At 43.9% G+C, this 61633-nt stretch overlaps 3 protein-coding genes across 4 annotated transcripts; 2 read left to right on the top strand and 1 right to left on the bottom strand.

Annotated features, from left to right (window-relative positions):
- Positions 1-3480: 3480 nt before the first annotated feature.
- On the bottom strand, positions 3481-18002 carry LHPP (phospholysine phosphohistidine inorganic pyrophosphate phosphatase). The gene is made up of 7 exons (XM_075612162.1): positions 17810-18002; positions 7474-7661; positions 6068-6221; positions 5727-5790; positions 5537-5629; positions 4189-4280; positions 3481-4078 (listed from the first exon to the last, which is right to left on the bottom strand). The coding sequence occupies exons 1-7, from the start codon at positions 17926-17928 to the stop codon at positions 3976-3978; spliced, it is 813 nt and encodes a 270-aa protein (XP_075468277.1). The 5' UTR covers positions 17929-18002; the 3' UTR covers positions 3481-3975.
- Positions 18003-21299: 3297 nt separating this feature from the next.
- NKX1-2 (NK1 homeobox 2) lies at positions 21300-27262 on the top strand. Its single transcript, XM_075610216.1, has 2 exons — positions 21300-21725; positions 26322-27262. The coding sequence occupies exons 1-2, from the start codon at positions 21529-21531 to the stop codon at positions 26887-26889; spliced, it is 765 nt and encodes a 254-aa protein (XP_075466331.1). The 5' UTR covers positions 21300-21528; the 3' UTR covers positions 26890-27262.
- A 6256-nt stretch (positions 27263-33518) lies between these two features.
- OAT (ornithine aminotransferase) lies at positions 33519-54104 on the top strand. 2 transcript variants are annotated; one of them, XM_075612159.1, is made up of 10 exons: positions 33519-33619; positions 45610-45836; positions 47011-47235; positions 47806-47901; positions 48751-48878; positions 51670-51792; positions 51891-52019; positions 52343-52456; positions 52798-52942; positions 53389-54104. In XM_075612159.1, exons 2-10 carry the CDS (start codon positions 45638-45640, stop codon positions 53547-53549), a joined length of 1320 nt encoding a protein of 439 aa, XP_075468274.1. In that variant the 5' UTR covers positions 33519-33619; positions 45610-45637; the 3' UTR covers positions 53550-54104. The 2 variants fall into 2 exon arrangements, with proteins under 2 accessions (XP_075468274.1, XP_075468275.1); XM_075612160.1 differs by lacking the exon at positions 33519-33619 and adding an exon at positions 41028-41069.
- Positions 54105-61633: the final 7529 nt, after the last annotated feature.

Genomic DNA, 61633 nt, shown 5'->3' with positions numbered 1-61633 from the left:
AAACGTGGCGCTGTGCATCTCCACTTTGGTCTCGTCTGTCCAAAGGACATTGTTCCAGAAGTCTTGTGGCTTGTTCAGATGCAACTTTGCAAACCTAAGCCGTGCTGCCATGTTCTTTTTAGAGAGAAGAGGCTTTCTCCTGGCAACCCTTCCAAACAAACCATACTTGTTCAGTCTTTTTGTAATTGTACTGTCATGAACTTTAACATTTAACATGCTAACTGAGGCCTGTAGAGTCTCAGATGTAACTCTTGTTTTTTTTACAATTTCTCTGAGCATTGCACGGTCTGGCCCTGGGGTAAATTTGCTGGGACGTCCACTCCTGGGACGATTGGCAACTGTCTTGAATGTTTTCCACTTTTGAATAATCTTTCTCACTGTAGAATGATGGACTTTAAATTGTTTCGAAGTGGCCTTATAACACTTCCCAGATTGATGGGCAGCAACAATTGCTTCTCTAAGATCATTGCTGATGTCTTTCCTCCTTGGCATTGTGTTAACACACACCTCAATACTCCAGACCAGCAAACTGCTAAAACTTCGGCTTTTAGAGAGGTGGTCACACTTGCTGATGATCAATTAATCAAGGGAATTTGATTAGCAGCACCTGTCTGCTACTTAGCATCTTAATTCCTATGGAAGCAGTAAGGGTGTACAGCCCATCCCCCTTATAACGCTGTGCTTGGGTTTCAAAGAATCACATCGCGTTATAAGCGGATCGCGTTAGAAATAATGTACAATAAAGTATTTAAGATACTAATAATCGTGTTGTAAAGTATTCATAAATACGAAAATTGGGAGCCACGCGTGCATCGCGTTATAAGCAGATTCGCTTTGTAACGGATCGCGTTATAACGGGATTGAGCTGTACTTAGTTTTTTCACACATGGCTTCATTTTTGTTAAATAAATCATGACACAGTGTAATATGTCATGTGTTGTTGTTCACCTGAGGTTGTATTTACCTAATTTTAAGACCTGCTAAGGAACAAATGATTGTTATTATGTCCTGATATGTAAAACCATAGCATTCAAAGAGGGTGTACTTTCTTTTTCCCACAACTGTAATATATCTCATACATACATATGCTCTGCTTCTATCCTGCATCACAAATTCAGAGCCGGGGCCTCTTCTACCCACAGTATACTGTATTGTATGGCCACCCTCTTCTGATTAATTTTCTTGCTATGTTTCAACTCGACTTGACCACTTTATCAGACATTTTCGTATAGGTATTTGACGTACAGTATTAATAAACAGACTATCGACTGTTTGACTGAATAGGCCAGCGTGATCAAAAGCACTTTATTAATGATTTAGTGATATGTTTTATTACCCCCATGAGAACTTTGTAAAAACATTGAAGTATTTTCACTGGGAAATCTGTAGACTAAAAGGTAAAAACAAGATTGATATATTGGTAATAATTTCTATTGAAAACGGTGGATCTCAGGCAGAATAGCGGGCTCCTGAGAGAGTGTGGGGACTGTGCACTTAGTAAGGCCCCAAACTGCACCGTAGTACTTTAGCTTGGGGTGGTATTTCTGTCAATTACATCAGGAGCTTCAAAAGTCGCTTGCCTCAGTGCTTTGCATCCACAGCAGCAAGGCATTGTGGGGCGTGACTTTGGAAGCTACCACAGTGAGTGACAGCTATACCACCCATGCTGTCGGCACACACTGAGAATAGTTGCAAAATGGGGGGCTTTTTTTTTTTAATGAAGGCTTTTTATTCTCCCCTTTTATCTGAACAGCAACATCCAGTTTGCATATGGTTGTATAATCTCATTTAGACCTATCTGTGTGGGTTAGATTCATTATACTTACCTTTACCATCCGATTACTATTGTAATCTATCCACCTCAGGAACCCTTACATTCTCAGACTCTTTAACCACACAACGTTTTGATATTATTTTATTGTTACTGATTTACTTCTCTTCCATCCGCTCAATAGTCCATGCCTTTCCGTTGTCATTTACTACCTGTTAAGAAATCAAGTGGTTAAACTCTTTTGCCTTGGCTCTATTGGTCCCACGGTGGCTGACTGCATATAAAAACCTCCCTAGTACCCTACGTCACCACCTTCGACAAAGCGCCTCCGCGAAGCGTACGTCAGGTGGGAGGCGGGACCAGGCTGATGTCATGACGCATACATGCCAGGATGAGGGTGAGAGGCACTGCTGAGTGCCGGTTCAGCCGCAAGTTGCTATTTGGCAGTTTCGATTTTCACACACCCTGATAATGGCCATTACGGGCTCAATATTACCTTAAGTAAAGGTTTATTAATTATGTTTGTTTACTACGCCATGACGATGGCGCGAGTAACACAGTACCCTCCAGATTTTGATACTGCTGGTGCAAATATCAGAGTGTCTCGTGTGTCGCTACATTTAATCTACACAGTAGTTGGCTGCTGATATGTGTGTGTGTTACACTTGCGGTTCCACCCTATCCCTAGATTCACAACTTGACTGTTCCTCATCTATTACCTATTGTTGCTTGAGTGCATTTTTTAGTTTTAACTTAGGAGGCGATAACTTGATACGGACGAGATCCGTGCCTCAGGGCCATTTCAACACACTTTGTGGGCTCTTATGCACTTTATGTATCAGGATCCATCATGATTATGTTTATTTAACAATTAAGTAATTATCAGTGATTTACTGTTACCCTGGACTAAGCATTCTAGGTGCCTTCATAGTAGCTGTGCACCTAGTCAATATTGATTGTGTTATCTGACGTATTACTTTGGGAGTATTCTATGCTATTTGTGGCTTCAGTAGGAACATTCATATGTCATTCATTTACAATTATTATAATGGTCAGTCTCTTGCTACCTGTTTAGAATGTACAGGTTTTTAATCATTTTCTAGTGCTGGACCTAAGGGTTCTCTTCTATATCAATTGCGAGCCATTTTATTACTATTAAGTAACTGCTTGTTATGGATTTCCTCTTCGTTTCAGTTTTTGTATAGAGCATGTTGGTTTATTTTATATGTTAGGTCACCCGTGTTAGTTGTTTATAATTAGTTCATCTTAATATCCATTTATTTTAAGCCATTATTAATAAAGTATTACTTATTAATGTATTCATCACATCATATACTACAATGAGTGCTTTCAAAAGGGTGTTCTTGTCTCTTACTTTATAGGCACACACTGAGAGGCAGTTTGGGGCCTCACTAAGCGTGTTCTCCCCATGAGCTCAGTGCACTATACTGCCTGGGATCGGTCACACAGGTTTGTTAGTGATAGTCTCATGAGTCGGCAATATGATTTATTCATTAGGGGATTGTGGAACAAATATTTTCTAGCAGTGGGATGAAGAGTGTGATAAAAGGTTGGAAACCGCTGTTTTAGACTGCATTGGGTTCTGTGGGGAGCTCCATTTTAACCTCTTGGACACTTAATATTTCAAACGCTTACCTCCTCCATGAAGCATGAGATTAAAGAAAAAAAAAAAATGAAAAACAGCAGTGGAAAGGGTATGAAGAGATTTATTAGCGCAAAAATGCAACAAAAAATGTCAGCGCGGTCTGCTGCGCTAATAACAAGCCTCCGGGGGCAGCATTTCATGATAGAGCAGCTCAGCCCTTCTGTGTATTAACACACTGCATTATAACACAGTACTGAGTATGATACAGGTTTCAAATTGTGTGCAGCTACAGCTGATTTTTTCCCACTTCCACTTTAATGTCCTAGGCCCCCTCCAAACAGCGATATACAGCTTTGGGAGGGAAGATTATCTTGCAGGAACACACTGTCAGACTGGCATGTGTATGTGGGTTGGAAATATTTGAGTCTACTTTATATTCTCCTCAACTTCAAAAAAGATTTTATTGGGTGATCTGATAACATCCCTGCTGATAGCAATAATTCGGCCCCTCACTCCTATCCCTCTTCACGTTTTGCTCATCCCCTGCGGCGCGCAGACGTCTGGTAAAGTTTTCAGTTCTGCGGGGAACGGTGCCAAGTCACTGACCAGATCCCCGAGAGGCCAGGAGAATGTCCACGGCCTGAGCTAAATTATCCACGTAACCATCAGCGGTCACCTCGACATGATGCTCATCAGCAGGTCTAGGAGAGAGGAAAGGTAGCACAAGGAGGGTGTAAGTGCTTTGATAGCCCTGTAAGAGGTTTCACAGAGGCACAGGGTGGCCTCTCAGCCTTATACAGTGAGCTCTCACCTGTATTTTCCTGTCCTGACAAGTACAGCCTGTATGCCACAGCTCTGCGCGCCTCCAATATCATTTACTATATCATCCCCGATCATAAGAGCCTGAGAGAGACACACAACAGCAGAGAGAATGCCGAGGCATACAAGAGGGATGTCACTGACACACCACCAACAAGCCTATATCTGGACATAATAGTCATGTGAACATAAGACTTTGGCGGAAGATGAGCGAGCTCTTCATATTCTGACCATATGAGGGGACGGAATTCTCTCAGTGAAACAATATACATAATACAATTTCAGCTCATTTTTTAGAGAGAGAGTCGGTGAAAAAAATAAAATATACTGGAAATATCAATGCAAAAAGACAGCTTTTTATTTTTGGCTTCATATTCTGCTTGCGACTTTATATAAAATATAAAAATTCTGCTAAGCAAACTCAATATGGAGTTTTGAGAAGGGGCGGCTCAGTGAGTAAAGACACTGACTCTGGCACTGAGTTTGAAGCAGGGGAACCCGGTTCAATTCCTCGTGTTGGCTCCTTGTGACCTTGAGCAAGTCACTTTATCTCCCTGTGCCTCAGGCACCAAAAACATAGATCAGCAAAGTAGGGGGCGCGGCAGTTATAGAGGTCCCGCGCTCTCCCCCCAGGCATTTTAATTAAATGCCGGGGGACCGCGCAAGGCCTCTATAATAGACTTACCTTCCCTTCCAGCGACGCGTCATCCTGGTAACTCTGCGTCAAATGACGCCCAGGGTCACGTGACGTCACCATGGCGACGTGATGTCACATGACCCTGCGCGTCATTTGACGCCAGGGTCGAACAGGGGGGGGGACAGGGGGGGGGGCACGAGGTGCCAAGGAGATCAGGCAGGGGTGCGCACAGGGGAAAAGTTTGCGCACGCCTGACACAGATTGTAAGCTCTACGGGGCAGGGACTGTGTCTGCAAAACGCCTCTGTAAAGCGCTACGTAAAACTAGCAACGCTATCCAAGAACAAACAATTATATTATAATATGGTTAATGCAGGTCATTAGCTAAGGAGATTTGTGCCAACTTAGACCTGGTGATTTTTTTGATGGAAAGGGAAAATAAAATAAGGCCCGATGTGCAAGATTTCAACCCCTTATTATAGTATGTGTATCGCTAAATTCCCCCAACTCTTCATATGAACCCTGGCAAGCGGAGACACATGGGGAAAATGTATCAGCAAAGTACATTGATACTAAAAGAATTGCTATAAAAATGCTTCTCTTAACAGAAGCTTAATTTCATGATTGACTTCATACGTGCATCCATAAGTCTCTCACCGCCAAATGCCCAAACTTTTACTGAAATGACGAGAGCAGGCATTTACCTCCTGTGGCCTCACTCCCATCTCTGTGAGCGCCGAGCAGAAAAACTTTGGTGACGGCTTTCCCACAACCTCAGCGGACACATCGCAGGCGTACTGTGCATGCGAGAGAGAGAGAGAAGAGTAAGCGAGAGGGAGTGGGTGCATAGTGGCAAGAGAACATGGAAGAGAAACTAGAGAAGGACATGCTTACCTCCAGAGCTTTCATATATGCCCCCACATCCAACTTCAGACCATCAGTTTCTTTATAATAACGTCTAGGAAAAAAAAATGTATTTGGGTGACCTCCACCATGTCACTTATTTTCGTCGCCCTTTTTAAGCTATGGATCCCACCAACTATAAGTCTGAGGATCACTAAACCACCACCCACTCTGTGTCATTGTTAATCCATCCAACACCCATCTGGCAATTATTCTGCCTTACCCAAACACTGCATGGGGATCACTCACTTATGTCATCACTGACAGTCATATACGTCATTTACTACCTAGTGTCTGAGAGGGTCCCCCATTCCCGGCTTAGGGTCACTCACCCTCTCCCCAGTGATATCAGGATTGGTTTCTCCAGGCCAAGTAACACCTGGAAGGCTTGGTTCAGGTTCTGGTAAGAGAAGTTCTCAGCAGCATCCCCGATCAGGACACAGTTGGGCTCAGATTTATCAACGGAATCAAACTCAGGCACTAGAGCTGTTATGGGAGAGAAGTCACCTCTCAGAGCCTGGCACATGGACCTGTGCACTAGCAACTGTACTCACAAAGTATTGTAGTTGTTTCCAAACTGTTTGTTCTGCATTCGGGACACCCCCCCCCCCATTCAGTATTTGATAGAAAGAAAAAGATGGACATGAATTTGGGTGGTACTCAAAAACTAGTTTGTAAAAGAAGAAAGATTGTGCAGCATGCAATATAATCTTTCTGTATTTCCCAGTGTTTATGTCCCACTCGTAAATCTCGTGAGCTCCCTTAGTTTGCGAATCAGTTTGGGAATCACTGCCTTCTTGTTCCTACCAGTCAAGGACGTTTACTTTTACCTTCTCACCGTAAACACATCATTCATTGTAACAATCCTCGGTAATTTCCTGTTTTGAAGATGCCCTGATGGAAGACCTTTTTCATCTTAAAAATGTCTATCATTAAAGCTGCAGTTCAGTCAATATCCTGCATGTGTGTTTTTTTTAATAAATCAGTTCTGTAGTAAGAAAAATTACTTTTAGCATTTTCTGTTTTAAAAAAAAACAACTTTGAAAGACCAATTTTCTTGTATTCTATTTTAACAGCCATTTGCTAAGGCACTGCCCCTTCATGTCCTGTCACAAGCCCTGGCACACCCCTTTGTCAGCCCTGCCCTCCCTCTAGCACATGTCAGTGCAGGAGTGCTCATGAATATTGAATATTCATGAGCTTCCACTGAGAGACAAGCAGAAGAAAAACAGATCCCTTCACTAATTATGTCACCAAATTCCGCCTATCAATACATGGAGAACGAATTGACCGGCAGCTATACAGTTCTTTAGTTAATTAAGAGATTGCACACATGAAACTATTGAAGTAAAAAAATTAAAAAAAAATAAAAAAAAGACTGAACTGCAGCTTTAAACACTCTCTTTAATAACCAGAGCCCCAGTTCCTCTCAACGTTTGAATTTATTTCCTGAGTTAGGGAAGCCCAAAGCATCCCAGCTGATGTTCCCATCACTCTGACTCATGGTAGTGTACTGCAGGGGTGATCAACTGCAGTCCTCAAGACCCCTCAACAGGCCAGGTTTTAAGGATCTCTGCTTCATCACAGGTGGCTCGATGAGCAATGAAGCAGGGACCGATTTAGCCACCTGTGCTGACGCAGGGATATCCTGAAAACCTGACCTGTTAGGGGGTCTTGAGGACTGGAGTTGAGCACCACTGGTGTACGGTAAGGGGAGCTGTAACTTTTTCAGACTGACCATCATGTACCAGAAGGTGAGGCCGCAGCCCGCGCTCTTTCAGCATCCGCCGCGCTGCGGGGGCCGGAGCAGTCACTTCTTCTTCGGATATGTTGAAGCCGAGAGCCTGCAACTTCTGGACAAACTGACCACGCGTGGCTTGTGTCTCGTTGGTGCAGAAACGCAGTTTCAACCCGGAGTGCCTGAGTCTGAGAAGAGAGATCAATCAAATCAGGGCAATCAAGTAGAATATCCCCCTCCCTGGTCCCTGTCACCTTCGGGACACGGAAATCCCAATGATGTGAACCAGAATAAAGCACCAACTCACCTATGTGCATTCACAGTAGTATGTCAAAGCATTGCACGTTGTTCTGTACAGTGATGCAGAGTAAGGCTATGCACTTCAAACACTACAAAAGTTTGTTGTAGCTGAAGGAGCGGCTCAGTGAGTAGAGGTGCTGAATTTGTAAACAAGGGCACTGGGTTTGAATCAGGGGAACCTGGTTAAAATCCCGGTGTCAGCTTCTTGTGACCTTGGGTCACTTTATCTCCCTGTGTCTCAGGCACCAAAAACATAGATTGTAAGCTCCTCTGGGCAGGCACTGTGTCTGTAACAATCCTATGTGTGTGCTGTGTACTGCGCTTTGAGTCCCATTGGGATAAAAGTCATTATTATTAAAAGAACATAACATAATGTTGTTTGGAGTTACTCTCACCTCTATACCTCCTTAAAAGTCTGGCTATGGTGAGACTTCGTATACGGAGGATGTAAGGTAGATTTGTCATGTATACTGTTCCCGGCACAGATATTCACATTCATCAGTAATGTAATGACGGCATAAACGAAGTAAAGCAGCAAGGGGAGCGATGAGAGGAAAAGCAAAGAACAACACAGCATGAAAAGCTGAACAGGAATAGCACCAAATATAAGGCTCCCGGTTACAAAGATGCGTTGTGTTTGCAAATCTAGTTTTTCTTCCTTATAAAGTTGCTTTTTGTTTGTTTTTTTTATAATTATTATTTTAAGCCAATGCTGTAAGAATAATATTGATCTAAAGTCGATTTTGACAAGCTCAGCTTCTTCCCCTTCCATTCTCTGCTCCACCGCTCAGAACTGGACCAGAGCCATGCACCCTACCGTCTGGACCCTATACATTTAGGTTGACTGGGAATGGATCTCTTTGACCAACTACAAAATTAGGCATTAATATGACTACAATATGTCTTGTTGCATCTCACTGACATTCACCCCATTACTGGCAGAAGGGACTGAGGTGCATTGCTGTTCAAGGCTTGCATGACAGTATCGCACAACTCCACGTGGAGTATCATGGCTTGGTACCCCAGCCCTTGCAGGGCTTCTGCCATTAACAGTCTAAGGTCAAATACAGCTCTGCAGCTTGTATCTGACCATCAGAATTATACATAACACTTAGTGTGTAATTGCCCTTCATAATATGAGCTTTTCTCTTTTCAATGAAGCCATTTGGATAAAGAGATAACGAGAGAATAACGTACGCTACTAATATGCCAGTGGTGCGTGGCACACACAGAAGGTAATGATGCAGGTGAGCAAAGGAGCCCAGGGATCAATTATCCCTAATAAATTACTATGCGACCTTCTCAGAACAGTGAGCAGTGGGTGTGACTGGAGGAAAGGAGCGAGACGCAGCATCTGTTCTTTCATGTAACGGAAATTTCTCCGAACAAGTGTCCTATAACACTGCCAAGCACTATATACAAGAACCGGCACTCTATATCCTGCTCATACAAGGTGGCGACGTAACCTTTACCAATTCATCTACATAGTACTCCAGCACACTGTATACATGTCAAATGACACGGAACTCCACTAGCAGATATATACAGAGCTCATACATGTGAATGCAGTGACATGTAGATCTTTAACCCATGCAGTATGACCCTTGAGATCATATATAGAAATACTATGATCTGTACCCTGGTTATAATTAGGAAATAATTAAGTGTTAATAACTTGCAGGATTTCAGTGCAGTGGGCCAAGATGTGTGTTGATCTGCTTGTTGATGTTTTTATGGTCATATCCTAGATGCACCCCCGTAAATATAAAATATTTGTTATATATAAAATGTATTATATTTGTAATAATTTTGCTGTGACTTGCTCGTTATACTTTAAATCTCTATATGGAGATTACAAGGTCCTGAAGTGTTTTCGAAAGTGCTTCAAAATCAAAGCTCTTGCCATAAGAATGGCAAAGAAGGGTGGGGCAGTGTTGGTCCTTTCTTCCACGTAGTAACAAAAGAGGGACTGGGTGGTGTGATATCTTTCATTGCACCAACAAGTAGTTGATAAGGTACCAACTTTCGAACCTCTCAGAGTCCTTCTTCAGGTCCTAGACCTACCCCGAGAATGGATCTTCTCTGAATTGACCTCCACATGTGCAGCTGACATCCAAACCAGATCTTCATAGCTCTACGACCCATCCAATGCCCCGTATTACAAAACAGACTACTCTGCACAGATCAGTGTACTTCTTTTATTTTTATAATAAAGTCTCCCTGCTACAAACCAGTGCAAATATACTCCACCATCTTCAAAGAAGAAAGTTCCATTGGTTTCAATGAAAATGTTTTTTCATTGATGAATCTAGTGCAGTATGTTTGTATCCAGGGAACTTTGATGAATAGCCCCTATGATCTGTTTCAGAACTGATCCTGCATTCCAACACGTAATGCACTACCTCTCAGAGGTGCACAAATCTCTATCAGTGAACCCGACAACAGAAATACAAATGTACAGACCCAAGCTGAATTGAAAACCCATCTACTATTTATTTTGTAAAGTTGTGTGTCTGTTCGCTATGCATTTGGTCACCTCTTAAGATATTATAACCACATTTAGCTTTAAGGTTCCTGAGACCAAGGAGCATGTATTATCTATGTTTGGATACAATTGCACGCCATTTTGAATCATGGACTGAACCTTTCAAAACGGCACTGATTTTAATCATATTCAGCAGGATTGTATGTATGTATGTATATATATATATATATATCAAATGGAAATATTACTGTATGCTCATTTGCATGTCTTAGACAGGTCTGCAAACCATTATCACCCAGCACACATCCATTTGTAGGGATGAGGAGCTTGTTCAGATAGACGGGTAGCTTGCCCAGAAAGTATTTGAAGGCAAGACAGGAAAAGGCAACTTTACACCTGGACTCAAGGAATCGCCAATCTAGTTCTTGGAACATTTCACAGTGATGTGTGTTGTAGTTACATTGTAGGACAAAGTTGCATATTGAGTTGTAGAGTGTGTCTAGTTTGCCAGGGTGAGTTTGGGATGCTGTACCATATACTATGCCCCCATAGTCTATAGTTGGCATTAGCATCTGCTGTGTGATGCGCTTTCTGCCAGCTGGTTTTGGGAGGCTTTGTTCCCATAAAGTACACCTAGTGTGGCATTGGATTTTGATGGCAGGGTGTCAATGTGCAACCCAAATGTTAAAATGGGAGTCAAACCATATGCCCAGATATTTAAAACTAGTCACAGGGGCTAGGACGGTATTGGTTGGTCCTGATCTGTAGCTCTGTCATTTGTAGCTTTAGAAATGTAGCCTTGGTCCCAAATACCATTGTTACAGTCTTGTCAGTGTTTAAAAACTGTTTTTGTTTTGGGAAATCCAGTTTTCAAGTCTCGAAAAATCAGATTGAAGTAGGTGTCCAAGGTCAGAGAGGCTAGGGCTGTGTGCATATAGGATTGTGTCATCTGCATACATGTGTATTGAAGCTCCCTTACAAACTGTAGGCAGATCATTGATAAAGACAGAAAATATTAGGGGCCCCAGAGCAGAGCCTTGCAGAAACACTGCAGGTGATATCCAATGGGTTGGAGTTAGAGCCCGAGATAGACACAAATTGGGATCTACCCGATAGGTATGAGTGAAACCAGTTTAAAGCATGCTCCTCTATTCCAGAGCACTGGAGTTTGTTAAGCAAGATAACATGATCAACAGTATCAAAAGCCTTTGCAAAATCTTAGAATATTGCACTAGTAAATTGTCCAAGTTTCATTCCACACTGGATTTCATTGCAAACTTTAGCAGGGTAGTTACTATGGAGTGTTTGGGGCGAAAGCCAGAATGGAATTGGCTAGGGAAATTTGTCTTGGTATAGTAATCGCTTGATTGGGACTGGACACATTTTTCCATGAATTTGGATAGTATTGGGAGAAGAGAGATTGGTCTGTAGTTGGAAACAGTGTTTTGTCCCCACTTTTGAAGATTGGAACAACTCTGGCAGTTTTCCAGGTCTCAGGGATATGGCCTGCAGACAAAATAGTGTTGATTAGGGAAACAAACGGTATGGTAATGGCTGGAGCACCAAGACGTAGGAACTTTGATTGCAGCAGATCAGGTCCACATTGGCTGCTTCGTTTTAATTTGAGAAGTGCTTGTGTAATCTCTTCAGATACTGGGACAAATTGAAAATTGTGGGCAGTGTTGGGAGAGGGTGGGGGTATAGGTGTTTTTCTAGATATTGAGCTTCATGTTTTTAGTTCGGATTGTGTTTTGCTAATACGGAAGTAGCACACCCCACAAAGTATTCATTGAATGTATTTACAATGTCAGTGGGATTTGTCAGAGTAATGTCATCCTTTTTGATATTAGATAGTTTGTGATGACTAGAAGACTGGAATATATTGTTGATGCCCTTCCAGAATTGATGTATTCTGGTGAAGATTGTCAGAGTAATATTGGGCTTTTGCGTGTCTTGTTTGCCTTGTGCACATACTCCGCATGCATCTGTAGTTATTGAGATCCTTGGTAGTGCCAGTAACTTTGTTGCTTGTCCACAAGGCATCCCTGAGCTGGTAAAGTGCAATAAGGTCGGTTGTAACCCATGGTAGGTGGGCGCCCCATACTCTTATCCTGTGTAGTGAAGCATGGGTATCACAGAGTTTTAAGAACTCTGTTTGGAAATAACCAAGCACAGAATCGGGGTCAGGTATCAAGTCAATTCTATACCAAGGGCTGTTGGTAACATCAGCTAGAAACTGTTGTGGGTTAAAGTTTCTAAACGTTCTAGTGAGTAGAACCTTAGGGCTTGATTTCAGTAGTCTGATTTTCCTTACACAGTACACTATTGCATGGTCACTGAAAAAGTCAGGTCGGATACCAGAGGATTGGATTCTGTTGGGACTAGAGGAGAGAATCCAGTCTAGCAAGGAATGGTTGTGAGATTCTAGGTTTATGAGTGTGGGTTGGGAAATTAGCTGTGTTAGATTTAGTGACTTGAGTTGTGTCTGGATTTTGTTGTTTTTAGGATCAAGCCAATTGTAGTTGAAATCCCCAAGAACTAACAGCTCACACTTCCCATTCAGAGAGGAACTTGATCCAAGAAACGGAGTGATATCGGTCAGGGATTGTAGTGCGGCTTTAGGCTCGGTCCCGGCTGGTGACGGAGGCACGTGCACCTCACACCAATCCCTTACCTCCTCGCTTCTTGGCCCTCTTTGTGTTGTGGCGCGTCAGTCAGCAGGGGATACAACTAGATTGTGTTCCCGTGCGACGGCGCGGTCACATGGTGCGCCAGGAGCCAATCAGAGGCTAGATCGCATAGACCAAATTGGATAGCAGCTACTGTTCACCAGTGGGAGCGCAGCTATATGAAAGGAAAGGGGGAAAAGGTGTGTTTGTATTATTGCAGTTCTTGTGCTTGAACCCTGCAGCGTGTTGGTTGCTTGCTTTATTTTCTTTTATTTATTATTATATTTGGATTAATTCTTAATATTATACTTGTAATAACGTTGTGCCTTACGTCATGGTACTCCCCCCCCCCACGTCATGGCCGCGCCCACCTCTCCCGATTTGGCCACGCCCCGCGTCTCCGATCGCTGCCTACAGACCGCAGATCGCGGTTTTGAGCCGATGCACCCCCTGCGGTACCTGCCCATTGCGACCTAGATAAGTGTGCGCAAGGCAGGGGGCCATTCACCTCCTAACCTCACTAGACTCATCTCTTTGCTCAGATCTTTTACTACTTCCACAGAACATCTGTGTTTGTAAAACAATTACCGGCATAAATGCCCACGTGCTAATTAATCATTAATTGACCTCCGACAAAAATCAGAATTGTGATTGAGGCATCTGTTCCCTCATTAAGAGGGATGTAGTTCAAAGCTCTAGTAGCCTTATTTGTCCTGGAGAAGAGCAGTTTGGTTGTACTGTAGGTAGCGAGACCTTTTATTGGACAAACATTACAGTTCTTCATGGATTCAATTATAGTGCACATTGTTTATGAAACTTCAAAAGTTTCTAGGTTAACAATACAGTTGAAGAGGAGACCTATGAGGTTTCGGATGTTGTGAACACTATAATTTAATCTAGGAAGAACAGTCTATGTGATTGTACTTGCTGTCCCTTTAATGAGCAGATTAGTTGCAGGTAGTGATACCTTTTGGTCGAATAAAAAAGGTATCACGACCTGCAACTAATCTGCTCATTAAAGGGACAGCAAGTACAATCACATAGACTGTCACATTTATTGGAGTTAAAGGAAGAGTTCCTCTGTTTTTGAAAAGTGGAGGTTTTCAGAAAAACATAAGGTCTGTGTATGAATGCAGAGACAAGTGTGTTTAAACACACTGCTCCATTTCTGAAGCAGAGTTGTGTCATATGTAAGAACAGCTTCCTGCATCCGATGCAGAATTTCAGACTTCCACCACTCCAAATATGAAGGAATTTCTATGCAGAAAGTGATCTCATTATAATATCTTTCAGCTCATACACATATATATGTCAGTTGGCACTCACGTGGAGTTGGAGTAGATGTTGGTGCTTATCCCTAAGGCTGCGCTTATAGTGCCTGGCGACGGCGCTCCAAAACAAATTAATTGACTCTGTCACAAGCGCTTATTGTAAGCGCGACGGAGCGTCTAAAAATTTGGAAGCCGGGTAAATTTGATTTTTTAGAGACAGTCGCCACATGTGTGTCTCTAAACCAATCAAATTGCGCGGCCCGCCCCTTTTAGTGACGTCACTGGCCTTGTCGCCAGTGACGCCGCTAAAAGTAAAATTACAACTTTCGCCAGTGGCGACGTCATCGGTCGCGTCGCCAGCACTATAAGCGCGGCTTAGAGGTAAGATAGATAAGGTGTTTTCACTGGACAGCCATGCAGCAAAAACGAGACAACACACAAAGGTAGTAGTTCAAAAAAACTGTATTAAAGTACGTGGCGCCTGGTGTGTATGCGCCACGTACTTCAATACAGTTTTTTTTTTAACTACTACCTTTGTGTGCTGTCTCGTTTTTGCTGCACGGCTGTCCAGTGAAAACACACACACACACACAAAAATATTTTATAATGAAAAAATATTTATAATGGCTCTACAAAAAGTACCACAATTGCAAATACCATTGTAGATCTTAGAATACATTATAGGTTTGGTAATATGCGATGCCTTGCTTTGGGAGGTGTGTGGTGTTAATTAAAATATACAATAATACAATAGCTTGTAAGTTCTCAATTTATCATGCCCCTATATTAGCCCCCTCCCGTGGGGTGGAATTACTTTATGAGCTTGCTGCCATCACAATCACTGCCTTGTTCAGCTCGGCAGGAGAAAGAACTGAACATCAGCCAGCAGCTGCTCAATGGCTCACACTGCTCCAGTTTCCTGCTATCAGGGTCTGTGTCCACAACAGCCCAGCCAGCTCAGCCTTTGATATGCAAGCAGGACACTAGCTTAGTTGTTATGGGCGTTTCATTACCTTCTGTCTCATGAGAGACCAGACTCACTTACATATGGAAACACAGATATACTGCACTTGTAAGTACATACACCAAGTACAGATACAAAACATGTATATTGTAACTATACTCCCTACACATGTACACTACCTATAATTACATTTCACATCCTAACTGAAAAATTAAATGGGATAGACTAGACTAGAGCATGGGTGGCCAACTCCAGTCCTCAAGGGCCACCAACAGGTCAGGTGTTCATGATATCCCTGCTTCAGCACAGGTGGCTCAGGGATATCCTTGATATGCCCTTGACGACTGGAGTTGGGCACTCCTGCTCTAGAGCAGGGGTGCGCAAACTGGGTGACACAAGATTTTCTGGGGGGGCGCGGTGCTTACAGGGGCCCCACGCTCTTCCCCGGCATTTCATTTAAATGCTTTGGGGATCGCGCTCAAGGCCTCTATAAGTTCCCTTACCCTGTCTCCGACGGCTTCTGGAGACGCGTCGCCATGGCAATGTGCCACAAAATTACGCAGCGGGGTCACATGACGTTGCGTTGCCATGGCAACATGGCGTTGTGACGTCAGAATGGCGGAGACAAGCTAAAGAATAGGGGGCGCGAGACCAGGCAGGGGAGCGCAGGGAAAAAAGTTTGCGCACCCCTGCAGTCTAGAAGATTAGGTAGTGACCCTATTTAAGCACCTTGCTGCTTTGGAGCCTGGCATATGGCACTGATTTGCCTCTGCTCTTTATAGTTGATATGACAGGTGTTTGTAAACGTGTGAGCACCTGCATTTACAAAATACTTTGTCTGGAACACAGTTTTGCAAGAGGATTATGAAATATATTGCCACGAACAAATACATAAGTGCATCTGGAAGTATATATACATTTGCAATGTGTTCTCTTTTTACAATGCACCTGCTCAGTGAAACACTGCTCCACCTCCCTTGTATCAGAACAGCTAAGAAGAACTGTGTCCATTCAAACATCAGCACACTGTAAATGTCCAACCAGCCCAGGCATTGATATGCAAGTTTAAACTGTATATTACAGGTCTCTTGCTGAGCTATTATTCTATAGATGCTTCAGGGCCTTCTGTCTCATTAGAGGCAATGATCTACCTCTGCCTAAATATAAGCATATAAAACATGCACACAAACTAAATATAGCTGAAACTTCATACACTTAAATTTTCACTATAGACATGGACGCAAAATGCATAGATACATTGTGACGCCCCTTAAACACATTGAATGCATTTGTTCAACCAGATGCAATAATCCTACATATAAACATACCGAAGACACGTTCTCAGATTTATCAAAGAAAGAAATGCAGCTGAAAGCAATGAGCGAGACTGATGCTTCCTCAGCAATACACCGTATCCAAACATGAGCGCAAAAGATTAAAGTGCCTTAATAAGCAGTTATCCTGTGCCCGATTAAAAGAAAACAGTTAACATGAATTTATCAGTATTAGGTGACACCTTTTTAAAAAAAAAGGTGTCACCTAATACTGAAGTACTCATTTACTCTGCACTACAACAACTGGACTAACATGGCAATTTCTACTTAATACATGAATTTAGCAATACAAATGTCACTTTATTTGATATGCATGATCAAAGCAGTAGAGTTCCCAGGGCAATCTCTTCAGAATGTATGTATATTTTTATTGAGCCAACTAGGTATGCAGCACTTTGCCATTTTTTTTTAACAATACAAAGAGCTTACACTCTAATCGGGTTTGGAAGTTAAAGAGGTACTTGGCAGACATTCATGGGGATAATTGTGTAGTAAATGCCAAGATAAATATGGAGCCGGAGAGTTTTCACAAGAGGATGTAGCCAGGTCTTCCCCCGTGTCCCCTTACCTCCTGGCGGGTAGCGCTGCTGGGGGAAGTATATGTGGCTGCAGCGGGAGCCAATCCGGTGCGGCAGGCGATCAGCGGTGGCTGAGTGAGGATAGAGAGGGAGCTCCGTTGGCTCTGCGGTGCACCCGGCTAGCGGGGGGCCGCCATGACAGGCGCAACAGCGTTCCAACATGATATACCTGTCTGTGTGTATCATTATTATTGTTCCTGCAAGGGACTATCCCACCACGTTGGGAACCCTTACAGGTTGAGGCGCTGCATCAAGACGAACCAGAATCACCAAGGCTCCCAGTGGCGGAGGCTCAGGCCTCCTGGTTGCCACCAGATAATAGCAGCATTGGTAGTTCCTTCCCGGGTACAGGGGAACAAGGGCTACAAGTATATATAATATTTTTAATCAAGCACTTTTTTTTTTTTTAAAGAACTTCACCCATTTATTTTATTATATAATAGAATAAATGGATGAAATTCTTTGGGGGGGGGAAGGATATATAAATGCATATGTCTATATCTTATCACATTGCTCAACCTTACTTAACACACCAGCTATGACGTCATTTGCCACTCACGCCCCGCCCATCCACTATGACGTCATTTGACACTCACGTCCCGCCCATCTCCCCCACGGTAAGCCACGCCCCTCTCCAAACGGGCTGTTATATAATGCTGTCTCCGCCCACAACCTGAGCCCCGCCCACTATGCGCTCCAGGCCTCGCCCCCTCACGCGCTCAACCCCTCATTCACCTGTTTACTGCCTCTATCGAGCCCGGGATCGGAATCCCACCCGCGACCCCGCCGCTGTCATACAGAACCCCGCTAATGTCCAGCAGCACCGCCCGGACCGCGCTCGCCCAGGCCGCCATGGCAGCTACGCGCAACTTCACTGGGAAGTGGAGAGCAGAAACCACCTGCTCTCCTCGTGACGTCAGGAAACCACCACTGCATCATGGGATATGTAGTCCTGGAGCCAGACTGCCCACGTGTTCACAGCGGCGGAGTTTAGCGCTGTCTGGGTCTGCAGCAGCAAAGTGAGCTGATGGGACAAGGGACTGAGAACAAATTATTATTTTATTTATTGTTAACTCTTTACAGAGCTGAACATTGATTTGTCTTCCAAAGCTATGTCTTTATTTCCACATTTCGGTGTACAGCTGAAGGACACTTGATTACGCAGCCAAATTTAAGTAGACCACCCCCCCCCCCCTTTTTTTTTCTTGCTTGGCAAAAGGTACCTCTTTTGCAAGTTACTATCTATCTTTCCTACCTGTCCACTGTTGCCCTGTGCAACCTGTGTAATAAGACCTGCCCAGACCTTTAAAAAGTGGTAATTGTGGCAAATATTTAATTAGGAACAACTTCTCTAAAATAACGTCTAAAGGTACTTTTACCAAATATTTAATGGGGCTGCCTTAACAGGGGCAATGAAATGTTAAGAGGAGCGCTAGGGCGCTGATGCTGCAGTCCTCAAGCCGTTAACAGGTCAGGTTTTCAGGATATCCCAGCTTCAGCACCGGTGACTCAGTCAAAGACTGAGCCACGGTGCTGAAGTATGGATATCCTGACAACCTGACCTGTGCGGGGGCAGGGGCTTGAGGACTGGAGTTGAGCACCCATGAGCTAGGGAGTAATTTAATAATAAGATGTATTTGTGTAACTGCAAGTCTGGAGCGAATGGAAATCTTCTCTAAGAAACTTGTCAAATGTATGTTTGCTGATTCACAAGTATCATACGTGTTAAGATTGATGCTGTAGGGCAGAGTAAGTTTTCAATGAAGGGCAGATACAAAGCCCTATAATTTATAGGCGATAAGCCTTGAGGTGCGAAGCCCTAGTTCACAATCCATTGATCTAAAACTCTTAGGCAGCCTACTTATCACAGTAATGAATGACTGTATAGATTGGTGTGACTGCATACAGATCTTAACGGATTCGCAAGTGAAAATCATGATGGAAGGCGAACTGAATAAACAACTACTATAAAAGTGAAAATGGAGGGGAGATTTGTCTTTAACAACAGTGCAGGGGTTAATCCAAACTTTTTAGCAAATACTTATACATACTCTGTGGCTGATACTATACACCTCGTACATTGACCTTGGCCCCTTGCAGACACTTGCCAAAACACCTTCCTGCTGTCTCTGTACTTTCTACTTACCAATTAGATTGTCAGCTCTTTGGGGCAGGGACTCCTTTTACTAAATGTCACTTTTATGTCTGAAGCTCTTCTTCCCATTATGTTTTTTTCGTGTTTGTTATTTATATTATGCCACGTCTATTACGGCTGTGAAGCGCTATGTTCATTAATGGCGCTATATAAATAGTTACATACATACATACACATGCCATCAACTAAAACCCAAGTCAGCTTTTCTTAAACCCTAAATATTCCAAAGAAATAATAATCACTGTATGGATGGGATATGTGTGTGAAGCCAGCACACCATAAACATCTGAGGTGTGAAATGTGACTGCAGTACAAGAGAAAGTGATTTCAAACTCCATTCCTACTAGTGCAGCCAGCGATCCTTCTTGTGCAGTGCACTCTTATCAGCCCCAGCCACACGCTGAGTGTATTGATTTCTGCTGGCTCTAGTCATCAGGACAGGTCGGAGGGTGAAACACACCCAGGATCAAAGCAATTTAATGCACAGCACTGGGCCAGAATATTAATGCTGACAAAATGTAAAGGAGTTAAGGCACAGTCAGAGAAACAGCCAACTAAAAAGGAGGAAACAAGTTATATATGATTCAGGTTTCCTTCAAACATTTTAATAACAATGTAACAACTTGTATTCAGAGAAGGGACTTCAGTGCGGAAAGTTCCCTTTCAATGAGACATCCATGCAGACACCTCAGGGGTAGAGCCCTGGGTACCAGCTTTAGCATTCTGCTCTGGGTATTTGTCTCAGAGGGAGAAAGAAACAGAGTCCTCACATAATGTGTTATTAAGGGCATCAGGTCATTCATTTTGGGGGGAAATGATTTGTGTATCAGTTTAGACTTCTGCACACAGTATTCTTCTCTTATTATAGATTAACTTGCTTGGAATTAGGTCAGAAGGCTTACATTGATACACCGAAGATATACAGAATGTCCCATTCGTTCAACAAGTAGCAAACACAGCACAAACCATTGTGTAACTGCTCATCTATCAGCCTAAAGCAGGGGTTCTCAACTCCAGTCCTCAAGACCCCCCCCCCCCCCCCCCAACAGGCCAGGTTTTAAGGATATCCCAGCTTCAGCACAGATGGCTCAAGCCATCTTTGAATAAGCCACTAATTGAGACACCTGTGCTGAAGCTGGTATATCCTGAAGACCTGGCCTGTTGTGGGGGTGGAGTTGAGAACCCCTAGTCTAAGGATAGATTGTTTGTGTGATTCGGAAATTAAAAAGTCAAAATAATAAATGTTGGTGTTTTCTAGACCTGACAAGCTTTGTGTTCTAGTTTAACAGGTTTTAGTCCTATGAATGTTATCTCTAAATGTTTTACCATACTCAGTATCTTATACCCCTAATAAGAGTGCCATTCTCTATATTTTGTTGTTCGGCTGGAGTTAGCACTCTTAAAACTGCTGTCTTATGGTATTTTCTACAAAGCTCATTGCAAAAAGCTCAATGTCGTGTGTGTATATAAAATCAAACACACATGAGTGTTTGTGTTTTTCTTTAGTAGCGACGAAACATTAATATAAGTCAAGTGTAATTAAATAAAGAAAATAATGGACTAGGGTTATTTCTTTGCTGTAATTCGCCCGGTTATTCGATAGATGGCTGGATTTAGAGTGTAGTATTGTTGGGGTTAATAGAAACAATGCTAATTTAATTGGTTAAGGGTTGGAGGAATGTAAAAATGAGGTCGATGACAAATTAAATCATGGCATGACAGAGGAAACAAATAATGTTTGGAAAAAAGGGAGCAGATGGGGGCTGAAAGGTTGACATTGGTGGACAGGAATTTAAATGTGAATAATAGATGCAGCCATGAAAGAATGCACACAATACTGAGGCACTGAGGGCAAATAAATGGACTTGGTACCAAAGATAAATAGACTTTTCTCCTCCTCCCCTTGTCTGTCTTTTTAGCTTTTCTCCTTCCAGTTTAGTGCCTTCTCCTCCCCTTTTTACTCCTCGCTGCTCCTGTGTCTCCTCCTCCATGGGATGTCCAGTAACCCAGAGGCAAACACAGCTCACAGTCAGGTGTGATCACAGCCAGAGAGGGCACTGGGCAGGGCAGACCCTTTGTGAGGATAGGGATCTGAATTGCCTTCCTATATGGACAGGACATCAAGCAGATCCCTTTGTGTACAGGTCACATCTTTAGTATTATGAGAGAGGGTCTTCCTTAGATCCAAGTATTTACCAGGGCACGCGAGTCTCTAATAAGTCACTAGGTACCTGGTTGTCTTCAGAGCAGCTTGGGGATCCCTAGATTGCAGAGGTTATCTGGGGTCCCCAGCACTTACATGGGGATGTTAAACTGTGACCCCGGAGAGGAGAAAGCTGCCCCCGGACAGAGACATCTCCACACTCCCTTCTCCATCGTGGACATTCTGAGCCACGCTAGGGATAGGGGACAAGGACACGGTGACAGTCCCCAAGAGCCCAGGACAGAGGAAGGAGAAGCAGGTGAGGTTCCACTGAGCATATCATATCATACAATGTCATGGGATGAGAGGTGATAACTTGGTTTCAGACGGTGCACTAATTATCTTGGAAGCAGGTTTGTTTGCAAACTGTTACATTTTACTTGACAAATATCAAATAGTCAGGTTTTGCTTTGGCTTTTAGTGAATTAAATGTCTAATGGTAAGAAGAAGCATTTAACCTCTTCAGTGCCAGAAAAGCGGGGATTACATGTTTTAGGACTGCTTGCAATGCATCACTAACCTATCTTAAGGGCTAAGTTAATGCACACACACATTAATGTTCAATATTTTGCAGGCTAAAGGACTAAAACTCATCACAACGGTCACATTGGTATCCAAATTTCTTCAGAACCCATGAGGCTACTTGAACTATTTAATTGGCCCCAGAGAAAGATGGAGAGACAACATATTAGGAAATACTGTAGATGTAATTAGTAAGTGAACTATTGGAAGAAGGGTATTGGAGAAAGTAACAGCTTGAGGCATAGTTATACCCAACACTGCTCCAAAACCAGGGACAAACTGATGCAAAAAAAAAGAAATATACAGCATCAGAGGGGAATAAAAACCTCAATTTAAAGCTGAGGGACAGTATCCATCGGTGTCGTTTTCTTTGGCATTTTAACCTCACCAGGGAAACTTTCTGCCAGTGGCAGGAACTAAGAAGCAGAAAGTTCGATGGGTAGAAAATGATAGTCATGTTTAAAATAAATAAAAGGGAAGTGCTTCCGATATCTGGGAAACTATTTCTTAGCCTCAATATTGTTTTTTCCCCCCTCTTTTCTGGAACGGATGCACTGCAGGACATGTTACCATCATCATCATCAACCTACTGGGATAAAATGCTCTGCAAGGGGGTTATTATACTTATAGCCCCTGGACATCACTTATCTCCTCTTCTCTGTTAACGGGGAGCGAAGGGGTTAAGGATTCAACATATGGATATACAATGGAAACGATTGCTCTGCAGAGGTTGTGTTATCGTCAACCTCATTACAACATTATATATATATAATTACAATTACATTCACACGGAATGTTTTCCGGACATTTAAACACCTGTAAGGTCTGGATGGGGTTATATGTCTCGGGACTGATGAGGAGCAGAACCTAGATAGGGATTGGTGACAGGGTGACACACAGATGTGATCCTGTGGTCACTGGGAGCCGGGGGCCCTTGGTAATTGCTCTTCCCCTTCGGGATGCTGGGGGCTAAGAGGTTTACATGAAGATTCCTGTCGCAGGCACTGATCGATATCCTATTACTGAAGACTGCATATCTCCCAGCACAGGGCTCAGAAACTCCCTACCTGATCAGAGGACCCTATATTAAAGAGATGACAGCTATCGATCCTCATCACAGGCCGGTCACTCCATCAGGTCGCAGGAAAGAGGGCAATTTCTTCTTAATAACTCCTGTCTAATGAGAATCAGAAGGCCTGCTAGCCCCTGAGCCCAGCCTGAGTGCACAGATGGGTGCAATGTGTGTAGAACACAGGCTTCTCATGCCAGAGAGCAGAGTTTGGGCACTTGGACCAAAGATTACCTATTCTAGGGCTAAACAGTGAAGCAGGTGCATTAAATAAATAGGATCCAGTTGATAGCAATTGTGTCTGATACATCTGGTGCCGTTTGTTTGCCCCAGAATAGCCCCACTTTTGCCTTGATACATAGACCTCATGGAGTCAGGCAGGGAGATTCCCATATTCGCCTCCTTTTTTCCTGGTTACATAAATTAGGGGAGATGCTTAGATCATAAGGACACTGTATTTTAACCATAATTCAAGACCTAGGTCACTTACTCTTCCATCTTCACCAAGCTCTTAGAACTAATATTTGACCCTGAAGGTTTGAACCAAGAATGATTTCCCATGTACAGTTATAATCTCTACACACCCACTTACTGATTTGCTCTGGGTGAAATTATTCTTACTGGGGTATGTTTTGTTTAAGTATTAGTTCGTTGTGGTTAGTTAGTTGTATTTTTAGGGACTTGTATTAGAAAATTCAATTGAAATCGAATGGTTAATGCAATTGTAAAGATATCAAAATATCCTACAAAGGAATTGTGTTGTTTTTCTTTTGATCCTGTAAATCTGGTTATTTAACCCCAGCACAAGAAAATAAGAACATTTTTGCCATAAATCAAAAAAGTGTATTAATGATCATATACAGAATTTGTAAAGTGATATTAGAAACACTAGATCCAATACAACATGAGAATAATATCACTGAGGTTACTTGATCAATAAAACATATGAATATTGTCACAGAGATATGAGACTTCAGAATATGTGTGGCAAACACATTCTTATAGTGAACAACCTTCCAAAATAACATGTGAATCTGTTGTTGCAATGAGACTGATATTTAACACTCATTGATCTGTATTGGGCTTGCAGTGCAATTCAAAAGTAGTAGAACTCTTCCTGACCCAAGACAAGCCTCATCCTGGTAAATAAGGGGACATTGAAATATATTCACAAATAGTATTAGAAAGCAGACCTGTATATAACAATCTTTTTGTTATCATTAGAATACCCGCAGACCTTGCATTGGTGTTAATTTGTCTGCTTCCATACCCTACATTTTTCAGTTCATGTTGTATGAGGATTATTCTGCAGAGATGTATCAATTTGGGGGGATTATGATGAGAAGATGAGCCGTCATAAAACCCTCATGAATTATGGAGAAAGCTCAGAGTAGCAGAACATTTCTACGTCATATAGAACAGACAACACCAAAATATTACACATCTTAGGATGTATTTTTTAGACCCTTTTATTGATTAACATATATAAACACATTGCTTTTATACATGTTACCATTTTTAAAGTTCCACTAGCCTTATTGGTCCTGGAGAAATATTTTGTTGTAGGCTACGATACTTTTTAAAGCACCAACATAAGTGTTTTTCATGGGTGAAATGACAGTGTGGAGAGCTTTTCCAAACCTCACATTTCTTTAAGGCTAAACCAGGTTTCCAAATCTCTGCACACTACCATTTCTTAAATGTATATTGGGATGCTTTGATATATCGACTAGTATTTCGAGTACAGCACTCCTGAAAAAGCAATTTGACCTGTGTAATCAGTTGTAGGTTTGGAAGATAATAATGTGAGAGGCATGTGACACTGTAGATAAGTACAAACCAATCACTGCATTTATTTCCTATACTATTCTTATCTCAGATGTATCTCTAATGACACATTTGGAAGGGATTTAAAGCACAACCTGTCTGCAGTAAGTAATTGGAAGTTACATGCTGATAATCGACAGGGTCTGATCAATAATCACAAACATCTCCATTTACTTAAAGTTAGTATATAATCAAGCACATATCAACAGTCTGTTAGTTAGTTGGTTGGTCCTGTTTCTGTGTGAAGGACATTACCAGGGCCAAGCTTTAGCAATCACTTTCATGCATTCTCTTTACTTGTCAATAGAGGGCACTGTATCCTGTGACAACTGTATCCCTGGTTCAAAGACAGTTTGCAGTTGCCATAAAGTGCAAAGACACACATCACCTTCTCTGCCATATTATTCTATCATTCAAAGTGTTTCCAAGAAAATGCACGTTTTAGGACTTTCACTTTCAGCTACAAAAAATAATATCACAGAATGCAGACTGTATTTTGCCAGTGACCAGATAGGACAGGAGTGTGCTGGTCTTTAACTGAGTCACTGATTGAGCCTCCTGTGCTGAAGCAGGGATATCCTGAAAACCTGACCTGTTGGTGGCCCCTGGGGACTGGAGTTGGCAACCCCTGCTGTAGTCTATCCCATTTAATTTTCAACTAGTCCTCAAGGGCCACCAAAAGACCAGGTATTGGGGAATATCCCTGCTTCAGCACAGGTGGCTCAATCAGTGTTCAGTCATAATGACTGTGCCACTCATAGAGCCACCTGTGCTGAAGCAAGGATATCCCTAATACCTGGCCTGTTGGTGGCCCTTGAGGACTGGAGTTGGCCGCTTCTGGGGTAGGACTTCCTCCAACACGGTGGAACCTATATAGCAGAAGTTCCAACGTTTCACTGGTTAGACCTGAGCTGCAGAGAAGTCTTTAGTAAATGGGAAAAGTGACCATTTGTAAGAGTCTCTGCAAGAGCAGAATTTCTCAGTGAAACGTGAGCGTAGATTTCAAGTGTTGTGACATAATAATAACATACTCTCCAATTGCACCTATTTAGCTGGCAGACTCCATGTTTTGTTTTGGGGTCCTGTTAGACCATCTGTACCTATGACACAGAATGTTTTTTGGTATCCAGTAAGCTGCATAGGTTATAAGGGGACTTCCACTAGATTTGTTTGGAAGTCCCTCCATCCACCACGAGTAGACTAACTCCAGTGGCACCCTTTTTTTAATGGTCAAAATATTGGAGGGTCTGTAATAATAATACGGCTAAGCCTTGTCTTGTTTTGGGTAATTCCAAGTATAAGGTCTTGGATATTGGAAGGGGGGGGGGGGGGAGGTTGTTACACTCCCCTGCCAGTGAAAGGGTTGATACATTTGACCAGTGTCTGCATTTCTCCATCAGGGATGGAAGAACATCTTTCTCATGGTCTTTCTATTGCCCACCACAGATGTGACCTTCTCCACTGGAGACAGGGTTCCTGCACCGGGGGATGAAGCAGGAACTTCCCCGAATGAAAGGCCAGAGGAACCGGAGGAAGGGTCAGGGAAAGAGGAGCGTCAGCAGAACCGTGGCCTTCCCAACGCCAGCTCTAAGCCTCGTCGGGCCCGTACTGCCTTCACGTATGAGCAGCTGGTAGCTCTTGAGAGCCGTTTCCACAGCAGCCGCTACCTGTCAGTGTGTGAGCGACTGAGCCTGGCGCTGACCCTCCACCTCACTGAGACCCAAGTCAAGATCTGGTTCCAGAACCGCAGAACCAAGTGGAAGAAGCAGCAGCCTTTAGGAAGCTTGGAGGGGGGAGGATGCAGCACACAGACCTGTTTTGGGAGCCCTGACCCCCGGTTTATCCCACCATTCCCAGCTTACCCCTGCACAGCACACATCTCTCATATTAGTCCTAGCACAAACCACCAGCTGTCACCTTTCCCTGGTCTCCTCCTCTCGCCTCCGTCCAGCTCATTCCCACTTTCACCAGCAAGCGGCACCTTCTCACACTTCGTAGGGTCGACCCGCCTGACCCCCTTTTACAGCCCTGCCCTCTAACTGCGTGTGACCTGAGTACGATTGTCCTCAACGTGATGTGATAGAGTCACATCAAGTAACCGCACTTGGATGGTGTCATATTGGCACAGACACATCACAAAGACATATGACATCCTAGTGCTATAGAATGAAATGAAAGAAGGAAATGGCAAGATGTTTTAAAAGCAATGTCGACATTGGGGACGGTGTGACTATTTATCAAGCCTTAATATTGACACTCAGAGGCACATTGTGACCATGCATCTCTAAGTAAGGTATCAAACCTGTGCCAGCTTGCAATGTGGTGAGACGAGAGATGGGGGGAGGAAGGAGTTACATATCGCATATATTATAATGGGATATACTTGTGTGTGTGTGTGGGGCTGTCACAGCATGTCTGCAGTGGGATCAACATCTCAGTGAAACAGATCTGCCCCAAGTGTAAACACCTGAATAATATGTCTTAGGCCTCGTCCAGGGTTACTGCTTGCTGGCGGAGGCGCGCTTCCGCTCAGCACTGAGCCCCTACAGTCGCAATTAGAGCGGCTTTAGTAGGGGCTCGCCTACGCTTCCGCAAGCGCGCGGAAGCGTAGGTCTTAGGGAAATTTTACATTTCAGTGCTCGCCGGAGCGCAGGGCCGGTCACGTGAGCGGTTCGCCCAATGAGGGCGAACCAGCTCCGTGACGTCACTGGCCCGCCCCCGGCACGCCCCCTGATGGCGCGCTGTCTAAGGCCAGGGAAAGCACCCGCTTTCCCTGAGCCTCAGCGCGCCTCAGCACGCCAGCGGGGAGCTTGGCCGAGGCCTTAAATTTGATGCCGCAGCTTGTGACAAATAGCACAGGGGTGGCCAACTCAGTCGGTGACTGAGCCACTGATTGAGCCACCCGTGCGGAAGGAGGGATATCCTGAAAACCTGGCTTGTTGGTGGCCCTTGACAACTGGAGTTGTCCACTCCTGGTGTAGATGTTACTCTCAAAGCTGGATACACAGCTCTTGCCTCTCTGTGGCTCCTATTCATTAAGATCTGAAGTTTATCTTCCCATTGCTCCGAAGATTTAAAGCAGCAGTATTTTCCCTATAATATTACCTGAGTGAGAATTCTTGTCTGGGGGTGAAGACAGCTAATATCGTGGTGGGATACCCTGGTTTATGGAATATATAAAAAATAAAACTGCTGATTTAAGCTGCATAAAAATAAACAGCGTTTACATTTTCCCAAGTAAGGCTGCGCTTATAGTGCTGGCGACAGCGACGTCACAACAAATGCATTGCCGCCATCGCGTGCGCTTATAGTAAGCGCGATGCGAAGGCGTGACGGAGCAACCGCTTGGTCGCGATTGCTGGAAGTCATCTCAATTTGTTTTTTCCAGCGACCACAGCCTGACGTCACCGTTGCTGTCGCCAGCACTATAAGCGTAGCCTAAGAGGAAGAGAGCATATTGCATAGGTGCTTGTATCTGTGGGATGACAGTATTTAATTATTTGACATGATTAATGTCATTAACAGTGAGATACAATCTGTGTCACTTCATTTCCGCCACTTGGGTGTTTTACTTCTCACATGATACATTTGGAAGTAATGTATGGTATAGGGTCAGGAAACATATCTTTGTATTCCTTTGTCACCACAGTGGCTTGGAAACCAATGGGCTGCAGGTTGAGTTTGGTACAGTAGGTGCCTAAATAAAAACATCATTGATTCTAAAGCAATAAGGCACTCGGGTCATATTACCCATTGGTAACAAAGTCACCAAGTTTTATTTCTCTGGCAATTATATTGCAATTAAAGTTTTGTATTTAAATATTGTTCTTAGCTGCTCTCTCCAGAGAACCTGGTGTGTGCATGCGTGTGCTTGAGACTGCCTATGCCTTTCTCATTGTACCAAACAAACATGTCTTATCGCTATGTTGATTCAAAGAAGTGTGCAGACTTGTGATCTTTTCCATTGAATGAACAGAACTGTCACCTGCAGATGGCTTTTTTACGGTGTGTAAACTTTCAAGTACATCAACTTTTCAGCATCGATGATTCCAGACTGTCCCATAACCCTGCGGTGCTCAACTCCAGTGCGCAAGCCCCCGAAAAGGTCAGGTTTTCCAAATATCCCTGCTTCAGCACAGATGGTTCAATCAGTCCCTGCTTCAGCACTAGTGGTTCAATCAGTCCCTGCTTCAGCACAGGCATCTCTGATTGAGCCACCTGTTCTGAAGCTGGCATATCCTAAAAACCTGACCTGTTGGGCGTGGGGGGGGGGGGGGAGGGGCTTGAGGAGTGGAATTGAGCACCCCTGCCTTAAACCATATACAAAAACACACAGTGCAATACCTATATATTCTCTTGAAAAAGGGTAATTTCATTTAACCCTTTGGCCAAAGCGTCTTTTGCCTGCTGCCACTTTCAAGGCATGACTGTTAGCAGGTCCTAACACTACCTGAGTTCAATTTTTTATTTACCTGTATAATTACAAGACGAATGATCTGCATTGGATCTGTCGTAACCCAGCAAAATGAAACTGACCTGTCAACTTGGAAAGTGGGGAGGGGCGAGTTTAAATCTTGGGGGGGGGGGGAGCCTGACCTGTTGGGGGGGGGGGGGGGGCTTGAGGAGTGGAATTGAGCACCCCTTCCTTAACCCATATACCCAATATTTGGGATGAAGATTAATATCACCCCAACCCCTGGGTTCACTTATTTCAGTGGTGAAGGATTTATGAGTACTATTGTAAAACAGAGGCTCTGAATCACTACCAAGAACATGCCCACAAGGAACACGAAGCCTCCTTCACTTGTTAAAGGCTTCCCAGTAACTGTGCCTCCCTACCTCTATCTTTCATTTCGTAGACAATATTCAATATGCGGCGTAGATATCGTCTACCTGTCAGGAAAGCTTGAAGCCCCATTAACAAGAGGAAGGTGGCTTCACGTCCTACTGAATTTTAGCCTTCGTTCCTGGAACTGCAAAGCACCAAATAATGCATCCTACATTTTGTAATGTCTGCAGTGCAGCAAAGCCACAGCAATCAGTATGTAGCTATGTGTAGTTCTTCTTGAACAAATTGAGCCTATAAACATGACAAGTGTTGGAAACGTAATAATTATTGTGCATTTGCTTTTAGATAATCTTAGTCATTTTCTTCTAATGATCCTATGTCGATGCGGCCGTTTCGTCGGAATTTTTGGCCACCGTAGGTAATGTGTCATCTAACACCTCGCCCTAACCCTAATAAACATAATTACTTACCCTAAAAACCTTACCCTGTTAAACCCTTACAGTACTAACCTTAACCCCTTACCCTAGAAACTTTAAGCCCTTACCTTTAAAACCTAACCCATTAACCACTTACCCTAAAAACCCTAACATTAACTACTTACTCTAAAAATCCTAACCTTAACTACTTACCCTAAAAACCCTAACCTTAACTACTTACCATAAAAACCCTAACCTTTAGCCCTTACACTTAAAACCCTAACCTTAACTACTTACCTTAAAAGCCTAACCTTAACTACTTACCCTAAAAACCCTAACCTTAACTACATACCCTAAAAACCCTAACCTTAACTACTTACCCTAAAAACCCTAACCTTAACTACTTACCCTAAAAACCCTAACCTTAACTACTTACCCTAAAAACCCTAACCTTAACTACTTACCCTAAAAACCCTAACCTTAACTACTTACCCTAAAAACCCTAACCTTAACTACATACCCTAAAAACCCTAACCTTAACTACTTACCCTAAAAACCCTAACCTTAACTACTTACCCTAAAAACCCTAACCTTAACTACTTACCCTAAAAACCCTAACCTTAACTACTTACCCTAAAAACCCTAACTACGTACCCTAAAAACCCTAACCTTAACTACTTACCCTAAAACCCGTAACCCTAAAAACCTTAACGGTTAACCCCTTACCCTAACAACTCTAACCACTAATCCTAACGCTAATCACCTACCTTTGGATTGAAACGGCTGCGAAGACGAAATGGCTGCATCTAAACGTCCTGTCCACCTATGCTGGCACGTGTGCAATAACCTATGCAGCTGTGTGACACCCTCACTTATACTGGACCTTTGCTTTATTTTACAATACCTTTCATTAAAAAAGTTATAGTGGGTAAAAATGGATAAGAAGAAAAGAGTGACTCACTGTGTTCATTTGCATGTCATTACCCAGAATCCCTTGCTGCAGTGGGAGCACTGTATGCTAAGCGATAATGGGGAAAGGCGGGGTTGCAGACCTGTCTGAGACATGTGAATGTGCTCTCAAGTGAAATTGTTCTTTACAATACCATGACTATATTTTGTATTTCACATTGTATTTTCTCAGTATTTTTGGTTATTTATCATTAGTCTCTCTCTCTCTCCCTCTCTCTCCCTCTCTATCAAAGATTACTTGTAGAAACGTAACTGCCAAATGAACATGACACGAGTACGGTGCTGTTTATATAACTTAGATCAGGGGCGGCCAACTCCAGTCCTCAAGGGCCACAAACAGGTCAGGATTTCAGGATATCTCTGCTTCAGCACAGGTGGCTCAAACAATGGCTCAGTCAATTACTGAGCCGCTGATTGAGCCACCTGTGCTGAAGCAGGGATATTCTCAAAACCTGACTGTTGATGGCCCTTGAGGACTAAAGTTTGCCGCCCCTGACCTAGAAAATGTGCTCAACTCTTAGAGAACCAGTCACATACAGGAGACAGATATGTATGTTATTTATTCTTGTTTAACCTCGATCATCCTGTTAAAATGAATGTGTATGTACAGTGTATCAACATTCCTAGAATTATTTTTTTTTACATAAATTCTAACTATTTGCCCCCTATTTTACTGCACACTGCTCAAACTTGTAGTTTCGGGGGAAGGACCACAGGGGCCACTTCAATTATGATATTTCATGACACCATATTTAAAAGTTCTCTGAAAAATAATTTAACATCAATAGTTTGCATTTGGGAGGAAAAAAATATATAATTTGTAAAAGAAAATTAGAGATGTATATAATGGCGTATTACTCTTAGGTACTAGCATTATAGTTAACCCCTTCCATGCCAGAGGGGTCAGTAACGTAATGCAGTGCAATAGGTTAATTAAAGTTTCCCCCTTTTATTATATATATATATATATATATTTATATATATATATATATATACACGCACAACAAAAGACAGGGGTGCCCAATGCTACATCCAATTGACAAAACATATATGGTAATACGTATAAAGTACAAATACTTCAGTAATAATATTTTCTTGGTTATTTAGTGTGTATTTGTGTATGTATTTGTGTGTCTACACATTTAATAAATATTTTATTTTTACCAATGTTTTTTTTTTAATCAATAATAAATTACACATACATACACACACATACATACACACATAACACACACAAGCACACATAAACACACAAACATTGTAGCTTCACACTATAGTATACATACAAAAAGCATGCGGCACGTGCACGCGCGTTCGCATAGGCACGCACGGCCTCATGCTGTATAGAACGGCTTTAAGCAGGTCTGCAACCCTACCTTTCACCATTATCCCCAACATACAGTGCTTCCACTGCAGCAAGGGACTCTGGGAAATGACATGCAAATGAGCAGGCAGGGTTGCAGACCTGCCTAAGACAGATGTGCTCACAAGTGATCTTTTTATTTGATATATGCAATACGGTGGAGGTTTCCTGTTGCCTTTTTCACCCACCAGAACTTAAAACATATTTTTTTATTTATATATATATATATATATATATATATATATATATATATATATATATATATATATATATATATATATATATATATATATATATATATATATATATATATATATATATATATATATATATATATATATATATATATATATATATATATACGCAAATATAGCTGTATGCTCATCTGCATGTCTTAGGCAGGTCTGCAACCCCGCCTTTCCCCATTATCACCCAGCATACAGCACTTCCACTGCAGCAAGGGATTCTGGGAAATGACATGCAAATGAGCACACAGTGTCACTTTTTGCCTCAATAACCATTTTTAACATGGTTCCCTATAGGCTTAAGCTTGCTGCATGGTCACAGCTTTGAGCACAGCCAGAGGGTTTTTGTCACTTTTTTTTACTCACCATAACTTAACTCAGTGTGTGTGTGTGTGTGTGTGTGTGTGTGTGTGTGTGTGTGTGTGTGTGTGTGTGTGTGTGTGTGTGTGTGTGTGTGTGTGTGTGTGTGTGTGTGTGTGTGTGTGTGTGTGTGTGTGTGTGTGTGTGTGTGTGTGTGTGTGTGTGTGTGTGTGTGTGTGTGTGTGTGTGTGTGTGTGTGTGTGTGTGTGTGTGTGTGTGTGTGTGTGTGTATATATATATATATATATTTTATGTGATGTAAACATGTTCAGCAATACATTATATTAAGATTATTTCTATAATATGTGTACCTTGCAAGGCATTAGAACGTGCATTCGGTATTTATAGATTTGAGTGACAGGCGCTGCAAAACCACCTGTGCGCGCGCACCTTTCCTTCTACACCTCCCCCCCACCCCCCAGCCACGAGGGCCGGTTGAGGGAGATGGCGCTTGCGAGACGCCGGATTGGTAGGGGGTGGAACTCTGCCAGCCAATCCGTGGTGGGCGCCGGCTTCTACTGTACGTCACGGCGAGTCCGCAGTATAAATAGCCACGCGCGCACGCGCGCAGTGTCAGTTACACAGCATATGAGTGCAGGAGAGGTTTGCCAGACAGCAGAGCACCAGGTAAAAAAATGGCTCTTTTACAACCGCTTGTTTCAATCCTTTCTCTTGGGTGATGTTCAGGTTTCCAAAACAGGGTGGGGTTAAGTGTTACTTTGAATGGGGGCGGTGCTGAGAGGGCACCCTGCCATGGGCCTTTCATTCATATCATGGCTTGCCCACTATGGCATTTGGACGCCTCATGCCAATGTAGAGCAGCCTTGCATCACCCACCACACGTTAGAGGGGGCACACATACGTTTATATCCGCAGCTAAATGTTAGGCACAGTAAATATCACTGCAGTGTAATCACCTGCACTTGCCTATTACAAAGGGTATTAAGCCCGAATGCAAAGAAAGTTAGAGGGCTACAGACGTCACTGTAGTTTTGTTACCTTGTTTAATACTTGTGCTGTGTAAGTATTTGTGATCACTGACATGTTTTGTCTATTGAATGTATACGGTGTTTTAATGCTGGATATTTCTAGGTGGTTTGGGTGCCTCTCGGGTGGCTGTGCTTGGCCTCCATGGATTATTCATGGATTGACAAAATATTATTTACACTGGACCAAATTACAAGGTTACACTGTGGGTTGTGTCAAATTTGCATCCTAAATGCTCCAAAAAAATAATAAATATATATATATATATATATATATATATATATATATATATATATATATAATTTATTTTTTTTATGTCAATAATTAACTCTATTGCTGCCAGAGTGGTCTGCAATGCATTGCAAACTACCATGCAGATTAATGAGTTAGTCTCCCCCTGGTAGTGAAAGTGTTGAGTATTATGGGAATAGAGATTTTTGGACTGTGGGATTTATGCTGATGTTGTGTTTGTTGTTTGGAAATTTAGGGAAGTTCGAGGTGTAAAAATAATTGGCCAAAATACAGAATTGAAATGTATTTAGTGTTTTGTATGAGCGTGGGGTGTAGCCCCTTCCCAAATCAGTCACAGAATACTAAAACATTGCATTCAATGATGCACTTGTGCTAATGCAGGGGTGGCCAACTCCAGTCATTAATGGTCATCACAGGCCAGGTATTGGGGATATCCCTGCTTCAGCACAGGTCGCTCAATCAGTGGCTCAGTCTTGTTTGAGCTACCTGTGCTGAAGCAGGGATATCCTTAAAACCTGACCTGTTTGACACTGGCATTGGCCACCCCTGTTAATGTTTTTTAACATGCATTATGCCAGAGCTGTGTAACTCCTTAATAGTTTGTGGCTGGTTTTTCAAGAAGGTATTGGCGTTGCAGAATGGTAACTGTCTACGTTTGTGACAAGTCTGTATCGCAGCTTTTGCCGGCAGGGAATGGTTAATAGAAATTGGATGATCCTTCTGACCTTTTGCAACCTGACTGTTGACTTTCAAGGTACCTACTGTATGTAGTGTGCGAGGAGGTGTGACGACAGCACAGAATTGTTTTTAGGCCTTTTGACTGGCTGCTGTACAGAGGAGTGTTCAGGGGCCAGTGCGGTTGTGACCAATCACCTGTTCAGCTGTAGATGCACACGTAGACATTCTTACACAGTAGGAGGCATCTGGTACTCAAGTACCGTTGCAAATACTATTTAATCAGGAGTGCTGTTGCAATAACATTTTCTCTTCTGAGTCCCCCCCCCCCCCCTATTTGTACCTATAAACTGATACATTGGGATGGATATTAACGCCAAAATCTATATAGCATAGAGAGGAAAATATTTAAAGTATAGAAAGTATCACTCTTGTGAGGACTTTCCTAACCTGGAACCGAAGTTACATTGTAAGGTCAATCTGGCTTTTAAACTAGGACAGCGAAGGGAGTCTCTTCCCAAGGTGGGTCTCTTGTTTGTCTAGAAAGTATTCAATGACTGCGGCCCCGCTTGTGCTGACAGTGCTCATGCTTGGAAAGCGGTGACGTCACCAGCTCTCCAAGCATGATCGCCTGGTGTCCTGGCTATTTTGCAAGCGTGGGGGAATTGGGAGCTTGTTGAGTGCACGTGAAACTCACTTTTTTTTTTGTCTCCCCAAGCGCCAGCTTGGGTGAGCGTGCGTGCACGAGCGCGCACCGATGGAATGGGACAATTTGAATTGCCGAAACTAAACTCTTCAAGCGCCGCACGCTCAGCGCTAGCGTGGCCGCAGCCTAAGGCTGAGGCACCATTACCTCCGCTGCACGCGCGCCCGTGAGACTGGCGGTGTGTGCAGCCGATTCCCCGGTCTGCAGGGTGCTGCAGACAAAAGGACGGGGGTGGGGGGGCGTGAAGGAGGCGCGGCCGTGACGTCACCCGGCAGGTTCGCCCTCATTGGCTGAACCACCGGGGGGCGTGGCTTAGCGCTCCGTCGCGACTCCTGATCACAATTCTCTTGCGAGCAGGTGTCACTGTAGGCAGTGCGCTGCGCGCCCCCCCCCCTCACAGCGGGCCCGGTCCCATTGTGCAACGGCTATTATCCCTGCAGCGTCCTCAACAGCGGGCACTGCAGTAGCCAACGGGGACCGGGCCTAAGGGAGTAAATAGTTGGTTTTGACCTTATATCAATTGCTTCATCTTGGGGTAGAGTTGTAATCTATTGTAATCTATTGTCTGAGTGGGTGTATGCAAATACAAATTAAGCTTTCAGCACCAAAACATGTTGAACAAGTTATAGCTACTTTCAGATAAGCTATTATACATTTGAGTCTGAAGTAAGATTTCAGGAGTCCTGCCTTGTAGACCACAACTGTTAACTGCTTAAACAGTCTTTAAAATGAGCCCTTTTTTATGAATTCTTTTCTGACCTAATCAGAAACCAGTCTAAACCTACTCGTAAGGGCTGAAGCACTGACTCTGGCACTGAGTTTGAAGCAGGGTACTAAACCTGGTTCAATTCCCATTGTCGGCTCCTTCTGACCTTGGGCAAGTCACTTTATCTCCCTGTGCCTCGGTCACCAAAAAACATAGATTGTAAGCTTCTACAGGGCAGGTGCTGTCTGCAAAATATATGTAAAGCGCTACGTAAAACTAGCAGTGCTATACAAGAACAAACTATTATTAATATTATTACTATAATACTCCCACACAAATGTTTCTTATGTCATTAGGGAACAGGAAGTGTGAATTTAAACAGTATAAAACTCCAGCAGGTTCAAACATCAGTAATACATATAGAATTTAGATTAAATCTAAAATGTAATAGAGCTTGTGCATTGTAAAAAAAAAACAACAACAAGGTTTGCTGTGTTCTGAGGTTTAGTGTAAGTTACTTTATGAAGTGTAACCATCTTTAATTATAGTAATATTACACAAATGTGCCCATGCACTCTGCTTGTAAATTTAAGACTTTAACATCTCAAGTCTGTAAACATGCCTAGCCATGTATGTATCTTAATTTATATTGTGCTCCGTGTGACTCTGCGCTTTACAAAAGAGAATACAGGAAACAATAATACAAGTGCAAAAAACAAAATCAGACAATAGGACAGGAAATTCCTTCCACGGAGATCTTACAATTTCTAAGTGGTATGTTGGGAGACTTTGGCTGCGCTTATAGTGCCGGCGAGGGTGACAGCGACGCGATGTTGCGTCAACAAATGCATTGCTGCTGTTCGTGCGCTTATAGTAAGCGTGACGGAGCGACGGCTTGGTCGCGATCATTGGAAGTCATCTCAATATGATTTTTCCATGGACCGTAGCCTGCAGTCGTGTCGCCAGCACTATAAGCGTAGCCTTAGACAGCAGGTTAGGGAATGATGGCAGTGCTTGGTCTCAATGATTGGTTGGAGCGATTGTGGGTGTGGGACAGTCCAGGCTATTGAAATGCTTTATCTAAGAGGAGAGATATGATTTAAAGGTGGGGTGGGAAGGTGCCTGGTGTATACTGTAAAGGTATTCCACAGGTAAGTGAGGGGGGGGAGATTTAAGGCGAGAGCAGTAGAGGTGAACGGGTTGGAAAGAAGTCTGTTATGGGTAGAGTGCAGGAGATGAGCAGTGGCATTTCTAGAAATCAAGCTAATATGTAGAGGAGCAAATGAGGGGGAGCACCTTGAGGGTAAGGAGAATCTTTTGTTATCGAAACTTGATGGGAAGCCAGGAGAGGGATTTAAGGAGGAGATGAGAACCTGTTATAACATGGTTTTAATGCAAACTGTAATGTGGTTTCTGCAATTTCCACATTTGTCTGACCTTGACTACTGTCAGAAGGCGTGTTGTGGGCACGGACTGTAGGATCCAATAAGATTAAACATGTGGAAAGTTGAGCCAAAAGGAATATTTGCATGTGCTGGCTGTTTTACACTGTAGTTTGCCAAAAGGGATGACTTCCAAGCAACACTGTTTTCAGTCATACTCCTCTTTATTGTTCAGTTAGTAACGCCAATCTATTTCAATTGTACCAATGGTAATCATCTGATTCCTGAAACCTTCTCTTTGAAAAGCAGTAATTGGACTAAAAGTTTAAAACGATCAGATTTAGACACAACTAGATGCTGGTCTTGTAACACTTGCTTCTGATGGTAATCCATATATCAAGATGAAGTTTATTGCTGCAAAGTTGTTGAATATGAATTTCCCCTCAAAGCCTGAATGGTGTTTTACAATGGACTTGTCTAATGCATCTTTTATAAATGGATGGTTTTCCATGTATTTAACAATATATAAAGTGTAAGCATAGCTGAGAAATATTGGGGGCAATCTGGCATTAAGGTGCGCAACTATTGGACCACTAACCAAAGCTGTTAATCACGAATGTAGACAAAATAAATATGTAAACAAAATTAGGATTACTTTAAAGATGCTTCAGTGCAGGACAAAATTGGTATGTGGAACATCTCGGCTACTTTTTTTATGTTGGGATATTTTGTGTGCCTAATGTTTCAATACCCAGCCTTCATTTGTGTAGTTGTAGAGTGACCGTATGTTACATAGTTACAGATGAGGTTGAAAAAAGACACGTGGCCATAAAGTTCAACCTTTGCTAAATTTAGACAACAGATACATTATTCGTTGGTTTGTTATAGCTCGGTCCCCTTGATCTATCTTGTAGTTGTTGGCCCTACTTTCCAGCATACTGTAGTCACAGAGCTGGCTGGCAAAAGGATTTTTGCAAGACTTTGTACAATACTGTACATGGGTATAAGGATCTGAAGATTTACAGATATACAGTTCCAATGGAAGTAAACTGTCAACCAATCGTGTTTGCGACACCACTAAATCTCAGACCTAATGGCTACTACTGATATTATCCCAGTTAATGCATTAAATAATGTGTTATTTACTTAAACATTGTTCAGTAGCACTGCTATTAAATAATGTGTCCACCTTAACGCAACCTAGTGCAATAACGTATGAACACATCCTCCAACCAAGGTGTTGTGTACATTCTTGCCTACACGAAGGTGTGAAAGTGACTAATAACAAACTGGCTGCCCTATTGTGTCTCCTTCCAGTGCATGAACAATGAGCAGGCAAACCCCCCAAAATCCTCAACACTCCAGTAGTGCTGTCACCACAGGATTAGTTTAAGGCAGTGGTAGCAAACTTCAGTCCTCAAGGGCTACGAACAGGTTAGATTTTCAGGATATCCTGGCTTCAGCACAGGTGGCTGTCAAAAATATAAGTCTAACAAAATTCCAACTTTGTCAAGTGTGGTGAAACATTCCCCAAAATGAGCACCATTACTTTAAAGGTTAACGAGCCAAAGACTATTGTCCTGGAACCAGATCTATTGTGTAGGCCGAAAAACTGATTGGCTGACAAAGCCAGCCAATCAACATCACACATCAGATTGGCCAGTTGTGTGACAACCAGAAAAAGTGGCCTACAAACAAAATCTTAAAAGAAACCCATTGCCAAGTGCACCTGTAAATAACACTAGTGCAGTAAATGATGTACGTCAAGCATGTCAAACTCAAATGCCAACAAGGGCCAAATAAACAAGGTTTAAGTCTAGGTGGGCCGCAAAAAAAAAAAAAAAAAAACTTACATTTTCATAGAAACGTAGGTTTATTTCGAAAAGTGTGTGTGTGTGTGTGTGTGTGTGTGTGTGTGTGTGTGTGTGTGTGTGTGTGTGTGTGTGTGTGTGTGTGTGTGTGTGTGTGTGTGTGTGTGTGTGTGTGTGTGTGTGTGTGTGTGTGTGTGTGTGTGTGTGTGTGTGTGTGTGTGTGTGTGTGTGTGTGTGTGTGTGTGTGTGTGTGTGTGTGTGTGTGTGTGTGTGTGTGTGTGTGTGTGTGTGTGTGTGTGTGTGTGTGTGTGTGTGTGTGTGTGTGTGTGTGACTAACCGAACCAAAAAACAAGCCAGACGTGAATGACTTCTGAACCCATTAACCAGTGTCAGGATGCCCCCTCTTAACAATTTCCAAACCAGCAATCCCGCCTGGGATCTTACCTGATCCGCAGTCCCTCAAGGTACTATACTGGAGAGGAGGTGTTCCCTACCTGTCTTCCGATGTCTCCCATGTGAAACTTGAGTCAGATCTGGAAGAAAGCAGACGGATGGATGGGGGGGGGGGCATAGAAAGCGCCAAGGGTGCAAGGAGGGGGGGGGGCGCAGAAAGGGGTGAGCAGCAAGGGGGGGGGGGCGCAGAAAGGGGGTGAGCGGAAAGGGGGGTCAGCGGCAAAGGGTGTTAGCGGCAAGGGGACCCGCCGCGGGAGCTCGGAGTGGAGCACACAGGGGGCAGTGAGAGGTGGTTTCCCCGCTGCCAGACCCGCCGCGGGAGCTCGGAGCGGAGCACACAGGGGGCAGTGAGAGGTGGTTTCCCCGCTGCCAGACCCGGCGGCAAGGAGCTCGGAGCGGAGAACACGTGGGGTCAGCACCAAAGGCGGGTTAGCGGCAAGGGGGTCAGCGGCAAAGAGGGGTTAGCGGCAAAGGGGGGTCAGCAGCAAGGGGGGTGAGCGCCTCTACCTCGGGTCCCTGTGGCTGCCCGCCCGGCGGGGGACATCGCGCAGCAGGCAGAGGAGCGGGAAGGCAGAGACACACTCACTGTGTGCTCTGCACAAAGCGGAAGCCCCGCCCCCGGCTTCCTCTGACCTGCCTGCGACCAATCCCCTGCATCCCTGCCGGCATTCTAAGTCCCGCCTCCTTTCAAACCCATGCGGCCCTTCATCCAATCACCTGGCAGCATTCACTCACACAGACAATACTTACCAGCTGCCGCATCCTCCTCACCGCCGCCGTAACCGGGACACACTGGGTGGGCCGCACAGATACTCGGTGTGGGCCGCATGCGGCCCGCGGGCCGCAAGTTTGACATGTACGTGTTCCTTGTTCTGAGACTGCCAGCACTCCTGTTTTAGTTGCAACATTGTTACTACAATGTAGTCTTCCCATAGCATGTTGCCCTGGCAACCCCCTCTGTTCAAACCTCAGTTGGTTTGGCTTTCCTCCCCTGCTATGTTTTGATAGTTGATATAGTCCTTTGTTTGTTCCTGCCTGGACAAGAAAGTGTGCTTTCTTTTGGAGCCAGCAGCCATTAAGATCGGTCTGTTATTCCCGTCTCCTGGTAGGAAGTATCTTAATTTACCTCTCCCTCACATTTGTCACTTGTCCCAGTTCCCCATATTTGCCTTTTACAATAAAAGGACTTTGCATCTATGGGGAGTGTGGTAACTACCTGTCTCTACCACTTGCCACAGTGTCCATGAGTCAGAATAACAGTACCCATTCAACATAACTAGATGTTGGTGCTCGTACAAAAGATTACAAAATAACACAGTAAATAAGATCAGTTTGAAATACAAGGTGATAAAACCAAAAACTGTACTTTTCTGAATTTAAGCTGTGCTGAACAGGCACCTCGAATACAATGAAATGTGTTCCCTTCAGTGGGGTTAGGGGGACAAAATGAGGCAGTGTATCCCAAGATTAATCTAAGTGTCTCAGATCTTTATACAGAATTTCTGTTCGGTCATGTGAGAATCCAGATTCTCCTGCCCTGACAGTTGTCACGGCCCCCTAGCTATTCAACGGTTTTATGGTATAGAAGTTGTTTAAAAAAAAAAAATTGTGACTAGAAAAAAAACGAATCTGTGGAGCTAACGCATCACACATGCAAAAACAAGTGACCGATATCCTCAAGCAAAGTAGATCACTACTTGCAGATTTCTTGCAGTGAATACACAGTAGATTTATTGTGAAAACGGCAGCAATGGAGAGCGTTTCAGGTCTTCTGAATAAAAATATCACTTGTGATGACATTCACATGTCTCGGACAGGGTTGCAACTCTGCTGTTCAAAGTTCTCCTACCATAGTGTTTCTACTGCAGCAAGGGATTATGGGAAATTACATGCAGATGAGCACTGTCACCTTTTACTTCATGTCCATTTGAACATGGATCCCTAAGCATATGCCTGCTGTATTAGGCCGAGTCCACGGTCCCTGCTGGCGTGCTGAGGCGCGCTGAGGCGCAGGGAAAACGGGTGCTTTCCCTGGCCTTGCGGTTGCTTACCGCAAGCGCTCTCAGCAGCCGTCAGGGGGCGGTCAGGGGGCGGTCAGGGGGCGGTCAGGGGGCGGTCAGGGGGCGGTCAGGGGGCGGTCAGGGGGCGGTCCGGGGGCGGTCCGGGGGCGGGCGCGTCACTGGCCGGGGGCGGGCCAGTGACGTCACGGAGCTGGTTCGCCCTCATTGGGCGAACCGCTCACGTGACCGGCCTGTCTCGCCGGCAAGCGGGGGAATTTTAAATTCCCCCAAGACCTGCGCTTCCGCAAGCGCGCGTAAGCGCAGGTGAGCCCCTACTAAAGCCGCTCTAATTGCGGCTGTAGGGGCTCAGTGCTGAGCGGGAGCGCGCCTCAGCGCGCTTCCGCCAGCAAGCACGTAACATGGCCGAGGCCTTACACAGCTTTTCAGCACAGCCTGGAATAAGTGCATAGCCAGTTATCCCACACAGACAGTTGTTTCAATGTTTTGGGTCTGTAAGGCTGGTTATACTGGCTTTGCAAATTTAAGCTGGGATAGGTTTCAACCACACCTTGTTATGGTGGGTTAAAAAGTGACAAATTCTCAACCGCACAGCAAATAAAAAAAATCAAGTGAGCTCATCCACATGTCTCAGACAGGTCTGCAATCTGCCTTTCGATTATCTCTTCTTCTGAAGAAAGGTCCGTGTAGGAACTTAAACGTTCTGTTTCTGCTGTTTTTCACAATAAATCTATGAATTTACTACAAGAAACCTGTTATTAGTGATATACTTTGCTTGTAGATATGTCACTTGCTTTTGCATATGGTATAGAAGTACAAATAAAACTCTTAACTCGCTCCCAGTAATTACCAGCGTTCCTGCATCAACATTTAGGTGGCTGGAGCGGCTCACTAGACACCTACTGTCCAAGTATAAATGGTCAAATGTTAAACATCCAGTCCCTAAAGGTGAGGCTACCTCTGCTGTGGCTGGGCAGTACTTGGTGCACACCACGCAAAAAGGTTAACATCCTCTCTGCTAGGAACGAACTGGGGGAGAGGAAAGGGGACAGGGGATGGGAAACCCTCGCTACAGCCAAAAGTATGTAATGGTGATGGTGCTACAATCAGGGGTGGGGTAGATAATGAACAAAAAGAAACAGAACACCAAGGAGAGCACTCATGCACTTGTGTGTCACAGGTACAAATGAACGTAAGTGGATGCTGGGTGAAATAATGAAATAATTAAAACACTTTAATAGGAGTGATTACTCAAATAAAAAAGAGAACACTGTAAGGTCAGGATGGTGACTCAGTAGGAGCCAATATGACAGCGAATGTTAAAACTGATCGGATGCACTGTGTAATAGCCGATGCCTGTCCTAGGTATAGAGCAGCGGTGCGCAAACTGTGGGGCGCGACCCCCAGGGGGGGCGCGACACTGCCGACGGGGGGCGCGGGGTTTACAGAGGCCCCGCGCGCTTCCCGAAGGCACTTAAATTAAGTGCCGGGGGAGCTGCAGGGCCTCTGTAAACCTAACTTACCGTGGCTCCGGCGGCTTCCTCCCTGCGGCGCCATGGCAACGCGGCGTCAAAATGACGCTGCGAGGTCATGTGACGTCACGTTGCTATGGCAACGTGACGTCACTATGCCAGAGCGCGGGTAAGTTGGGGTTGGGAGGGGCGCGGGAGCGAGGGGACAGCCGCCAGGGGGCGCAGGGAAAAAAGTTTGCGCCCCCCTGGTATAGAGAAAGGTACAGGTAAGTATGACGGCTAAAGAAATATTAGCAGGTGTCTAATAGCCTGCTGAATTAACCTGCGATCAGTCAAACCACTGGGGAGTACCAATATAGTTATAATGACCCCCTCCCAAGTAAAAGTGGTTGACCTGTAGTGGTGGACTTAATGTACCATAGGTGTGCACTTACATGGTCTGGAGTGTAGTTCAGTCTAGATGCGACTGAACTCTAATCCCAGTCTGCCTCGACAAAGCCCAGCGACACGTACGTCGGCATATGACGTCCTCACGTCCGAGGGGCGGTACCAGTGCTCACGATCAGAGCACCTCCGCTTCTAGCTCTCTACGTGGAGTTTGAGATATGCATTATGTATTATGCATTATATTGATTTTAACTGCACTACCATTTACTGGTCCTATTACCTGACTAGGCAGGGACATAGCAATAGCCCAATGGTGCACCGCTATTAAGTGTGAGTACCAGGGGCATATTGCAAGATTGGCTGCACTCTGTAGCGTCCACTATTTTGGACGCCATGTTTACACAGGCACTACTTGTGCACTGTGATACTAGTTCATTATTTAATTTACCTGCTTCTACTGTGAGTCCTTTCATCTAGGGCTGTGTGGCTGGGTCAGTACCCTAGCATATGTGTGCACAGCAGACACTACACATCGCACTAGCAGTCTGACTATTAAGTCTATTACTGTTATCTAGACTAGCTAGCTGTGGCACTCTATTTTTTGTGTATTACTATCTGACTAACGGTCATACTGGGATTAGAGTTCAGTCGCATCTAGACTGAACTACACTCCAGACCATGTAAGTGCACACCTATGGTACATTAAGTCCACCACTACAGGTCAACCAGTTTTACTTGGGAGGGGGTCATTATAACTATATTAGTACTCCCCAGTGGTTTGACTGATCGCAGGTTCATTCAGCAGGCTATTAGACACCTGCTAATATTTCTTTAGCCGTCATACTTACCTGTACCTTTCTCTATACCTAGGACAGGCATCGGCTATTACACAGTGCATCCGATCAGTTTTAACATTCGCTGTCATATTGGCTCCTACTGAGTCACCATCCTGACCTTACAGTGTTCTCTTTATTTGAGTAATCACTCCTATTAAAGTGTTTTAATTATTTTATTATTTCACCCAGCATACACTTGCGTTCATTTGTACCTGTGACACACACGTGCATGAGTGCTCTCCTTGGGGTTCTGTTTCTTTTTGTTCATTATCCTCTCTGCTAGGTAAGCTCTTGGTGCCATAATGAATTTTTATGGCTATATTGTGACAATATGTTATACAACATACTACATAAACTGGATTGTGGAGACCATTAAATATACAATATTCTATAGTAAAGGGAATGCAGTTTTACCATGACTCAGACATTTTAAAAAACAATTTTTCATATCTATTGGTACAGGGATGTATATAGCGCAATTAATGTGTACCCTGAATACTTGTAATATAAACTTGTCTGAGGTACACTAAAACTAGATCTCATGGGCCTGGTATTATGGCTTCAACTGGGACCTGATTTTCCAATCTTAAAGCAACTTTGGAAAGAGGCCATTTGCATGAGACAAAACATTGTTTGATATATTTCAGTGTTATCTTTGCAAGTTTATCTGCTCATTCCTCGGTTTATTTCCGTAGCCATTATTACACATGACTGGAAGTGCGTTGTTTGGAAATGAATAGATGTGCTGTGTTTGCTATTCATTATATGGTGTTACACATAACCTTCTTGCTAAATAAATGGTATGCATCAGTATATCATTATAAAGGATTTTTGATAGGGAACCTTAGTCCTCTGGCTTATTTTTTTTATTATCTTTGTTTGCTAGATTCCCCTGTTTGAAACTAATATATATATATTTTTTTTCCTCGCAGGAAGTGATATTTTCTCCGCCTTTCCAACATGTTTTCCAAGCTAATCCAGCGACGCACCTTGGGTGTCTTGTACTGTAACCTCAAAGCTCCATTGAGCTCTGTCACAACGGCTGCGACAGAGAAACCAATGGAGGAAGCGTTAACATCAGAATACGTGTTTGAGAGGGAAGCAAAGTATGGGGCTCACAATTACCACCCTCTGCCTGTTGCGCTTGAAAGGGGAAAAGGTTCGTTACAGTGTTGGTGACTTTATTCTTGACATTAGCACCCCAATCCCTATCAGTGGCCCAGCTAAGGCTGCGCTTATAGTGCCTGGCGACGCAACATTGCTCCAACAAATCCATTGACTCCGTCGCAAACGCTTATAGTAAGCGCGACGTCGCGACCAAAAATTTTGAAGCTGGGTAAATTTGATTTTTTAGACAGTCGCCACTTGTGACGTCTCAACCAATCAGAGCGCTGCCCGGCCCCCTTTGTGACGTCACTGGCCTTGTCGCCAGCGATGTCGCTTAAAACTGAAGTTTAACTTTCACTAGTGGCGAGGGTGACCTCATCCGTCACGTCGCCGGCACTATAAGTGCGGCCTAACTTTTTTCATATCCCCCACTGAAGTTATGGTTGGTAAAACTCACAGATAAAATAGTGGTGAGAACAAGTTATCACAGATGCACTGTTCCTATTGGTGTTCAGATCTCGTCTTCACTGATAGGCATCCAAACAGGATGAAACCAGGATTGGGTCAGCATACAAACAAGTTTTTGTTATAACATACAATAAGGAAACATGGAGTTTAAAAAAAAAAAAAAAAAAAAAAAACTTACTATATACATGTGGCTTGGTTCAGGCTTCCTTTAATATGGACTCCAGTTGAGCTTTACACATTGTAAAAAAAAAATGGGTTAGACATGATAAGCAATGTTTCAAGTCTCCTATCGCACCTTCCACTTAAGAGTAAATCCCTGACCCACCAGTCATTAACCCCTTCTGCAGCTCCTGCCCCCAATAGTAGCAGCCTTTCTTATTGTACATTCCGTTATTGACACTGGACAGTTTTTAAGCCACCCATTTTGATGCCCGCACCGAAGGGAGAAAAACGGTCTTTTGGTTCCCATTTACTTAGTCTCAGAACAGCGCACCCAAGTACAGTAGTACCTGTTGCTTGTGATGAGACACAAATGTGTTATTTAAATGAAGGAGCTGTAACACAAATGGCTTTTTAGAGTAGCTTTGATTTTAGGGTCGAGACTCCCTTTTCAAAATCCTGACACTAATAAGGGTTGTAAGAAATGTTGGTGTATGGAGTATATTTTGCATGTGAATTCTTGTAGAGTTGCGACTCTTAATTGTTTTAATATTGCTGACATTGTTTTCTGAAGATCACTTTCTGATATTTTCTCAAAGGCGTATATGTATGGGATGTCGAAGGCAGAAAGTATTTTGACTTCCTGAGTGCCTACAGTGCTGTGAATCAAGGACACTGTCACCCAAAGATCATCAACGCTTTAAAGTGTCAGGCAGAGAAGCTGACTCTCACCTCCAGGGCTTTCTATAGCGATGTACTTGGGGAATACGAGGAGTATATAACAAAGCTGTTCAACTACAACAAGGTGCTGCCAATGAACACAGGTACAAAGTGATGGCTTTACAGGAAGCTACGTTATTGTAATGTTTGCTTGGGTTGACATGGGTCTCTGTGAATTTTTAAAGTAGACTACCCTTGAATAATGTAGATGCTTAATGAGCTGTGAGCCAGGAGGGACCAGAGGTTTTCACTGACAGTCATTGAATTCTCGAACTAACAGGCGCACACCATGCAATCCCAATTGTGTACTGCAAAAGCATGTTTCACAGGTTTAATCAAATCTGAATGGTTGATATTTGTAATCCATTCTGGATATGTGCTATCTCCATGTAAAACTTTTAGAGATCTTAGCGTTTCCCACTTAACAAACTCTGGCGTTTAATGGGACGTAAAACACAAGTGGCACTCAACGCACTGCAGCAAATTAAGATTTATCTGTTGGCTGAATGAACTTTGTTGCTGTACCATCCAGCATAAAGGCGTTTAAATGGCCTCTTATGAAGTTAAGATCTGAGATTGCTTGACCATAGTTCAGTGAATCAAACTAAAATACAGCATGTGAGGGTGCTATTGGTTGTTGATGTAATGGTAATTCTAATGCCTGTCAACTTCAGGTGTTGAAAGTGGAGAAACTGCCTGCAAGTTGGCCCGGAAGTGGGCGTACACGGTGAAGGGAATTCCTAAATACAAGGCAAAGATCATTTGTGCAGGTAACGTGTCTAGGCACAAAACAGTATTGGATTACTTCTCATGGTTAAGACTTTAACAGCTGTATGTTTCGGTACATTTAATGTTGCATAATGTCACCACGATCTGCAATTGAAAGCAGCAATTCTGACTTGTCCTCTGGTTTCCACCGCTTTAGATTTTTTTTATTTAACAGTTTTTAAATAAAGTCCTGGTGTTAAACCATGCTACATACATCTCCAGGCCTCCTGGTTCCCGAGATACCTACCAGTGAAGTGGCTAGTTTTAAAACTCCCCTCTGTTGGAAACCTCTTGGCTGTCACATCTTGCAGGTCCCAAGAGCCAATAGGAAGCAGCAACTATTGGACGGCTATTTAAATACCTTTTAAAAAAACAAAACGGCACAACACTAACTTCATATCTAAATATCTTGTGAACAATGGGATCTTCTGAGCTGAAAATAGCATACATCCCTTTAACAAGCCTTTTTAATATCTGCAACCACTTTATTTTCTACGAAAACTCTAGAAATACCTAATAAGGCTTGCTGCTTTTGGAAGCAGTAAAGGCATCTCCTAGTTAACATGAATGTGTTAGAAATGAAATCATCTTTAGAAATGTAAAATCGGTATTTCTATGGTGCACTGCACTTCTTTGACTGTTGCAGCTGAAGGTGTTTTTTTCCTATCTGAGCTGGATGCTCTGGTTCTAGGGTGTAAACAATTCTATAGTTTAACATTAATAATAATAATCCTGCGGGATAGCTACTTTTTTTAAACTGCTAGACAGCGATCCACATAACCTTACAACTTTGACATGATGTATACCTCTTGTGATGTGCTTATAGTTTCATTACTTGCCTTCCTCTCTAGCTGGTAACTTCTGGGGCAGGACAATGTCTGCTATTTCAAGCTCCACAGACCCGTCTAGCTACGAGGGCTTTGGACCATTCATGCCTGGGTTTCAGATCATCCCTTACAATGACCTTCCTGCTCTTGAGGTAAAATGAAATGTTTGGTACAGAATGGCTGTTGGTCTGTTAAACATTGAACGCTTTTAAGTTATCCACAATTGCAATCTTTCAAGAAACGGATAACAAACGAAATAGAATAGATATTGATGGGGAAATAGCAAGGGGTCATGGAGGTAGGATAAGGGCAAATAGGAGTTTGACAGGCAGACACCAATATTAAATACAGAACGATCGCGCAAATAGGAGGTGAAGTGTTTATATGTTGAGCCTGATCTAAAACCTATTATAAAGGAAGATGTTTATGAAGGGAATGATGAGAATGTAGAGACCTTATGAATAGAAATGTGCAGTGGAGGTACAAGTCCAAAGAAAATGTTTGTAGGGATATGCTTAACCACCAAATATCTGAGCCTGAGGAAGCCAAAGTACTTTTGCAAATGGAGAAGGCATCAGAACTAGGTCATGTTTGCTTAATGGGTAATTTTACTTATCCAGACATAGACTGGGGCAATGAGATTAGCATTACAATGAAACAAAACAGGGTTTTGGGAGGTCTTAAAGATAATTACATGACCCAAATTATTGAGGAACCCACCAGGAGGGGCAATACTGGATTTGGTAATATCAAACAATGTAGAGGTAACAATTATTAAAGTCTGGAAACATTTGGGTAACCATGATCATAACATGGTCTCGCTTGCAATAAATGATCAAAAACCATATTTGGTTCAACAAAGATATACAGCAAGCGTTCCGCGCTCGACCTGTCACAGAGCTTCCTAGAATTAAAATCCCCTTGCAGCTGTGTAGGAGCACCTCCCAAAAACGCTCCTAACCGAGGCCTCCCGAACGGGAAACCCCAAGACAACAAGAAAAAACACACACAGCGCACCAGGTATTAATACATACCCATAAGTAGAATATATAAATAAATTCCAAAACGTAATTGATGTAATAAAATATTTTATTAAGAGGTCTTGCTAGACCATATGATAAAACTACACAAGACAAGCGGTTCCAACACCGCTATAGTAGTGTACACACCTATCTCTATCTCACTAAACACATACAGAGACCAACAAGTCTCAAACACCACCAACCTGGCAATAAAACACCCAAGTGAAATGCCAATGCTGGGCATTAATACTGAACTGAGGGAGACAGATACTAACCCAGAAAAGCGCCAGCAGGAAGCCGCTTGCTGGCGCTAATGTGTCTGGACCACACCAGCCGCAGATATCGATACACCGCCCGAGCCTCCTGGTTCAGCCAATCGGTGAGCGCGTTGTGACCAACACGTTTCACAAAAGCGTGCTTCGTCAGGAGGTCACGTTAGAGGCCACTCACGCGCATAAGGATACGGCAGCCAATCGGGTTGCAAACACTCTACCAATAGATTGACAGCCCACCAATAACAATATCGTAATCGGGCAAGACAGTCGGATATGCACATAAACGCCAAAAACTTTAGTTATAATCACAGATAAAATATAAATTTAAAAAAAATACACACACATTCTTCACTTTATATGTTCTCTTTGTTACCGATGTTACCTGTTTATCTATTTTGACATGATTACAGGCCTTACATTTCCCACATTTGTAGTTGCCTACAATTCCCAAGCGGGAACTGATGTCAATGGGTACCTTATTTAATGGCGGGACTTAATTTGGGGCCAATAAGCCCTTTAGATTTTGTGCCCGTCTAAACCTCACATCTGGTTTGGATTTTCAGAGGGCCCTATAATGGGTCCATTTAAGAACCCTCCAGTGCTGACATAAAACTGTGGGCCCCATTAAATTGTGTTAAACACAGGTGCTTTTCTAGCCACCACAGAAAACAAGGCGATTTCACCAGCAGGAAAGGATTCTTTACAGTTAGGGCAGTTAAAATGTGGAATTTGTTACCCATGGTGACTGATGGCAAATACAATAGATATCTTCAAAAAAAAAGGTTGGACATCTTTTTGGAAAAGTGTCTAAATTTAGCATAGATTCAACCTGGATGTATGTCTTTTTTCAACCTCTACTAACTATGAAGGCAGGTGCAGGCACACCCACATTTGTAAGGCATCGACCATAATTGACATCTGAATTTGGGTGAGGAACCAATGGGTAATTCTTGCATAATCATTCAGCTGTCAAGCTTTTCACTTAAGAATGAAGGAACCTGAGAGGTTCAAAAGTTTGTTACATTAACTACTTGTTGGGCGTTTAAAAGGTATCCTATCACCTACCTCTCCCGCCATTGTTACTACATGGAAGAAAGGACCAACACTGTTACTCACCATTCTTTGCCACGTAAGAATATAACCAGCAACCCTTAGGCCTCGGCTATAGTGGAAGCACCCGCTTCCGTGCGCCTCGGTGCAGCGCACGCTCACCTGCCGCAGGAGAGATTTCCTGTCTTGTAGGCAGAGGCGACAGGGAGGCGTGTCGGGTGGCTTGGTCATGATGTCACAGAGCTGGTTCACCCTCATTGGGCGAACCGCTCACGTCACCCGGCTGTCGCATGGGAAATACAAACTTCTTTGTAGCACGAAGTGCTGGTCTCCCCGTTGTATGTACATTGTTCACATTGTAGTCCTAGTGTTTGTTTTTTGGCGCTCGCGCCATCTCCTGCACTATGGACGCAGCCTTATACGATCATAGTATTTCCATCCTAAGGAGTCTGTCTTTGTCATTTTAACTTTGGTTGCCACTAAATCAACCTGCTTGGAAAAGGAGATATCAAGGCTCCATTTTTCTAGTTAACATCTGCCCAGTACTGTTAATAATGACCTGGCAGAAAAATCTAATTGTGTATGTCCTTCAACAGAGAGCTGTACAGGACCCCAACGTAGCTGCTTTCATGGTGGAGCCAATTCAGGGTGAGGCTGGTGTGATTGTTCCAGATGAAGGTTACCTGACTGGAGTGCGGCGGCTGTGCACAGCACACAATGTAAGTTTGTGGGTGAGTGGGACAAGAATGCTCCCTGTGCACTTGAGCAATACAGTATAAAAGTAGATTCACATCTTTGCTGGCTGATTTTTCTGCAGGTATTATTCATTGCTGATGAGGTGCAGACTGGCTTGGCTAGGACTGGGAAGATGCTTGCAGTGGACCATGAAAATGTACACCCTGATATGGTGATGCTTGGGAAGGCACTCTCAGGAGGTGTTTACCCTGTAAGTACAGTAAAGATGGAATCACTCAACTATAACCTTTCCCTCTTTGCATTTTACTTTAAATGCAAAAGCATGTTGCTATCATCGCTGTCTGTTATTAGATAACATGAAGGGAAGACTAGGTTTGCCAGGTCTGGGCCTGCACATGCAATTCCCTCAGTAGTATTGTAACAAACTTTAGTAATTTCCCTAAAATGTGACCGTATATCCAAACATGTCCTGCTATAGTACTCAATGATATCTCACCTAAGTGGTCTGTGTAAGTGGCTGTTCTGGCACACATGGGATGCATGTCTCTAATCTAATCGTGGGCTGTTTTTTAGGTGTCTGCTGTCCTTTGTGATGATGAAGTGATGCTGACCATTAAGCCAGGCGAGCATGGATCCACTTATGGAGGCAATCCCGTGGCATGCCGTGTGGCAATAGCTTCTCTAGAGGTGAAAATACAGTGACTGTTGGGCATATATTTTGCCATCTCTCATGGGTGGTTATGAAGTTCAACACTAACATTTACCTAATTGTTGCTTTATGTAGAGCTCTCATCCTGTCCAATGATAATTTGAATAATAAGACTTATGGGACAGATGTTCATGGCTACCACTATTCTGATGCATCTAGATCAGTAGTGCAATCTTTAAATACTCCCTGTGGTGGCATATACAAGTCATGTATTTTTTTTTTTTTTTTTTAAACTTCAAAACTGAAATAAGTAGCAAGTTGTATTGGAGGATGGTAAACTGCAATTTAAAATATCATGAAAAAAAACATCTGCTTTCAGGTCATTGAGGAGGAGAAACTGGCAGAAAATGCAACGAAAATGGGAGAGCTGTTGAGAGCAGAGTTGATGAAAACGCCCTCCAATATAGTGACCGATGTGAGAGGGAAAGGGTTACTGAACGCCATTGCTATAAAACAAAGCAAAGGTATGCAAAAAACCCTCCTATGCGCTTGTCTCAATCTGTTTAAAATGTAAAGCATGTGACGTGTCCCAAGAGATTATATAGACGTTGTGTGAGGCCTTCAAAGATTAACTTGTCTGACACCTGATTTTTTTTGTTTTGTTTTTTTAATTGAGGCAATGCGTACTGAACTTATTTTAATGTTCTAGGATTAGTTCTTTATCTTAACTCTAGCCTGGTCTCTGAAATTGTGAAGCAAAAGCCCATTAATTGAATAATACCAATATTTTTTAAGTCATTGATTAGTTTGCCATTTTGTGTGTATTTAAGGAATGGTCTGATTGGGTTAATTACTTGAAACTGGTATTAATCTTCTGAGCTGACACCAATAATAGAAGCTTTGTGCCTTTTCTAATGTGACAATTTAGTTGGTGTACCCTCATATATATTATTTTATGACTTCTCTTCAGACTTCGATGCCTGGAAGGTATGTCTCCGGCTGCGTGACAATGGGCTTCTGGCAAAACCCACTCATGGTGATATCATCCGACTGGCCCCCCCTCTGACAATCAAGGAGGATGAGATCAGAGAATGCATTGATATCATCCACAAGACCCTCCTGTCATTCTGAGCAAGCAGTGTGAATTCCTCTGATTGTTCATGCTGCTTTTCCCTGTTGTACCTCTTAGATTGTTGGCTGGACGTTTGATGTTGTGCTGCATGGCTCAATCATTAAGCCTCTTCCTATAATTGGTCCTACTGAAACGAACACTTTGGAATTTCAGTCTGAGCTGAGCTCCACTGAATGGTAATTGATCGAAAACTGGAAGCCTCTGTACAGTGGTGTAATTAACACAACTGTTGCTGCAGAGATGCAGAAAAAAGGTTTACTGGTTTTCTGCTGGTGTAGTCAAATCTGAGACCGAGTAGCAGAATCCTAGAGCCTAATGTATGTATCAGAAGCTCACATCCAAACTTGTATTTAGTTTTGTTATGTAAACAAGTGACAATGCACCAACATGTGCTGTATGTGTTAATAGCATTTCAAGTAGACTTAATTTAATACCTACTGTATGTTAATGTTTCAGTTCTGTCAGAAAGTGTAACTTTAGAGACTAACAACGACTTCCAAAGTCTTGCATTGTAAAAAGAATTTGCTGTTGAATAAAATGCAGCTTGTTCTCAATTGTCTGTGCCCATTATAAGATTGAACTATAAATGCCTTATTGTTCAAAGTTAGTCATAGCTGTGGACCCCATGAACTTGGTAAACGCCAATAGAAAGTAATTCTAATAGTGCTCAAACATTGCTTTATCAGCATGCTGTTAGGAGTTTACAGGTTACTGTGAATCTGGGGCAAACACAAACTGGAGGTATTGTTTTGGGGTGCTTGCACAGGACAGTATAGGCTGGAGATGTACATTGGTGGCTAAACGCAAAGTTCAAGGGTTTCCGCAGCTTTGAGACAAGTGACGTCAAAAGCTTTACCTGTTGTAGGAAGCAGGTGGTCAGGCAAAGCAGAATCACCGAGTATTTTTACATCTTGATTGAATTAATTAAAACTAAATCTCTGTATGAAAAGTAGATGTTTCTAGATATAGGTATTCAGTGGCCAACTTACTGGGATGGGCTGTTTTTTCCGATAACGATATGCTTCACAACTGCTGCAGTGTGGCTATTGCAAGTGTCCGGAGAACCTTCTATCTTCCTGCAAGCCTCACATTGCTAATGTGCAGAATCTGTAACATTAATCCCAAATCCTATCATGCCGCAAGAAAAACATGATGGTAATGCACAAGGCTCTGAAGTGCAACACTGGCTTCCAAAGGCCATCCTCCCAGTGAGGGGGCTCTCTACGTACAGTTCATTTCAGGTCTGTGCATCGATTATTCATTGCATTTCACTAGAGGGAACTCCTTTGTGCTGCTCCACTGCACGCATACAAAATGAACTAACAAGCTTTGACTTTGTTTTTTTGCTTGGAAGCTGTTTAGAATAGGTATTGGGGTTGTGCTGGCAGTAAATGCAATTTGACTGGCCAATGGTTTTGTCAATACCTATATTTGAAGCATAAGGCTGCGTCCACGCTGCCACTGAACGCGCTTGGCGAATTTTCTTCAGTGACTCTTCACGGGCACGTATGCTCTCCCAAGCTCGGTGCTTGGGGAGACAAAGAAAATTGATTTTGAAGCATGCTCGGCAACAGTCAATACACACAGCCTCGATTTGCGCGCGCTTGAAAAATTATGCAGGACAGCCTGCGCTCATGCTTGGAGAGTTGGTGACGTAGCCTCTCAAGCATGAGCGAGCTCAGTGGCAGCTTGGCCATAGCCTAAGGCTTGGTCCCTGCTGGCTGCTGCAGCGCTTGCTATGGCGGGTGCTGCTGGGTCAAGAGCTGCCCCTCAATGGGGCCAGGCCCACTGGCAGGGGTGGCCGCCGTTATGAGTTTTTCAGGCTGACATTAAAATTGTGATCAGCTCTAGTGATGGAGCGCTAGGCCATGCCCTCAGCGGTTCAGCCAATCAGGGCCGTCTTAACGTATGGGCACGCTGGGCAGTTGCCTGGGGGCCCCACGTGCCCGGCCCATGCGTGCCCACCAATGCTCTCCCCCCGCCTGGCACCCCGGCTCACTCTTAGGGTTGCCAGATGTCCGGTATTTGGTTTCCCTGTCCGGATATATGATAGAGCAGGGCTGCTGCGGCTAGGGGGCTGGGCAGCTTCTGATTGACTGAATTACACAGCAGCAACCAATCGGGAGGTGGCAGGAGCCTGGGGGGTTGGGCCAAAGAGCGGAGGAAAAGGTGTGTGTGTGTGTGTGTGTGTGTACAACTTTGTTTAATTGCTCACTCACCCTTTCTTTTACTATACTAACAGTCTTCCCATTTTCAAGATCTATTAAAAATAACCACCATTGTAAATTCTCAGGCTCCATAACTCAGCTCTCATCACAGCAGCATTGCAATCTCTGCAGCACCCTTCTTACTTACAGATCATCCCCAAGAAGGCAGAGCAGGTTACTTGTCCAATGGCATGATTTAATATGCAATTTAAAGCTGGATTTTGAAGTCTAAATTTGAAAGCTACTGTACTGATAATGATGGGGGGGGGGGGGTGAGGATGTGGGGTAACAGAGGATGAAGGGAGGGAGAGAGAGGATGGGGATGAGAGGACAAAGGGGGGTTGGAGGGTGAGAGGACAAGGGGGAGAGAGGATGAGGAGTGGGTGCAACAATCTTGGAATTTGTGGGAGGAGCAGTAAGATCAGTATTGCTCGCCATGTACAGTATGACTGCAGGTCAGTTATTTATAAATGATCTGACGATTACGTAATTTGTTCTAAATTTCACTCCAACCATGCACCAATTTGTACTATTTCATATTCTATTTCCTAAAACAATCCACGGAAGGGTGCTCTCTCCCAAGACTCCTCCCCACATTTTTTAAGAAATAGAATATAAGTTGGTGAATACATGAAGGGAAATTTAGAACAAATGACATAAGTCAGGTCATTTATAAATAACATTCTTCCCCACCAACGATTCTCGAGTGCGTCGCACCTTTCACCATTGTGTCCAAAAATACTGGACAAGCCACCTGGAAAACCCTACTCGCTCTCCCCCCGCTCACTCTCCGCCCGGCACGCGTCACAACCTCTCACAGCCTAGCAGTGCAGCACTTCCGGTGCCTGCTGCTAGTGAGCGCGTGGGAGGCTGGGAGCGACAGTGTAGACAGGGCCCCGTGCACTGTTTTGCCCGGGGAGCCCTAATGTTGTTAAGATGGCCCTGCAGCCAATGAGGGTGAACCTGATGGGTGAAGTCATGGCTGTGCCCCTGTCTTTTCCCCTGCAACTCACTGCAAACCGGGGAACTAGGCTGCACGCGCTGCCAGCCTGGCAGCTGGGCGTGCGGTGCTGGCACTTGGGCCGTAGCCTAAGGGTTTTGGTCAAAGGTCTGCAGACTTCAGGCTGCAGATCCTTTAAGGGTACAGTCTCAGACAAAATAGATCTAGCCATGGTATTTAATGCCTAAAAACTAGATCCGCTCTTAAAATCCCTTTAATTTCTTCTGAGTTTTCTTTTTATTGAAGATGCAGGGGCAGGCCTTGTACATAAACGTAACCAAGCTATAGGATATTTAGTATAATCCTGTTCAGAGCCCCCTTGTAAATCAAAACTGGAAAGTACTGAAATGTCTCACATTTTTTCCCCCCTAAAGGGAACCAACTCCCTTAACATTAGTTATTGCTGTCATTGATTTTTATTGGGTTGCACTTAAACGGAATGTAATAGACTTGGCAAAGTTCTTGACTGGTGTCAGCTAAACTGAGACAATCACTAGACAGGAAGGGAGGTGATTCATTTGGTTTAAGTAAGAATTACATGTCATCACTTTGTAGGGGGGAGGGTTATCCACATCCCAGAGGCTGAAAGAGCTTTGTCTGGAGTAAAGCTGTGCGCTCCTCCTTGGATTGCAATGTTCCCTCCCACCAAGTAGCTGTAATGTGTAGAATAGCAGCAAACACATTCCTGTATGTGGTGGCAGTGCTTAATTGACCAGGGCCTGTAAAATATGGGAGTATTTCTACTCCAACACTAACCCCCCATAGACTTGGTAATTGTTACCCCCAGGTAACACAAGCTCCCATCTATCGGCAACCTCTGTAGGTACTGTATGACATAATGGCCTGGTTCCTCCACAAGAGCGTGAACCTGTTGAGCTGATTGAGGTTTGATGCAGCCTCTAATCTGGTCCCTCAAACGTGTGCTTATACGGGCAACCTCTGTGGCCTGTTCCTTTGCAGATGTGCAAACTGGTGACTCTCCTAAGGCCTGCTGCAGCCTCTATAAGCCTGGTTCCTCACGTATACCAGCAGATAGACCTCAGATTCTTACCTGTCCAGCCTCTGGCGTCTGTTCCCCGTGGTCCTTGTGTTGCATGGCATTACTGCATGCATTTCCGATGTGCGGATGCCGGACTAGAAGTAACATTTTTTTTTTTTTTTTGGTGCCACACTGGCTGAAAGGAGGAAGGGGGGGCTGTGTGCACACTGCTGGGAAAATGGATTTCCTGGAGCATGTAAGGTACAACGGTATTCTTATTTTCTTGGTCAATCAGTTGCTCCTGTTGCTTCTTGAATCTCTGCTAGTTCCTAATACATATCCTGAGACGGGGTGTAATCGGGGCAACCTGAACAAGCGACTACTAAACCTAGAAAGGCCACAGCCTTCCTAAGCATTGTTTTGCTATTTGTGCCTTGAGACAAAATTGCCTTTTAATTATGCAAATAAAGCTTGTCCTGTTTGTATTAAATTGATCTTAGAAGAGAAAGCTGCAACTGAAATGAAGGAATTCTCACGGCTAAAATCCTCCGTTTGAGAGGTGGCTAGACTAGAATCTAAAACATCTCCTACGATCAAGCGCTCCTTTTTCAGACTCTGAAAACATTTTGTGGTTTTTGGCAAGATTCTTCATCAGAAGGGGCAAAAATCCACAGAAATACCAGAAAATGTAAATATGGAAATTGTAGATAAACTCATCAAATGTATAAGTGGCTATGGACTTTGAAGATATCAAGCAAAATCGTAAAACTCTAGATAGTGTATATTTTGGCCCTCAAAAAAACATTTTTCCTGTATACCAAGTGCTTAATGATATCATTGATGAATGGTTACATCTGGTCGAGTTCCAACCGCAAGGCGTTTTGGGAAAATAAATAATTATGTACTCCTTGGAACAGGATTACAAAACACTGGGATATACCTCAAAGTGAATCCAGCTCTCGTTAGAACAATACCCCTGGAAGATGGCTCATGCAGATTTCCATGGATAGAAAGACAGTCAGCACTCAAAGCATTATTCAAACCACTTTTAACTCTTGGTATTCATAACCTTTACCATGTAAATATAGATATAACCGAATAGCTAGAATGCAAAGTTCCAGGTCTTCTGTTCTCAATCTCGCAAGTGGTGACCTTCAGAGACATTATCGATTGAGTTGAATTTCTCACTAGTGTATATTTTCCTCTGCCCATGATTCAGAAAGTTCTGACAAAATTTAGGTGAGAAACTATTGTTATAGCCCCATTCTGGACAAAAATGTAATCGTTTGCAGACCTACTAAACATGTCCATAAAGCTCATTGGACGTTCTCTCCTGGATCTCTTCACACTGGCCCAATAAGACATCCAGATCTGGCATTTCTTACCTTGATGGCATGGAGATTGAGAGGCCCTATTTAAAGAACAAAGGATTGTTTAACATGGTGTGCTCTGCGCTATAGAGCAATCTACGTTCGAAATATTCCACAGAATATGGAACGTTTTCTCCAATTGGTGTGTTCCACAAAACTTGAATCCAGCAGAAGCTAAAACACATATTGGAATTTCTGTAGTATAGCTATTACAAAGGCATTGGCCTTTATTTAGGGTGACCAGATTTTGAAAATGAAAAACCAACCGGGACATTTTTTTTTTTTTAACATAAAAGTTTATTTATTGTAGTACACTTATACTTTACTACCGTGTGTGTGTGTGTGTGTGTGTGTGTGTGTGTGTGTGTGTGTGTGTGTGTGTGTGTGTGTGTGTGTGTGTGTGTGTGTGTGTGTTCACCTCACTAATCGAAAAAAAAACCCCAGTTGTGAATGATTCTGAACCCCATAACCTGTGTCAGGATGCCCCCTCTTCACAATTTCTAAAGCAGCAATCCCGCCTGGGATCTTACCTGATCCGTAGTCCCTCAAAGTCCAGGTACCCTCATTCCCGCAATGTTATACATTGGAGGGGATGTGTTCCCTACCTGTCTTACCTGATCCGCAGTCCCTCAAGGTACTATACTGGAGGTGTTCCCCACCTGTCTTCCGATGTCTCCCGCGTGAAAATTGAGTCAGATCTGGAAGAAAGATGTGTAGGTTACTTTGGTGTAGGTATACGGCAGTTGAGATAAGACAGAGGGAGGGAGAGAGAGAGGGTGAGAGAGACAGACAGAGAGAGGGTGAGAGAGACAGACGGAGAGAGAGGGTGAGGGAGGGAGACAGACAGAGACGGAGAGGGGGAGAGACACACACACACACACACACACACACACGAGTACAGAGATGGGCAGCCACGAGCAGGCGGCTCCCCGCCTCCCCCTGTACCCACCCCGTGCCCATCTCCCAAACCAAGGGGGGTGGGGTGGGGGGAGATGGGAGCGCCGGGACGCAAAGGTACAAACTGCCGCTCCCTCTCCCCCGGCGGGCAGCCACGGGTTCCTGGGGCAGAATGGGGGGACACCGCGCAGCCACCACTGCCCGCCCCCGCGCCCATCTCCCGCACCAAGGGGACCGTAGGGGAAGAGAGCGCCAGGACAGGAGGCAACGGATCAAAATCCCACCTCATATCACCCAGGGCGGGCAAAGGGGGGGAGACACTGCGCAGAGGAGCCAGGAGCGGGCAGAGACACACACCACGTGTGCTCTGCCGCAGGAAGCGGAAGCCCTGCCCCCAGGCATCCTGGCACTGACCCCCCCAGGCACGCTGTTCCTGCCCCCCCCCCCCAGGCACGCTGTTCCTGCCCCCCCCAGGCACGCTGGTCCTGCCCCCCCCCCAGGCATGCTGGTCCTGCCCCCCCCAGGCATGCTGGTCCTGCCCCCCCAGGCACGCTGGTCCTGCCCCCCGCAGCCCGCCCCAAGGCACCCTGGTCCTGCCCCCCCCCCAGGCACGCTGGCCCTGCCTCCCGCCCCCAGGCACCCTTGGCCCTGCCCCCCCACGGCACCCTTCCATCCATTCCCACATGCCGGGCCTTGGTGAAGGATGATGCTGGGGGGCGGGGCTTAATGCCAGGACGCAGGGGATTGGCCAACAAGGTAGGAAACTGCCGGGGGGGGGGGGGGGGCGGGACTTTGTACAATGCCGGGCCGCATCCAATCAGCAAGACCCATTTTCCACGTAACACAAGCCCAACCCCTGGCATTAAAAAAAAAGCCGGGCTGCTGCAGTCTCCTCCTTTGCACCGCCGCAGACTCGCGCACCGCGCATAGCGCACCGCAGCTTACTCGCGCACCGCCGGCGACAAAAAAAAAAAACGGGGACACATTGAGGAAAACCCGGGACATTTCCGGTACACACAGGAAACCGGGACAGCTCTCGAAAAACCGGGACTGTCCCGGCAAAAGGGGGACGGGTGGTCACCCTACCTTTATTCCTTTAAGGTCTTTTTCAATACTTCATTAGCTAATGACAAGTATCTTGTTTTCTTAAAGCAGTCAAAAAGCTCAGACCTCGGTTTCGTCCACCAGTGCCTGCTTTGAATTTAATCATTGTCTTGGAAGCATTATCTTTTGCTCCTTTTGAATGTTTTATCTTAACTTTCAGACAAATGGCTTACACTAAAAACAGTGTTTATTGCAGCAATTACTCCACCCAGAAGAATTGAGGAATTACAGGCCTTATCTTGTAAAGCACCTTTAGTTTAGGTTTCACCAAGATAAAATAGTGATGTGGCCTGTACCTCTGTTCCACCCTAAAGTTCTCAGCCTTTCACATGAACCAGGACGTAATTGTCCCTTTGTTTTCTCCAAGCCCTAGGGGTAAAAAGGAGGAACACTTGCATTACTATCATGTGGTCAGAGCCTTATCTCATTATGTTGTTAAATCACAACCTCTATAACAAGGTTGATCCAAGAGGTATCAGAAAGAAACCAAAATGTTGCATTCATGCCAGTAGATATAGTATATTGT

Source organism: Ascaphus truei, chromosome 8, assembly GCF_040206685.1.
Source record: "Ascaphus truei isolate aAscTru1 chromosome 8, aAscTru1.hap1, whole genome shotgun sequence".
NCBI classification, from domain to species: domain Eukaryota; kingdom Metazoa; phylum Chordata; class Amphibia; order Anura; family Ascaphidae; genus Ascaphus; species Ascaphus truei.
Note: the sequence above shows the minus strand (reverse complement) of the source record. Positions and strands in the feature narration are given on the sequence as shown.

Coding starts and splice junctions, on each gene's coding strand:
- LHPP (XM_075612162.1), bottom strand. CDS start 17,928: ATGGCGGCCTGGGCGAGCGCGGTCCGGGCGGTGCTGCTGGACATTAGC. Junction 7,662..17,809: donor TCGATAGAGGCAGTAAACAG/GTGAATGAGGGG, acceptor CTCTCTTCTCAG/ACTCAGGCACTCCGGGTTGA. Junction 4,281..5,536: donor TGGGAGTGAGGCCACAGGAG/GTAAATGCCTGC, acceptor TGTCTCTCTCAG/GCTCTTATGATCGGGGATGA.
- NKX1-2 (XM_075610216.1), top strand. CDS start 21,529: ATGGGGATGTTAAACTGTGACCCCGGAGAGGAGAAAGCTGCCCCCGGA. Junction 21,726..26,321: donor AGCATATCATATCATACAAT/GTCATGGGATGA, acceptor CACTGGAGACAG/GGTTCCTGCACCGGGGGATG.
- OAT (XM_075612159.1), top strand. CDS start 45,638: ATGTTTTCCAAGCTAATCCAGCGACGCACCTTGGGTGTCTTGTACTGT. Junction 47,236..47,805: donor GGTGCTGCCAATGAACACAG/GTACAAAGTGAT, acceptor TGTCAACTTCAG/GTGTTGAAAGTGGAGAAACT. Junction 48,879..51,669: donor ATGACCTTCCTGCTCTTGAG/GTAAAATGAAAT, acceptor GTCCTTCAACAG/AGAGCTGTACAGGACCCCAA.